We start from the raw sequence: 70,038 nt of genomic DNA, 5'->3' as shown, positions 1-70,038 counted from the left end.
GCGATGCAGAAAAGTACGAGCGCCTGTTTTTTAATCTCATATTTGTATCATGGAACTCGTTTGCTTTGCTGTAATTCTCCTGGATTTAGTCTTTGAGTTTCACAGTTTGCTTCCTGTCGTGAAAGCAACGATTATTTCTAGTAAAACTCAGCTTCAGTCAACAAGAGGATTAAAAACAGGTCGACAAGAGCATTGGGGGGGGGGGGGGGGGGTATGCTTACAAAAGGCAATGCACTACTAGACCGTTCTCAGGTGTGAAATTGTCATGTATGTGTTTTGAGATTACACGAATCAGTCTTCTTCTTTTGAGATCAAAAATCGAATGGATTAAAAGTCTTTATTTATGACATTGTGGGTTTGATGAGCTCGTTGCTAGTTGGAGTTTGTGTGTCTGCGATATGGCCTGACTGAGGTTGTCGCTGATCCCCATTACATGTTCTCTCTATAACCTCAGGTGTATGTTTTTGGGCTGAACTGCAGCAACTGCCTGGGAACAGGAGACAGCCTGAGCACCATCGTGCCGAAGAAGGTTGACTTCCTGAGCGGAAGGAAGGTCGTCAGCCTGAGTTACGGCAGTGGGCCCCACGTCCTGCTGGCCACAGAGGGTAGCCGCACAAAGCGATGAGCCCTGCTCTTCATCGTATGTGGTCTAAGAGGCGGTGCGTGTCTCCTCCTCTGCTCGTGTTTCAGATGGAGAGATCTTCGCCTGGGGTCACAATGGTTACAGCCAACTGGGGAACGGGACAACCAACCAAGGAGTCGCTCCGGTGCTCGTTTCCGCCAGCCTTCTCAATAAGAAGGTGGCGGCGGTGGCCTGTGGCTCCCACCACTCCATGGCTCTGACAGATTTAGGAGAAGTGAGTGTCACACGAAGGGAACTTTTCTTTTCCAGCCCAATTTCCCATGAACCTTTGTAACGATGAAGGGGATTTAGCTTGCTTAGCTATGAAGACCCAAAGCTGATTCTCAGCAGTGAGCACAGGAAAGCATTGTGCTTCGAATTGCGTCACGCCCGTGCACGCCGTGTGTCCAGCTGGGCACGGGTTTATAGTTACTGGGTGAAATCCGCCGAGAGAGCAGTTGGACGTGTTTGGGAACTGCGTTAACATGGAACAAGGGTGCGATGTGTGACCTTTAACGCTCTGCCTGCCAGGTTTATGCGTGGGGATACAACAACTGTGGTCAGGTGGGCTCAGGCTCCACAGCGAACCAGCCCACCCCCCGCAGAGTGTCGAACTGTCTGCAGAGCAAAGTGGCCGTCGGCATCGCCTGCGGCCAGAGCTCGTCTCTGGCCGTCGTGGACAACGGAGAGGTCGCCGTTTTGTTCGTACCGCAGCTCTAAGTGGCGCCGTCCCTTCATCGCCACCGAACAATGGGCTCCTCTTCGTCGTGTCTTTTCAGGTGTACGGGTGGGGCTACAACGGGAACGGACAACTCGGATTGGGAAACAACGGGAACCAGCATACTCCCTGCCGCCTTGTGGCTCTGCACGGTTTGTGTGTGCAACAGGTATGAGGTTACGCACTAAAGTACACACTAAAGTACCCACAGCTCATACCTGGATGAACCTTTCAGTACACATCTCTGCTAAAAGTCAATATTTTCACACGTATCTTGTGTGCGATAATACAGATGTATCCAGATGTTGAGCTTTCTTTTTTTTTTAAAGAGATCAGAACAGTCTACTGCGGTAAAACTTGTAAAAGCACCTGCAATGGTCAAAGAATGAGTTGGTTGGGGGGGGGGCTCGTCATATTACAGTGGAATATCATCATTAGATACACACAAACCTGGGTCTGCCTCTCTGCGATGATTAAAGATAAAGGTCTGAGATCAAACTCTTTTCCTCCAGGTGGTGTCGGGTTACGCCCACGCCCTGGCTCTAACAGACGATGGGCTGCTCTACGCTTGGGGCGCCAACATCTACGGACAGCTCGGCACTGGGAACAAGAACAACCAGCTGAGCCCAGTTCAGATCATGAGCGAGGAGAGGTGAGAGAAACGCCCCCCCCCCCCGCGGACAACAGAATCCCAACGCCGTTTCCTGATTCGCTGCCGTCTCCGTCAAGGATCGTGGAGATCGCCGCCTGTCACTCCACACACACGTCGGCGGCGAAGACGCAGCGTGGGCGGGTGTACATGTGGGGCCAGTGCAAGGGCCAGTCCATCGTGCTGCCTCACCTCACGCACTTCAGCTGCACCGACGACGTCTTCGGGTGCTTCGCCACCCCCTCGGTTACGTGGAGGCTTATTTCAGTGGGTGAGAGCAAATGGTTCTATTCGGTTTTATTTATATCGCGCCAGATTACAACAGGAAGTCATCTCAAGGCACTTTAAAAATGTGAAATAAAGACACGGGAGTGTGGCGTAGTTGTTTCTCTGCCAGAGTCTGACGTTTGTGTGTGTGTGTGTGTGTGCGCGTGTGTTTTCTCCCCACAGAACGAGACGACTTCCTGACCGTGACTCAGTCCCTGAAGAAAGAGTTCGACAACCCAGAGACGGCCGACCTCAAGTTTTCTGTTGACGGCAAATATATTCATGTGCATAAAGCATTTCTCAAAATCAGGTCAGGGGTTCTACCTCAGAGCTATCGGGAGGTTATCGGGACCATCGATCATTTTAAGCGGTAAATGACGCCTGCGTCCCGTGTGAAACCGACATGTTGCAGGTGTGAACACTTCAGATCCATGTTCCAGGCCCACTGGAACGAGGACATGAAGGAGGTGATCGAGATCGACCAGTTTTCCCACCCAGTCTACCGCTCCTTCCTGGAGTTCCTCTATACAGACGGTGTGGAGCTGCCTCCGGAGGACGCCATCGGTCAGAGCCTCCTATACAAGCATTTGTGTGCGTGTGTTAGCTGTTTGATGCTAACAGCGGTCCCGCCTCCGCTGTCTCAGGGCTCCTGGACTTGGCCACATCGTACTGTGAGAACCACCTGAAGCGACTGTGTCAACACATCATAAAGAGGGGGATCACCGTTGAGAACGCCTTCTCCTTGCTGTCTGCTGCGGTGCGCTACGATGCAGAGGTCGGTCTTCATCCGTTTAACATTTCAAGGTGGGAGGATTCGGCTTTCGGGTGAAATCTACGGAAATGTAGCCGTTCCCAAACGATCCCGCGCCGGTGAGGTTGGAGCATCGTCGTCCGTGAAATTAAAGATGAAATTGAATTTTGCTCTTTTTTTCCCCTCTCTCTCTTCTCAGAGAGCAGCAAGTTCTCTCATGCGTTCTAAAGTTTAGAGGTCACAATAGGTTCACCTGTAATGGTTTACAAGTGCATTTTAGGTTTGCCCTGAAGTTTCACCCAGAAGCTGAAAAATCCCAAACGTTTTGTGAGAAGTTTGACGTGATGTCTGCAAAGATGCTCTTTGGAGGAGTCTCACATTATTTAAAGAAGTGGCTGCAAGGATTAAATGAAGTAAAGAAGCTTTTCATGCAATAATTAAAGCCGCTTTAGACACAACTCACCAGAGTTCTGCCTCGTTCTCCACCAGAAGTCTTTTTTTGATGCGGGTTCTAATATATTTATTATCTAGAGAGCCCTTGTTTATTGTATCTTCGCATTAAGGCAGGTTGATGTTGTGCTGGACACAAATGTGATTCTCAGAGTGACCCGGTATGCACCTCGCTAACGGCTTTCTTTACTCTCACTCATTTTAAACGACTCCTTCCCTTGAGTTCTTATCTTCCATTCTAATACCTCAGAAAGGAGAAGCCAGCGTCCAGGTCAGGGAAAACGGCATCCGAGCATTTGCCTTGGCCATGAAAATAAAGGCCCAAGAAAAGTGTCTCGCAATGAGTCTGAGCTCAAGGTCTTTCTGCTCATTCGTCCTTTTTCCCCGTTTGTCACCAGGACCTGGAGGAGTTCTGCTTTAGGTTCTGTCTCAACCACCTGACTGAGGTGACCCAGACCGCTGCTTTCTGGCAGATTGATGGAAACCTGCTCAAGGACTTCATCTGTCGAGCCAGCCGATGTGGAGCCTTTAAAAACTAACCCGACTCCTGATGAGAAGAGACTCGGCTCGGAGGCCGCTGTGGCGACTCCCGCAGGACTTCATTTGTTTTTTTTACTGCTTTAAAGCAGGAGCTGAAAAGCATTAAGGCATTACTACTCTTTATTTACTTGAACGATACTTGCCTGTTGCCTGATGTCCACTAGTTTCATTCTATTCAACTGACCAAGTTACTTTAATTGCATTTGCACTTACTACCTTTTTTCTTTTATTATACTAGAGTCACGCTTTAGAGTCATGATTTTCAGATTGATGCTTGAAGCTCTTTGCACTGAAGATGCAGCATTAAAATACTGCGAGTACTGCTTCAAGCCTTAATAAGTTCTGTTGGGTCAAACCCAATCAACTGTTAATAGTCTCGCTGCACATTTTGTAAGATGACCCAAAGAGCTCAGGTTCAACCTTCAGCCGTTACAGATTTAAGCTGCATCTATGACGCGTCGATTCGAACGCTGCAGTCTTTATTTAGCAGCTACGATTCAATAACAAAGGTTAAATTAAATAATAGAAGGTTGTCTACTTTATTCTTAATCCTACAGAAAACTTCAGGTCGTGGCTTTGTAGATGTTAAACTCGTCTGGACACTCTCATCCTGATGCATCTTTATGATAAAGTACCAATTTGATGCCCTCTGCAAGCAAATCAATAAAGATTCTTGACTCGTGGGTTTTTAATTATTCAATGAATTCAAAACCTGAACGATACGACCTGTGCAGAAAACAAACACAAATGTTGCACGTTTGTTTCATCGTATGTTAAATAGAAGTTAGACTTTTAAGGCACTGTTTTGCCTGTTGGGAATCTGAAATAATTACATTATGAACAGACGTGACTGACTGTTATTCACTTTCTATGGATGCTTTATCCTGGGAAGCGGGAGAAGTCGGACATGAAATCCGTTCTCAAACATCAGCAAATAAAGCTACATATATAAAAAGCATTAGAAGAGGGAGCAGCGCAGCAAGTGGAGCGCGCCACATGACCCTGTGATCAGCATCGGTGTAAAAATATCTATAACTCGACATTAAAAACGGTTAAAAAACAAAGACGGGAGTAAAGGGTTCTCTGCCGATGAACTCATCGCAGCGCTGAAACGACCTCCTGCATAGCCGCCGCTGCCTTGCTCAACTCCACTCGTTTTTGTTCCAAGTCTGTAAAGACAACACGTCCATTTAGAAACGTTTGTGTATTTGGTGAAGCGCACGAGATGCAACGTAAAAACGTTAAACCGACTAAATGCTTCGTTGCCCTGCTGAGGCAGGACGTTGTCGAGCGCTGCAGATTCGACAGTTTCACACAAGATGGCCGTCGATCAGCAGTGCCTCTAAAAGCAGAAGGCTGAACATACGAATGGCTTTATTTATCCTCTGCAGACTCCACTTTAGAGCATGCGAGTCTCTGGTCTATCATTTGACAAACACTTGTCAACCTCTGGATATGTGCAGGTTTAATGTGTCCAGATTACAACAGAGATTATAACAGAGAGAAACCGATCAAGATCTTAAATCACCTTGCCGCTGCCGGGCCACAATCTGCGCCAGTTTCCCCGAGGCCTCCATCACTGCCAGAGCAAGATCATAATCTGTAGCGAGAGAGAGAAAGCTTTATATTTCAGAGGGGTGGGGGCGAGACGCTGCTTCAGAAACGTGCCAGTATCTTCACCCTCCTGGCTGGCCTGGTCCGACTGAATCCTGCTGGAGATGCTGTTCATCTCATCAGTGAAGTGATTGAAGATGGCCTGCGTGCATCGCGCCGCGTTGCAGCTCCTCCAGAAGCTGCTGGCGTCGATGGAGGCCTCAGAGGGGGGTACGGCAGGGGGGGAGGTAGCTTCACATGGAGCCGGGGGGGCGTCCGAGCTGGAGCACGAAGGAGAGGCTGTTACTCTGCAGGGGGTCGAGTTGCCCTGAGACGGAGGGGACCCGGCGCAGTTCCGAGGTGGATCGGGGGCAGTCGGTTCAGGTGCAACCCCTGGGAGACGACACAGTTCCATGTCGGGTCAGCTTATCGAACGCCACGGGGCTTCAACGGTGCCGTTACAGTCGTTTTTTAGAGGATTTGAAACCTCTCTCTCCAACAACAGCGTGCTCACAGAACAGTTTCTCAAAGGCCTGTCCGAAAAGGAATTGGTCTTTAACAAATTAGCTCACTTCGCTTCCAGGATCAGCAAACGATTTCTTTTTTAATATTTAATATTTTAAATTGTATCATCGTACGTATAAACCAGAACTCTCATTAACTGAGTCATGCATGGGGCTTTACTGGCTCAAACGTACCTGCATCCTCTGTCTTTACTATTACGTCTCCTTCCTTTGCCATACTGAAAATATATTTACGTGGAGTCTGAGTTGCCGAATTTGTTGTTGAAACTGGAGGACTCTCCATGTTGCGCTCTTCAGCCTGACTCTCTGGCTCCATCTCCTGGACAAGCAAATGTATGTATTATCAGAGGGGTGAACGCTTGTCTGCTGGCGGCGTCCGTGTGTCACATACCTGTGAAATCTGCAATTTTGCTCTGGCAAATGATTTTTTTTAAGATAACACATGTTCTTAAATTTTAATGAGTATCTCAATAATCAGTAAAAAAAAAAACAAAAAAAAAACAATCAAACAAGACCAAATCCAGAATTGATTTCAGAGATGACTGCAGAAGAGCAGACATTTATTCTTCCTGAACTGGTTTAAACTGATGTTTATGGGAAAAGTGTTTTAAAGTTTGTGACCGTCAGGGAATGAATCCAGAAAAAACGTGAAATTAGAGCTGAATGTTGCGCAGATCAAAGAGATCAAACAAAGATGCATTACTCACTGTTCCGTCTTCATCAATATTTGTATCTCTGGTCTCTGTTTGATTTCCTATAAATGACATGAGACAATAGTCTATTTGTATATTAATCAAGTCTTCAATAAATAATCTTCACTAGTGCTCAATATGCTGTGAAAACCTACCTGATACACACTCAGTGGGAGTTTCAGCATCTTCTCTGTATATGGAAAATACACATTATGCACACAAAAAACCAAGTACTGTATACATCCAAGATAAAGCAGCAACATTCGCTTGCTTTTTGTCTCAAAAACTGTAAATTATTCAGTTCAAGATTGCATTTAGAAAACAATCCTTTCAGCTACAAACCCAAAAGCACATAAAATAAACCACTTTTCCAAACCAGCCAGGAAGAAATTAGCACACATCACTATGTTAAAATAAAATATAAAATAAAAACAATTCCACAGAAATAATACACAAAATGTTTCCGGTTAAGTGGAGAGGATTGATCTCACCCGATCGTCTGATCAGCATTCTAGCAGGGAGAAGATGGGAGACAAGAGGAGTGAAGATCAGATCGTTGAACATCTTAAAGCTCGACTGATGATGTCACTAAAGAGTAATAAATCACCAGACTCACTTCAGACTCGTCCAAATCAGACTCTATCGGGGCAAAAATGTTTTCTGCAATGTAATAAAGGTATTAATCGCTTCACATCGTGAGGTTTCGCTCTGATAGGTGATCTAAAGGTAAGTGGATCAACCTGGATCTGAAGAATCATCTAGAATCGTCCTATTCCAGCCTTTAGATTTACGCTTAGACGGCGTCTCTTGCTGACTGTTGGAGGACAGCAAACATATTATATTATTATATTTCATAGAGCATTTATGAAAAAAGAAAACCAGCGTAATAACGAGACAGCACGAAGCAGCGACTTCAGACCGCCTTCATTTTTATTGGCTGAAACACGCTACCAATCAGCAATAAGCTCCTCCCTCCGCGTTGGGAAGGGAGGAGCAGACTTGAGATTAGAAGAAGGGCGGGGCATTGGCGTGGACGACTTCCTATGACACTGTGGTGACATCGGCGGTCTCGTACGCGTGGTGGGGGGGGGGTCTGAACGGGACATAAACAGGCTCAACAGTGCTCAAGGGCACCTCGGCAGTGCTCTGACGGTAGACTGGCTCCTCACACTCCTCATCCCGGCTGGGCTGGGACTTGAACCAGCAAACCGGCGGCTCGCTCTCCACTGACGCCCCCAAAAGTAGGAAAATAGAAACCCTTTTTTTTCTTTAAAATAGTTTAAAACTATTTAAATCCTTTTTGGAAAAGTAGCACGCGAATAATTACTTACTTGTCGTTGAAGTTCTGTCGTCTCTGTTATGAGAGGAGACACAGGACGAGTCACATCAGTGAAGCGTTGAGAGAGAGAGAGAGAGAGGTTAAAAACTTTATTTAAAAGCCTTATCTGCTTACGCACCTTCGGACGAAGACGGGCCGTGCGTTCGGATGCGCTGGAGTCGCTGCTGCTTCCAGACGGCCTCTCTGCGGTCAGGGAGGAGACGTTCAATGACAAAACGATAGAAGCAACCTCTGATGCGTGCGCGGAGAAGAGACCAACTCACCGCCGACGCTCCTCTTATGCGGCGAAGGAGCAGGTTCCTTGGATTCTAGAAACACAAAACGCAACCTGAAGAGCAAGTCGGCGCCACAGATTTCTGATCGGACCCAAGATGCGAACAATACTTACGAGAGAATAGTTTAATCGCTTACATGTCCCTCCGTCTTCTCACAAGCAGGGCAAAACACCTCGTAAAAACAAAACGGCGAGATCGTTACGCGTCAAACAGAGTTTAGGCCCAAATTAAATGCTGGATTTGGACTTTAATAGCTCAGCTCCAAATTGATTGCGGCGCTTGTTGGACTGGTGGCTGGAGAGGGGCCGCCCCCCCCCCCCCGGAGCGCTGGAAACCTGCACGGGCTCCTCCTTTGGACGTAATGCTTCCTGGAAGTGGCTACATCTGGATTTCTACGGAGCAGATAGTTCCGCCAGACAAACCTGAGCGGCTCCGGCCTCACTGGGATGCTCGGAGGGGGAGGACGCAGATCTGTTCACACGGCTCCTGTTTTCTGAAAGTGAAGAGGAAACTCTGAACAGAGAAGCCGCCGCACAGTGAAAGGCAATTCACAGGAAGACCGAGAGGAGCGTCCACCTCGTTTTTGGGCGTTGTGGTTTAAGCAGTACAGCCTGCGGGGAGAAAACACAGTGACTCAGCTACGAGCACGAGAGCCATTAATGGCGCAGCAGGAATACTAGACCCACACGAATCTCCCACTGACTGGATCCTCCACCGTCTCAGCTTTGTCTTCGACAGCACACGGGTAGTGGTAGGACTTTCCACAACGTTTGACTTCACATCCGGCTGTGGCACCTCTCTTATTACATTTCTTACACATCTATAAAAAACAGAAAAAAAAAAGGGTTTTTTTGTGAACACAAATAAGATTCCAGATTGAATCTGGATGGATCGGGCCCGTATTTACCAGTCTGCGTCCTCGGTTCACCTCCTCCACAACATCCGACACCGAAAAGCCAAACAGATCATCAAACTGTGGCGAATTCTGGCAGACGATGTTAGCGGAAAAGAGCTGTGAAAGAGAAACAACAACAACGAGGACAAATCATTTCGGGCAACAATCACAGAATCGTCCAAAGCAACATCAAAAAGGAACGTCCATCACTTTGTGAACAACAAAGTGGATCCGCGGGATCGTTTTAAAAGAGCTTCTTTTTCCAACTACACCCAAAGTGAACACATTTGGAAGTCTATTAGCTTTCGTTGCTGTGATGCGTTCACTGACACATGAATGAAGAGAGACGGCTGCTTGGAGTCTTGCAAATTTACTGTCCGAAGTTAGAGGCAGCCGTGGTGTTCGTTCTGCTGCACGCACGCACGCACGCACACGCACACACACACACACACACATTGCTACGAGCACTGCCGCTTGCACAGATGCGTTCAGGGACAGTCAGTGTAGTCTGCACGCAACGTCTCCACAAACATTACAGTTACTCTTCCCACTTGCAGCTTACGAATTCATCACCGCGTCATCGTTAGGCACGTTTAATGAATTGTCTTTACACGTCATTAACGTATCAGCGCTGCGCGTCAGTAGCAGCTAGCTGCCGTCACCGGAAGTGAAGAACAGAGCGGAACTATTTACCAAACAGTTCTGGTGGGCTGTGACACGCTTTTTAGTCGACAGCGCTCCGGTTAGTTTCGTCTCCTCGGACCGCTGACAGAGGACACAGACCACATTTTGACCGTAACTCATTTCTCGAGCGGCGAAGTCACGCAGTAACCGGATGATGCGCCAGCCTGAAAGTATCTACTTCCGGCTGTCCGCGCCCGTCCAATGAGCGGGGTTGCCATGTTTGAAGAAAACATGGAACTAACGACCTCATAAATGTCATATAAACATATAATGAAAATGGTATCATTTATTTTTTGTCAGGAATGCTGTTTGCGGTCCCAAAGAAAGGCATTAGTACTGTAAAGCCTAAATCTGTAGGTAGCCATAGCAACCTACGTCAAAGCGCACTAACAACCCCACATACATCCTTTGATCTCCTTTGATGTAGGTAGGGTATAGAAAGTCTACTTGGTGATTTACAAACTTTTATCCTCACCCATGGAACCACACGTCTCAACCTCATCGTTTGGAGCCAACATGACCCGTCGTAGAGACAGCAGGGTAAGATGTTCTGTTTGTCTCTTTGTTTAAGTGTCCGTCTAAAGCTAAAGTTAGACTGATATATATTAGTTTGACATTTTCAGCTGTTTTCATTCACTGTTTACGTTTGATATCTACTCAGAATGATGCATAATTTGACATATTTCCATTATATTATATTGCGGTGACACTATTTGTGTGGTTTCACACAAATATATGCCTTTACGGTGGAGGTTGTTAAGCAGGAGTGTTGTGTTTCGGACCGATTTGAGTCAGTTATTCATTCTTCTGTCAACTGGATTGTGAAGACAGTGGAGTCAAATAAACTCAGCAGAGTAAAGAATATTTTCGTCTGTTTTTCGTCTTATTAAATTTTTATACAGGGACAAATCGATATCCTCCTTTGTCATATTCAAAACATGTCTTTACTAATTTTCAACAGATTTTTGAAAAGGCCTTGGACAACATCAGGAGACAGCACGTCCTCTGGGACAGGCATGACTCTCAGCCGATGGAGAACCACCCCAGGAAGAGGAAACTGTCCTCTCGGGAGGACGGAAGCAGTAGGCTGCAGGCTGAAGTCCAGTGCGCTCGGGAGACGATCGGACGCAGGAACTATGAGAATCAACGTATTCAACGTCAGCTGGATCAGGACCAGAGGCAGGAGCTCCCTCACCACCAGGAGGACCTCCAACCACAGGTGAGTTCATCCTAACACTATTTCATTGTAATTCAGATCAGATCTGCAGTTTGAAATGGAAGACTGGGAGCCTCTCAGTGAACTACTGAGTACATCTGAGAGTGTTCTGGGAGTGACATCTAACATCCTGCCTTTTTCATTTCAGAAAAAGAAGCTCAAAAGGAGCACCACCCGACCTCCTGTACGGCATTACGCTCCTCCACCTGCTACCTGGGAGCCGACAGTCCACCAACGGACTGATCGCAAGATTGAAAATTGGCGCTTTCAGCCGAGGAAACCCATCATTTTCCTGGGGGGTTCCAATCTTGCTCGGGTTCCGAAATTTTCAGATCCAAACATTCAAATCGACAGCTATCCAGGGGCCCAGTTTTTCCATGTCACCGAAATGCTGAGGAGGCTTCCACCGACCCGCATGGTGGAGACAGTTGTTTTGTCTGCAGGACTCAACAACTGTCTCAGAAGACAGAATCTGGAGGACACGATCCAACAGCTGGATGAGCTGCTGAAAGTGGCCCAGGAAACATTCCCATATGCCAGTATTCACGTTCCGGTCATCAATTTCTGTGACAGACTAAGAAGGGAGCAGAAGGAGCGGCTGGTGAATCTCAACAACTTCATTCAAGCCAACTGCAACTTCTTGTCAGGACTCGATCCTGCCCACTTCAGGACTCAGCCAAGGGACCCTGTCCACTGGACAAACAGGACGGCTGATTCCATCATCCACCATTGGCTGGATCAAATATAAATGACACAACTCCTGACTTCAATTACCCCACCAGTCAGACTCTAGAGAGCACTTGTTTAAAGATGTTTTAATTAATCAGCCCCAGGTCCCCCCCTGCTTGTACCACCTCTGCACTTAAAAAGCAAACAGCTACTCCTTAAAAGGTAGTTGATGGTTAAAATGTTCAAAACCAATGCATCATTATTAATAAAAGTGGCAACGTGGATTTCCCCCACCCAAGTGTGTGTTCATCTCTGAATTCTTTTTGGTTTCATTATCACATACATCCTTGTTTGTTCCTGTGCAGGAAGCACAAGGAGCATTTTTTAGATGGAGCCGGTGTTTGGTAGGATGCGATGCGTTCATGGTTGAACATAACACACCTGATACTTTCCTCCACCCGTTCCAGCCTGCCTGCACACGGTTCTCCACTTCCTCTCCACGTTCTCCATCACTCTGCAACATTACCAATGTGGCCGAAAGAACAGTAAATCGTGCAAACAGGACTTCAATTATAATAAAACAAGACTCAAGATGCTGAATGAATTATCACAACTTATTTATGTAAAAAAAAATAAGTCACAAAGTCGTGACATCACCATATTCAATATAGCATTTCCATTAAACATGACTGACAATATTAATAAACAATATCTACAACAATCTGAACATGAGTCATCTGCATGGAATTAGGGTTATACAGTAATCTCTCATTAAGAAGAGCCAAACGGAATCAACTGGACTTGTTTACTCTCTCATTATTCACATTTCTGAACAGCAGCATACAAATACAGACAGACTGCTGTCCTCAAAGGACAAACGGTCATAACTCAAAGTCTGGGCTGCCAGAGGATAAAGAGATTATAGATGGCAGGCTAGTCGAGAGACAGACAAAGACAGCCATCGAGAGAGTGGAAAGAGAAAGGAAAATAAAAAATAAAAAAGGACCAAATATACATTTTCTGTTTCTTACAAATAAATAGACATGTGTAAAGGGGAAAAGGCAGAAGATGTAGACAGTTGAACATTCTTTCAAGCTGAATAAGATGTGCATATTTCTCTGTCTTCCCTTTTTATTTACAGCAAAAGCCATCAGGTAAATTAGTTCTGGGAAACACAAGAACACATTTCCACATATGATAGATGATCTTCGTCAGGGTTTGACATATGATCTTAAAGCGATGTGCTAACTGAGATCAGTCCTGCTGGTCCATTGGTTCACCTGAAGCTCCTCCGTGTATGAGGACAATCCCGTCGCTCTGTTCTGGCACGCCACGTGACGTGTTTCTGTATTCAAGCGCTTCACTGTACAACTGCGCAATTACATAAGCAAATCTATAAAAAAAAATGTGCACATGTATGACACGTTGTCTTCACACCCGGTGCATGTGAACGATTTCATCTACTGGAAAAATAGCTAGTCACGTAATGCTAGCAGTCTGGCGATGGAGAAGGTGCAGAAGAGTTCAGGGTTTGATGTCAGAGAAGCTCGTGTAGGTGTCGCTGCAGCTGGACGACGTGCTGAGGTTTCCAGAACCGCTGCCTTCGGTTTCAAACACACAGACACACACACAGAGTGAGGCTTCGTGTGAGGTGTGCGTCACAAACATTAACCCGGGATAGCTTGACTTACCTGAGCTGGTGAGAGACTGGTAAGACATGGACTTCCCAATGAGTGTGGCGAGATTAGCAGCTGCAAGCCAGCCGTCTTTGGAAGTGCTCAGGTTCCGGACAAGCCTGCACGACCACGCAGAATGGACGTTGGAATAAATCGCTGCTATGATATGTATTCTTCGGCGGGTGTCAGGCTGCTTTCTCACCAGTGCCCATCGCTGTCCTCCTTCACCAGCTGCACCACGTCTCCACTCTTCACCGAGAGCTCTTCATCGCCGCCGCTCTCACTATCAGCCGTCACAATGTATTTGCCAGCACACTGTTCCAATGCAAACAGAGAAACATACAAAAAAAACCCACATAAAATAAATAAAATGTCATAAGGTCCATCTGCTGCCCCACTTGGTCACTTTGTGGGCGATTTGAGTTCAGTTTACGTTGACATGCGTTTTGGACCCACCAACTTCTTGCTGGTTTCATCCTCCGGGTCAGAGTCGAGAGGCTCCTCGGCGCTGGAATAGTCGTCGTGCTCCTCTGAAGCGTCCATCGACAGCGAGGCCTTGTTCCAGCCTGAGGGAGACAGACAGTTTACAGGAACAGTCTCCGCCAGCAGCTGTTGGACAGATTTAAAGAGGAACAGAAAGGGAACGCCCAGAAATCCCAACATCAAGCAACCTGTTCCACAAGACAAGGAGCCCGGCATGCACCTCTGTTATTCATGGGAATCAAAGGAAAAGTGGGAAGGAGAAATTTCTCTCTCATTTGTGTGGAGATGTGGAAGCAACCACCGGGAAAGACAGTATAGTTGATGGAAGTGACACATTAACACACAGCCAGCATGAGCTGCTGGTGCCAGTGTACCTCTCCTCGTTGTCTGTAAGAGACTAGATGTGCTGAGCCACCTGGCGCGGCTCAGGTAGAGCGGAGGTGGGCCTGCATCTGGGGGACAGGAGGCAGCAGAAACACAGCTCGTCACGCACGGTCGAACTCATCTCGACTCGATGAGAGGCCAAAAGCTGCGCTCAGAGTCGTCACGGGACTGTAACTAGACAGCGAGAGTATACGGCGGCACTGTCGAGAAAGTCGCTACCTGTGAAGCCGAATGGAGTTGGATCGCTCCGCCGTTTCGTCCTGTGGTCGGGGCTTGTGGGAGACCCTGTGGGAAAGCAGGGCAAGTAGGAGGTGAGGGATTTTTAATGAGACGACAGAAACTGGGATTTCAATGAGAGAGCAATGTGTTAAATCACAGCACGAGACTAATGGGCGGATGAGCTGAGGCGATAAAAGACAACACGGGTAGAAAAGCAGCTATGATGAGGGGGGGGGTCTTTGAAGACGGCGTTTATTATTGTTTTTCATTTTATTGGTACATTTGTGATTTTTTTTTTTCCTCTATGAAAAGTCAGAGCTGTTAAAAAAAAAATCTATCTGGGGTTTCGAGCGGGTTTTGAGCTGCGTGTACCTGAGGAGGTCGTGGGGAATGTAAACCTTTTGTCATCAGTGGTTGGGGACTCTGTGGAGGGAAGCATGCAGTGTTTAACTCCTGTCCAAATGGCCTTTAAATGTATTGCTGCTTAGAGACGCTCCACACAGTGATGACGATGGTAAAGATGATCACGGAGCGTGCAGTTAGCATATTTCAGGTTGCTTCTAACATCATGTATTGATGGGTTCATTGTGCTCATCTGTCCCTGAGGGGGAAGTAGGACCTGGACTAGCTCTTGACTAAGCCCACATGTCTTCACCGTGCAGAGGCAGGTATCTAACACCAAACTATGACCAACAAAATAGGGGGGGCACAGTTCCAAATTGTCTGTGATTAATACATTTTTTTCATTTCACAATGCTGGAGAAGAGGTGAAGTTGGATATGAAACTGACGGCGGTCTGCAGTTACCTTTCTGGGGTTTGAGGTTACTGAAGCCCTGTAAGGTAAAACGCTTTTTAGCCACAGCAGCTCTGTCTGAGGTCGGACTAGTCACAGCCTCATCTGACCCCGAGGAAAAGCGGCAAGACGGGACAAAAAAGAAGGAAGGAAGAGGTTAAGTTCAGTCTCACAGGAAGGAGACAAATGAGCAGGGAAGCGGTTATACAAGTCAACACATTGCAGGTGCACAAGCACTCACATTTTCCTGTGTACTTTGGTGATGAGGAATAATTGATATCGGGAATTTGGGGATCAGCTCTCCTCTCCTGCTCCTCTTTTAAGCTCCTCTGGCCAGATTTGAATGGACTATGGGTGGAAAAATATGGATCATGAAAAGCTTCAAAAGGCTCTGGAAACATTTACAATCATCAAAATAATTACTTGGAAAAATGACAAAGCTTAAACTGACAATTTAAACTGGGAGAATTTATATGTTGATGAACAGACTTGCCTTTGACTGACTGCTCCATTGGGCACTGGAGGGAACTGGAAAACTGAGTCTGGTGCCCTCTGCTGGCTGGCCTCTGAAACACACATGGACCGTTCAGAACACTCATGTTTGAACATTAGATTGTTCTTTCTTGATCATCGCTGCAGTTTCTGGGTGAATCCCTTGGGTGCGCAGACTAAACTTGGAACCTGGTTTTAGGGTGCAACCTCCTTTACCTCTGCACGCTTCCAGCTGGGTTGTCAGCACCTTCCTGATCTCATTCACCCACTTGGTTTTCACTTCAGCTGTAGGCGCCTGAAAGGGTTGACAAATATTGAAAGTTCAGACGATCATATATCACATGCCAGTTGTTCCATTGCCAAATCAGCAGCAGCTGTGGCTCAGTTGGTAGAGCGGGCCGTGCTATGACTGATAGGTCAACGGTTCCAGTCCTGGCCCTGACATTGAACCCCAAATTGCTCCCAATTGGCCCGGCAGCGGCCCCTGGAGTGTGAATGAATGTAAAGCGCCTCGGGCAGCGTCACGGTGCTACATGAGTGCAGCCCCGTCACCATAAATGCTGATCAGTGATTGTGTCAGATCTTGTATTTTCCATTTAGATTCCTGTTTCTTTTTGTTGCTGATCAAATTAAAGCAATCATTAAAAATGAATAGTGAAAACATAAGGGTTGTATTTTCACATGAAAACACACGGTAAGTTGTTTTTTTTAATCCTCCTGTGTATTTACATGCTGGGCTCTTTGGCATTTATCAAACATGAATAAAATGTGCATTTATTGGGGTTGAATGTTCAGTGTCTTCAGATTAATAATAATAATAATAATTAAAAAAGACTATACAGCACAGAGAAATCACATTTAGCTACAAAGACACTCGGAGTCACTGCAATTGTATTCATTCGACAGAGGATTTAATGTACCTGAACAATATAAACCTCTTCTCTGGAGTTGCACCAGATCTCAAACTTCTTGTTGTCGCCCTTTGCATTCTCGGTAATGCCAACGGCACTCATCTAGTCGGTGAAAGAAACTTAATGAATACAAACAGATCAGCAGAAACACAAGTGCTGCAGAGACGCTCACCTTCAGAGAATGCTTGAAGCTGTATGAGGGAGCTTTCTCATAGCCCTCCCCGTTCTCCTCCCTCCTCTTGCAGAAGAGCAGGGCCTTCTCATGGAGGAAGAGGTGCCTCTGCATCGGCTTGAAACGAGCCAGATCTTTGACCTTTGCGGGGCCTTTCTTGTGCTCCGTCCACACGCTGAACGACCCTTGCATGAGGAGCTTCCCCAGCTCTCCCAGATTGCCCTGAGACAGAGGAGAGTCGAAGATGCTGGAAGAACTGGACTGCATGGTGCCACGTCACTCCTTCGCCACCCGCCATGTTTCATTTCACGCTAGCCAACAACAGGAAGCATCCCGTTCTCCTGTTTAATGTCTCACCTCAAACCCTGTGATGGCTATGAGGTGCATGGAGTCATTGACAGCCTTGAGTATGCCTAGGATGGAGGTCAGCGCCTCCTGTAGGTCGGCTGCCCCCTCACAGCTCTTACTGTACTTCAACATCTCCTGCAGGCAAATCCATAATTAAGAGGAGAAATCCCACCTAAATGTCTCTCCACCAAAATAAAGTACCTTCAAAAGGAGCTGATATTTGGTGATCCTCTGAACAGGCTTCAGCAGGTAGGAGTCTAAGCCCAGTTTGTGCTCCAGCTTCTTCTGACATTCCTAATAGAAATAAACCAAATTGCGTTAAATGAAATCCAGTATGAAATATTGACTGGAAATTCCGACGGTGCTGATTGTCTTTACCTGGAAGAAGGCACAGTCGGAGCAATGCCTCCAAAGGCTTTCGGAGCGAGGCTTGTTGTGGCAATACTTCTCGTAGATCTGCAGGTCTGTCATCTTGAAGACGTAAGTGAGAACCATTTGTGTTCCGGAATCATCATCATCATCATCAGCACCAAATCATCACATGAAAACATCTTCCTTCCCTCACCCTCTGTAAGAAACACCTTCCAACCAGCTCGGGACAGTCGGTGTACTGCTCCATCTCCCTCAGAAAGGTTCTGGAAACAACAAAATCATTCTATTGATGGCAAAAGATAAAGATCAACAGACAAAGAGGATAATGTAATAAACATTTGCTGGTGCTGCAGTCTATCAGTGGAATCGCAGCTTTTCTGAGGGACAAGGGCACGTCTGACCTTCACTGTCCCTCTTATTGCTTCATTTCTAATCCTGTCCAACCTGGTCACTCCCAAGGAGAACCTCAGCATCTTCATCTCTGCCACTTCTAGCTCCGCCTCCTGTCTTTTCCTCAGAGCCACTACTAAGCCGTCCATCATGGCTGGCCTCACCACTGTCTTGTAGACCTTTCCCTTCATCCTCGCTGACACTCTTCTATCACAGAGCACACCTGATAAATTCCTCCACGCATTCCAGCCTCACGTTCCTTCACTTCCTTTCCACATTCTCTCCATCACACTGTTCTTTACGTCTATTCCTTGTAACTTCACTGTCCCCCTGGGACCTTCTCATTTACTCCTGCTCACCTTCATTCCTCTCTTTTCTAGAGCAGGGCTCCACTTCTCTAGATTATCCTCTACCTGCTCCCTGTTCTCACAATGTAATCTGCAAAAATCATACTCCAGTGGGCTTCCTGTCTCACCTCATGACAACTGCACCTCTATAATAAATCCAGGGAGCAACACGGTTCAGCTGAGTGTGTAGCATGTAGAACCTATAAGGGATAGTAGCTTTCTCAACCAAAAAGTCGACTTTACCTCCTGTGGAAGTGGTAGATTTCTGGCATGTTGCCAAAAAGAACCTCCTTTTTATTCTGCAGAGGAGTAGGCATGAGGTGAAACATTGCTGGATTATCCATCTCAGAGGCGTATCCCTGCAAAGACATACATGGAAACCTAAAACATCTCTTTCTGTAGAAAGAGAAAGATGCGCAAACATATTGAGGAGCGACTAAACACCTGCAGTACGCAGAGCAGCTCCTCCACGTAGGCTCGCTCCGTTTCCAGGAGCTCATTCATCACGTGTCTGCAGACACACAGAACATGATCGATCCGTTCGACGGTTCGATAAAGACACATAGACAATGTGAAAAGAGGCAGACTCCGACGGGTGATGACTAATCCCTCACCTCCTGAGCACCGCCAGGTTCTCCTCCTCCTCCGACAGCGAGGCATGATGGCTGTTGCCGTCTCCGCTTTGTGGTTGGCTGTTTACCTGGATCAAATTCAAAAACATATACAATAAGAACCCCAGCTCAACGTGAAACCCACAATGCATGTGGGTATCACGCAGAGTATATGGAGAGAGAAGTGCACGAACTCCACTCACTTTGTCGTAGTCGTTCCCAGAGTCGGAGTAGGAGGCGTTTTTCTCCTGCTGCGTTCGGTGGGCTGCGGGAGGGGAACAGGAAAACTGTAGGGAACGCTTTGGGTAATAATATTAACATTATCCACCTGAATGTACAACTCAGAACATATAATCCTCAACGTGAGTCTGAAGTTGGGTGGAATACGTGGCCCAGGGTGAGTGGAACCTGACCGGGTGAGCTGAGGGGGGATTTGATGAACGCTTCGGGGCGGGGGGCGACTGGCTGCACCGGCCGGGTCTGTTTGGCTGCCAGCTTTTTCAGGCTGGCCTGCCTCTTGTTAAACATGTCCTGCATGGACGCCTGCTTCTGGAACAGCTTCTCCACATGCTCCTGGATTTGTCAGAGGGGTGCAGGGTAATCGCAAAGCTGCAGGCTGATTAAAAGGGTTTCATTTGATGTTTCCCGTCCCACAATATAAGGTTGTCATAGTGACTCGATACACAACGGAAACTTGTCAATATTTGAAAGCAACAAAATAATAAAGTGCAAACAGCTAATTCATTCGTAGCCTTACACGTCAGTACCTTAATAAATATTACCTAAACAATCAAACTTAATCTAAATATTCTGCTTGACACATTTGAACATTATTTACTTCTGTCACCTCACCACAAGCTTTTACGTTTACAGGATGAGCTTGTTTTGTTGCAGCACGAAGGAGGGCAGAGCGTTATATTATCTAATGCAGCCTGTCCTCTATTGGCGTCTGGTTCTCACCCTGAACTGCTGGTTGAGCACCGCCTCATATTCGGTGCAGATGTCATCCGGGTCCGTCAGCTGGTTGTGCCCGGCGTTGTCCAGGTAACGTTCCAGCTCCTGCAGGGCCAGCTCCGCTCCATCATGTGACAAACATTTGTCGACTGGCTGAGATGCCAGCAGGTATATCCCGTCATCCACCCATTTGGAGGCCTGAGGACAGCAGTGGGGGCGGGGGGGGATGAAATAATGAGGTTAGACGCAGAACCAGAACCAGAACCAGAAGCCAAACTCAGATCCAAATCAAGATTTAGTCGAATCTTCCTTGGCCCGGGATTCTTGCCGACGCCACGTTTTCAGAAAACAACTTGCGGATAAACAAGTAAACAAGCAGGAGAAAACAAACAGCGCGTTGTCTTACCCTGTCCAGGCAGTGGTGCAGCTCCACGGCTTTGAGGAGGTGCTCCTTCTTGAGCCTCAGCTCACTGCTTACATCCTCACTGATGCCTCTGAGCTCACTGCATTTGGGCTGAATGGAGTCCTCGGCATAGTGGGAGTTCTTCATCAGCTCATCACCCTCACGGGCCAATGACAAGGCTCTCTTCAGCACCTCCTGTGGTGGGACCAGTGAGGAGAGCTAGTTATTGGCTCTACCAACTATTATCCAGCTCTGGAGTGACGGACCTGCCCCCTCAGCGGTTGTGATGTCTTCAAAGGCATTTTGCCCACAGGTGGCGCTATATAGCACAATTATACATTTAAATAAGGAATGGCATTTTATACAACGTTATGCTGTAGAAAAGCCCAAATATTGTAGGGTACAAATGAAATGAGTGAAACATGTATGGGGCAGCATGGTGGCGCAGTGGTTAGAGCGCTTGCCTCACAGCAAGGTACTTGGTTCAATTCCACCTGGGCCTTTCTGTGCTGAGTTTGTATGTTCTCCCCGAGTCTGTGTGGGGAGGCCTAGGGCTAAAGGTGAATTGGACACTCTAAATTGTCCCTATGTATGTGTGTGAGTGAGTGTCAGTCTTTCTGTGTTGCCCTGTGATGAACAGGTGACTTGTCCAGGGTGTAGCTCTCCTCCCGCCCCGTGTCAGCTGAGATAGGCGCCAGCGTAAAACCACGAATCCAGATTTCTGATATAGCGGCTGAAGAAGAGACTGATTGTCTCATTCTCAAGAACATGAATGAATGAATGAATGAAACGTATTTCCTTGCAGCTCTGAATCCAGATTAAGATCTAAAGTCTAAAATCCAACTCAGAACTCCTATGACTGCACGTAGAACACAAAGATGCTGCATCTCTCCATGCCACGGATTAAGGATGAGACTTCAGGTGTTTACTCACAGAGACGTTCTCCTCGTAGGTGGTGAGGTCAAAGAAGATATGGTCAGCGTGGGCTGGACTGATTCCCACTTCAGAGAAAGCCACCAGTTTCTCAGACACCTGATCCAGCAGAGCCCTGACCTGCAGCAGCAAAGTCACCGTCAGTTCCGTGGCCTCTCGTGCGCTGAATTCACCTGAGCTGCCAGGCTCACCTCTCTGTAGTTGTGCTCAAAGTGGCGCAGTTGGAGACACTGCTCCAGTTTGGTCTGATGCCTCACCCAGAACTCATCAAACGCCCTTTCCGTCTCGTCCAGCTGAGACAGCAGCCTGAAATGAGCAGGGGAAGACAACCGGCTGAGCTGATCAGAGGGAGGGAGGGAGGAAGGACTGCAGAATGGTGCAGGTTGGAGTGCGTGCAAGTAGAGCTAATGTCCACTGACATGGGAATCAGCTGACCTCCAAACACTACTGTTGGTACAACCGTCAGACAGCCATGTTTAAATAAACGACACTAACAGCGTCTTTTGGCTTTAACGTGTAGTGCATGCAGATGAGCATATTCTCTCTGTTCATGTTCACGGCGAAGGTTTTCTTCTCGAGACGTCATCTGGCAGCCTCATCATGTACGGCGGTTCTGACCTTTGCACCGTAGCCATGTTCTCCACTTCATCCTGGTTCATGTTGTGGTCTGGGTCTCTCGCTATGGGCTCATTGATGGTCTCCAGCAGCTGGTCCCCCTGATCCAGAACCAGCAGCAGGTCCTCCTGCAGACAGACGGAGGGATAGCTCAGCACAGAAGACATACAGTTAAATAATGCCTGTAAGGTATAACGGTTCTACCTTCATTTTGTCCTTCTTGCTGATGTGTGTGCTCAGCAGGAGGGCCGTGGCCTGGATTTCATTGGGCAGTTCAGTTTCAGCCAGCTCGGTTCCAAACGACTGCAGGGTTTGTGCTGTTTTCTTTACCATCAGTGCGAAGCCTTCAATAGCCTGATGCACAACGGACTCATCAGAGACTGACACTAGGGATGATCATGCTTTCACTAAAACCATTTTAATGGAGGGTTGTCTTCAGATTTTACCTGTACCTTTTTTTTTTTTGCCTCAAATAAGGAAACATGTTCTCTTTAAAATGTATGCAGACAGAGCTGGAGGTGGACTGGTGACTCCAGCGCGATGTAATCAGGGGAACAAGAACAAATCCCCAGCAATGTGGTAAAACGCAAGCCACGATCCAGATTCAGGATCAATAGAGCCATCTGCTGCACCCCAGAAACAGGCTCCAACCAGCTCGTAAATACGATCGGAGGCATTAAAGACTTGTTGAATGCTGACTTCACACTGGGGCTTCATCCATAGGAAAACTGAAGGTTGGGTCACCTGACAAATTCATTCGGCTTAATTTTTATCGATATTTTGTTGTGCCACTTTGTTTGGGTTGTGGATTAAACTGAGGTAATCATTGACTAGTTAATAAGGAACTAAAGAAAAGTGGCTCTTTGCACACGAACACGGTGGCGTACTTTTCACTCCGTTGAGGTCTTACTTAAAGTGCCTGTAATGGACACAGTGGTTAGCCGTGCATGTTAGCCACTGAGCTGTGCGGTACATACAGTGCGGTCAGAGATCCACTTCTCATGGCAGTATTCCTGCGTTCCTCCGAGCTCCTGCGTCAGCTGTGTGCGGTCAATGTAGGAGTGCAGCTCCGCTACTGAGCTCAGCATGATCACCTGAGAGAGTCACGTGGAGATTACAGTCATATAATAAGAAAGAACCATCATCTCTGACACGATGGCGAGCGTGACCGGACTCACCGGAACCTTCATCTTGAATTCATCCTTGTTGAACTTGAAGAGGATGTCAGAGAGCGCGCGCTGTAGGAGAGTGGTGGGTCTCAGAACCAGAACCAGCTGGAGGTTCCCCGGGAAGGAGCCCTGGAAGAAGGTGGAGATGGACACTGTCACCTCCACATCAGTGCAGACAGGAGTCAATTTCTCCTTCAGATGCGAGCAGGACATCCTTCATTCCTCCCGCCGGCAGGCTACCCTTCTTGTGTTATTCATCGCCTCCGTCTGTTTGTCTGTCCCACATGAAACCTCTCGCTCAGACTATCCTGCACGTGTATTATTATCTTCGCCCAGCTGACAGTACTGTGAAGAAGCACACATTAGTATTTAGTGTGCATAGTCTTAGCACAAAGGACCAAATTAAATGCCAAATAAAACCAATACTGCTGTGAAAGCAGACGGGCAATGGATGTCAGAGGCAGAGCAACTGTTAATGTCACACTGTTGCCCTGGGAAACAAGTTCCTTCAGCATAACCACTGTGGTTTACTGCGAGCCACTCTTACATAAAGTACGCTGAGGTTCCATTCATGTGCATTTGTTCACCAAATATGCAGCTAAGAATATTTTGAGTTCCATTTAAAACTAGAAAACAACAATCAGAGATTGCAGACCCTCGCCTCCAAAAGACTATTCGATCTTGTGAGACAGTAAACAGGGCTTCCGGATCAGAGGGGCCAAACCTGCTCTAGCTTGCTGCTCCGGAACGTACTACAAGACTCCTTCTGGACTCTTTTTCCCATCATGCCATTTGTGTCCCTCCCTCTTTTTCTCATCGTGCCATTCGTGTCCCTCCCTCTTAAAGTGGCAGTTTACAGCACAGGCACAATTCCAGATGTAAAAATAATTCTAGAATCTGGATCCAGATCCGGATCAACACCATTCTCGGGGAGGACCGAGCCACGGACAGAACCTTGCTTGTGTAAAAATTTCAAGTCGATTGGGTTACTAGTTTTTGAGTTATGTGCTCGGAGAGACAAGCAAACAGACATACAGACAAACAAACATACAAACGCACCCAATTGCAATACCCTCGCCTCCGCTTCGGCGAGGGTAAATATGGCTTAACGAAACAAACCAGGTGGAGAAGCCACAAAGTAGAAACGCTGTGTTTGTGTCTGTGTCCTGTAACACACTGTGTTTGTGTCTGCATGTTTGCCGTTCAGTGATAGGTTGAGAGATCAGACAAGAGAACACACAAAGCCTGGAAGAGGAGCCGCATAAATTATACGGGAGGAGGGGAAGCTTGCAGGGACCCGGCAGAACCGGCACAATGAATTAGCATCAGTCTGTGAAAGGCTCCGGATTAAACTTGACCATACAGAGCACTGGGGAGCGCACGTACGCACGCACGTAAATGCACATTTGCTCACAGATACAGACAGAGAAAAAGACAAAGGCTGCCTGAACTCAATGCAATGGAGTTAATGAACTAGTCTCCACTACAAAAACACGGCAGCAGCTTGAAAAGGGCCGCCGTTCATCAGCGAGCAGCCCGGCTGAGTCATCACAAACAGGATATTACTGCAGGGATGACTGACTGCTGCCCTACCGCCAGCCTGTCAGCCTTTAAACTCCCCCCTCCTGGGGTTAATAAAGCTTGATTTAATTTGAAAGGAGCGCTGCGGTCTCCAACCACTGGCCGTGGTAATAGTCGCTCATTGGTTTTTGGTATCCCTCCCTGCTTTGGATGATTGCTCTGCTGGCTCCACCATTCATGGTCGTCTGCTCAACCTAAAAAAAACGGTGCTAGTTCATGTAGAAATGCCACATTCAATTGCTTCATGTCTAAAGGCTCCAGTGTTTCCCCTATCTGAACAACAGCAGGGAGCCGTGGCTCTACCCCCCCCCCCCCCCCCCAGCTGCTCATTGTTTTAGCCCAAGAAAAGCCGTATGCTGGGAGATTGTGTGAAGGGAGTGATTCTGCTTCCGACACACATTCATCATCACTTCCCTGCAGATAAACACTGTAAAAAAATGAGCTAAATGAGTCGAACTGAGGGGGCTGCATTAGTTACCCATTCATTAAGCAGACAGTATATTAATGCTGTTTTGGCTGCTCCTGCCGGCTAAATGTTGTTTCTCCATGGTAAATATTAATGCTGACATGATAAGTGAATGAGAGAGTTTAATTAATAATGCCGGGTTATAATGGCCACGTAACCATGGAAACACATGGCAGGCTGTGATAGTATTAAGGGTGAGGCTGCCTCATGTCACCACCGCCCCCCCCCCCCATCATTACCTTTCATAATGCAGAAAGAAGGACCAAGTGTGTGTTCACACAAACTCACCGCGATGCGAAGCAGGGTTCCCTTGACGGCAGCCCATCGGTCTTGACGACGGTCAATGACCAAGATGAAACCAACATCTGTTGAGGACAAACTGGAACAAAGACACAACATGTTGAGGAAACATGAAGAAAGCAAAACAACAACAACAACAGAAGCACACACAAGCAGCCAGGAGAGAACTGAACTGTAGGTTCAGCTCTTTGTTTTCTCGTGCAGCTTCTTCTTCCACAGATCCGCACAAGGACACACTGAGAAGCGCCTGCGGATTTGGTTACACACAAACAGCATTCAATGACAGTTCTCACTGTGCAAACTTGAGAACGTGAAGCACCTATAGGTGGAAGCAGCCACCGAAGCTCCGTCAACCCTCCGTGCTCAAATATCCCAGTAATCCTCAAGGATTTGCTCTTGCATCCACTGCTCTGAATCATTAAAAAGCAGTCCTCGGAATAGCAAAGGAAAAATAAGAGCCAGTAGGGAAGGTGTTTCAGAAGAAGATCCCAACATCAAAGCACTTTGTGCGTCCTCCCTGCAAAGCATCCATCACCCCCCCCCCCCCCCCAACGATGCTCAAGGAGCTGCAGAGACACAAGCCTATCCCAGATGAGCAGCTTCAGCAGCCAATCAGCAGTCTCATAGACACGGGGGGGCGGGCAGACTGGAAAGATGCCGCTGAAAACATGAGGGCTCGATTTAAGTGGAGAACTCATACCTGTCTATTGTCTGCCACCCACCCATGAAGAAAAGAAAATGAAACAAAAGGAAAGAAAAGAAAAAATGTAAACAAAAATTTAAAGAGCTTTTACTTTTGTCTCATTGATATGAGACCAACACATTGTATGACTTCCAGTGGGCAGGTGTCCACACACTGGGCGTCTTGTAGGTTCATCACACATTTAATTTAAGGTGATGCACTACCCAGCGTTTTGCTTGCATTCAGAATCATTGCACTTATTGATGCGCGTCGATGGCCAAGGCATAATGAAGGAGGAGCTGAACAGAGCCAAGAAACGTGAAATACTGAAATCTGAGGAAAATATCAAACAAATTGGAATGTATATTACACTGGGAGTGTTTTCTGGAGGAACAGCTAAATGGATAGTTTTGAACGTTTCCTCGCCCCACTTTGTGGTCTGTCAGATTGAAATGCAGAAGACCTTGGGTTTTTTAATTGACAGTGTTGTTAGTGACAACTCTCAACCATTGCTGAAATCCTCTGCATTCAGTGTGATGGAGTTTAAGTGACTGCTGCCATCTACTGGCAGACTTCTTGCAAAGGGGGCAGAGAGGCATCTGCAAATTCCAGTCTCCTCTTTCAGCTCCACATCATTTCCTCTACTATTTTAAATCTCAATATATGTCTGTGGAGAAGAAAAAGAAACAACTCCACCCAGACATCTCTCAAGAGTAGATGGTGCCAAAAGGCCCATAAATAAGGAAACGGAGTTGTGACATCTCACCTGGGCACACTCGTCAGGTAGGTTAATACGTTGTGGAACTCTCTCTCTGTGATCTCTCCGAATGCAGGGAATTCTGGGAATACAATGATGGGGCTGCCATTGTCTCCTCTGCCTCCTACAGAACAGAAAAAAAAACACGTTGTGCAATGTCAGTTTTACTTCATCATGAATGAGCATGATAAATAGTGATGACTGGAGGCTGTACACAAAAAGAACACAAAAATACAATGGTATGCATATCGAAAGTTTTAATCACCCTCCAAACAAACAAAATGCACAGAATGCATTTTTCAAATACTATTTTTTTTTCTAAATAACTGTAAGAAGTAAGAAGACAAAACAGAAAAACAGAAAAATAAAAATCGAATTTGAAATAAGTGAATCATATGAATCAAACATCAATATTTGGTAAGAATAAATGAAGTTGACATGAGGACCTTTAATATCACACACACAAACACACACACTCCCTGCGTGGAGCAGCTGCTCTGTCACTGCATGTGACTGGAATATCAATCTGTCTGCCTTTTCTTCTCGCATCACTATAGCAACAGCAAATGCACGGTCATGGTTTTGAGGTGTCTTAGATCTTTCTCTGCAAAATGGTTCCCAACTAAAGCCTCATGGTCAGTTCAGACGATCAGAGCAGACAGTGACACCAGTAATAGAATAACTATATAGAGAGTGTCACAAATATCTACAAAAATGCCTCATATATATATATAAAGTCAAAGTGGGCCATATATCAGGACATATAGCAGCAACAAAGTGGTCCGACCTGAAACCTGACAAATGATGAAGAGGAAGAAGAGCGGTGACATTTGCGTGGCAAATTATAACTGCCAGCGTATTAAAAACAGTCACATTAACTATGCAAATGTCAAGTGGAATATAAAATATAGGCGATTGCTAGCACGGCAGACGTGAGAACACAATGGCGTGCCGATGAAAAAAAATTAACAGACAGATTATGGAAGGACTAAGATAAAAACAGATGAGCATAGAAAATGATCCCCCAATGCAACACCAACACAGAGAGTAAGAAAAGGAAAGGTCACCTGAAAGGAAGGCAAACTGCTTCCTGAGATCAGGGCTGATGTCAGCAGCACAGAGGCAACTGGTGTCCAGCTGCATGATCTCATCTGGACGGGAGACAGAGATGCACATATTAAACACAGCCGGAGGGCGACTGAAGGATAAACTCGCGTTAAAGTCGTAACTCCGGCCGGAGATGGAGACTCTGTTGTTACCAGGGATGAAACCGGCGGTTAGGCAGTAGATACAGCAAACACAGCATTCACATTGTGGCTCAGTTGGTTTAACAGGAAACACAGATGCAGATAATTTACCAAAATAAAGCAAAGTCTGTTACACTGCAACGCAGCTGACAAGGCCCAATGAATATCTGAATAATAGTGACTTGTAAAAGAACTTTTCTGAATTGCTTGATAATGATTCATGCATCCAAAAGTAAAACAGATCAATAGAGCTGTAAAAATGAATTAAATTGTAATGCAGCTGATTTTCCTCTCACATTTCTTTTATGTTTAATAACTTCGACAGGTCTGCGGTCTCTAATGTGACATTTTACGATGTGGGTAGAGGTTAGCGTTCGCATGAAGGCCTGCGGGTGTGAGACTGTGAACAGGGACACCGCTGCACCTCTGTGGGTTCGTCATCTTCTTCTTTATGCATGAGGTGGATGCTGCTTCACCCATTCCATGTTTCTCTGAACTCAAGAACTCGTCTTCAGTTTTAAACAAACGGCACAGCGAGAGACGTCAGGGAATTCAGGTCAGGATGGATCCTTGGGGCATTTTGGTTTGCAAACATTTGAGTTAAGATCTCTCCCATCAGGACAACAATACTGGTAAATACCAAACCTGTAAAAGTAATAGTGTAACTACCTGCCTTTGCCTGGAAGAACTAATTACATATTAATATCTGTTTCCACGCAAAAGAGCCTCTTTGTTGGCAAAGCAAAGAAACTAGGTCTCAGGATAGACCTGAAACAATTGTGAGTTAAAAAACAGCACGATGCATTCACAGGCCTCTTCAGCCGTCTGTTACTTTAACTCATTAGCAATATGCTCAAGGATAAAGAGCTACAGTTCTGCAGTAAAATAAAAATGCATTATTTTGGAAATCAAATGTCTTCTAACCAATCCTGAATAAGGATGCTGCTTTTAAAAAAGGTGGACGACGTGGAATTAAAGGTAATAATGGTGATGAGCATGAGAAGGAGAGGCATGTATGGAGATAATGGAAAGATGATGCATTGTGAGTTGCTGACACACGATGGTGAGTCAAAGTCACAGAAAAAGCCATGTTGACTTTTCATCCCGGCCTTAGTTGTGTTTGCCCCTTTCCCCCCCCCGAGGCAAATCAGGCAGAATTACGACGACAACGGCACGCTAGAAAAGGAAAGCGTTGTTGTGCAACAGTTAATGTCTCTCTGGATTAAAAGAAAGTGCCTTTACTGAATCAGGTTTTTTGTACTACAGTTATAAATACTCCCCATCCTGAATGGGGTAATTATTCGTGGCGTTTCACTATCTGGAAGAGTTCAAATACAGCACAAAGATAACAGGTAGAGTCTCTGGTATCCTCTGTCCATCCAGATTATTGAGATGGTAATATCTTGAGAAGTGATAACCTAAAATACATTTGTGAAGAAACAGGGATGTGAAGTGTGACCCAGCACGTTTCCCTTACCCTGTGACATCATCAGGTCCAGGTCTAGCCACTAGCAGTCTGTCTTCATAGTCGCAGCATGTTAGAAACAATATCCTTCCCCTTCCAGTTATCCTGACTGTCTGTCTCTTTGAACCAGCCTCATATCAAGGAGGTTTGTTTGTGTGATGAGACCCAATCAGCTGACTGCACGCGCGCACGCACACACACGCACACACATTGCTAATTCTGGAAAATCTATGATCTTAATGTGACCATGATGCTGGCGGAACACAAGAGGAGGAGCTCATCTGATGTTTCGTAAGATGCAGACGGTCGTATTGTTGATTCCTTCCTCTTCGAGCGTTCATCATGAATTAGCAGACACACACACTCTGTTGGGATGTCTGTCAAAGTTTCCACCAGGCAAAAAACACTTTTCCTCTGGAAGTTTTCTAACGTTGGATTCAGAGGAGTAAAACTACAACTATTAATTTACTTTGCCTTATTTTGAAATCCTGAGCACTCGGTCCAACATTGACCAATCATCTAGCAGCCAGTGCTGCCGTTCTTGTCGCCTTTCAGCTTCAGATTGAATGAAGCATAGTAAAACATAAATTTGGTAATTTGCTGATGAGCCTTGTGCCAAAAAAGCTGCTCAAAAAAAAACCTACAAGATCATTGTTCTCAGAAACCTTTCTTTGTATTATTGCAAAAAAGGCTGTATAAGCCTGTAAGTGATTAATTACTATTGACATTTCATTGCTTAAGCAATAGCAATAAGAGCAGACAAACTAACTGAACACGCTATCTAACAGTTCCTGCAGGACAAGTGGAAATTTAGGACAGCTTATCTCATCAAGATAGTGACACCAGCGATGATCCAGAAGATGTTTATCTGTCATCCAGTTCCAGTCATCCATGTCCTGATTCTAATCATCACGGGGATGAAACGGTCAGGATGTGCTAACTGGGAGGCGAGAAGGCCTGGGAGAATCTAAACTTCCCCGGGTTGTGGGCTTCACGGACAAGTGTGTTGCAGGAAGCAAGGCGGATGTCTTTGTGGACAGCAGGAGAAAGAAGGTTGAGGTTCCATTACATGGATTACATCGATCACCGCAATCTGTTTCCACCGCTGGCGCCACTTCTTGCTTGTGATAAGGCAGAGGTTGCACTAGTTCACCTTTTAGATAAATAAAACGCCCACTGGATAAACATCACCGATGCTGAAACTTCCGCGGCTGTTCCAGTTTTGTTCTGCAGGCTAAAATCAATTTGCGTCTTATTCTTAGCAGGAAATATTCCATGTGTTCGCCATCTCCGCTCACATCTCTGGACCAATGGTCAATAACAACAGATAATATACGAGCAGCGACTTCTTTTTCTTATTTTTTTTCTTTCAAATTTGTCCTCAAGCGAGGGTGTGTTCAAAAAGAAGAAGAAGAAAAGAGCAGCTTTCTAAGCCTAACAGAAGCCATGCAGGCAAGTGGAACTGAAAGAAGATAAATGGGCCTGTGTGACGTTTGTAACTCGGTAAAGTGTCTCCAGGATGATACCGGCCGCTCATCGCCTTAGGACACAAAGCTACGACTGGACGCTGATCACAGATGAGCTTCTGATGGAATCAAGTTCACACAGAAACCTGCCAGTTTGCGGCGTCTGGCCCGCCCTCACCTACTCAAACGGCCACACCTACAGCCCCCCGAGCAGCTCCCACACGTATCAGATCAAACCCACCCACCCCACTCAGGACAGAAATGGCTGCACTTTGTTTCCAGAAAGAGGGCTTGCGTTACTGAAAATTCCCCTCCCAGAAGATTCAAGTTTCCTTCTCTTTCTGGTCACCCCCCCCCCCCCCCATTTACTTCCGGTCAGACTTACAGCCACTGTTCACACACAGTTATGCGATTCTTGACAAACCCTGAGGCCCCGAGAACTGGAGACGATGAGATGATTCCAAACACTTCAGTATTTCTCACAGCAGCGAAACCATTTTTTTTTAGTTTTTATTTTTTTGACACGTTTACTCATCGGTAATTATTCATGATGTCATATGGAACCTAACATTAGACAGACGTATACCTCAGGAGAAATATTATAATCCCTCATTGTCTCTGGGACTCTGTCTGAATTTATTAACACCCCCCAACGGAAAAACATTAAATATTGAGTTTTAAAATTAGGCCACCAGTTATCCCTTCTTAATTTTCTGATATTTGTCCTTCTGAGTGTTTAGTAGAAGATAAAATGTTTTTTTACTTTACAATAAAAAAATAAATAAATGAATTGTATGTTTTTGTCAGCATTAAATTGCCAGAGCAAACCTGATTGTACACCCACGTACGTGAACACCAACGCACACCGCCTGCTGGCTGAGGCGCTCAAGCCCTTTCAAAGGCTTATCGTGGGAGGATTAGTGTCCACTCACGCTCACGTTTGTAGGTGACAAGTCAAACATTAGTGGGTCAGCGCGACACGCCTCGACTGCCGGTCACTGCTGACACGGATTAAACACATCCTGGTTCCTCTGGCGACAGAGAGAACTTAAACAAGCGGGTTATTAGCCAGCTGACAAGCCTTCCACCGTTTCATTCACTGTGTAAAAAGTAGCAACTGGACATTTCAGTGTTGGGTGATGTGGGGGGGGCAGGGATTAGGATGAACACCGTCAAACAGGGATATGGGGGGAGGAGGGAGACAGAAACAAAGCAAAGCACAGAAGCAACACTGTTTAGCAGTGACAGATGAGTCTTGGTAATATCTGAGGTTCAGATGAGGATTAAAAGGTGAGCCTTAACGACTGGCCTTCGTGCAAAACTAAAAATATTTATATACTACACGTAAAAAAACATGGACTAGGGTAATAAAACACAAAATACAGAGAAGTATACAGAGACACATTTCCAGTCAAGCAGCTAAGATTTGCTACAGGATACAGGTGGGAGATCCACATAAATAAAATCCTCTGGGATTGACACAAATTATTTATGACAGATTTCATGTAGAAAAGGCACTGGATGAAACCACACAGCCAAATTGGGTCGCTTTCCTTGACAGAAACAGAAAACGCAGCGTTTCCTCCATCCAAGAGCAAAGCTAGGGTGGTGAAGTCAGGGGGGGGGCAGGTGGATGATCTGCCATTAAGATAACAGCCAGTGGTGAAACTAGTGCAAGGGTGAGTCTCCACAAAAACAATGGGGTGAAAGAAAGACAGGACGGTGGAGGACATGACGGGAGCGCTGGCACCTACCACACAGCCACTGGCAGCAGCGAGAAAATCTGTAGTAGCTCTTCATCTCCTCCAGAGAGATCCGCACATGGCCTCCACGCTCCTTCACCGGCCACAAACACACAGCCATCCCTCCTTCCAGCTCTTCATCTTCAATTTGGCCATCCACCTCACCTCCTCCTTCTCTTTGCTCATCACCAATAAAAGCAGACGCTGCCGGCTCTGTCACCACGATCCGGTCCATGTCCTCCATGTCTGAGGGTTCATCCGAGCCCAGGCTCACCTTCCCTGCTGAACTCAGCTCTGAATCCATGTCCACACAAACCCCAGAGTCTAACTCAATCTCAAAGTTCTCTTCCCTCACAAAGCCTGAATCTGCGGTCTCCTCTCCTCCCATCCTATTGTTCCGGTCCACTTCTTCTTCTTCTCCCTTCTTCGTGTGCAGCTTTGCATGAGAAACAAGTTCCGTGTATTTCAAACTCCACCTTTTCACCAAACTTCCCACTCACCTCTCCCCCAGTCAGACTGCAGGTGCTCTGCAGCCTGCAGGACCGTCACTCAGGAACTGCGGGGGGACTTCCTATTGTAACCTCAGGTTACCTTCCATGTAGACAAAAGCTGTAGTGTAGAGCGCCACCCCACCCTCACTGCTCCACCAGCTTCCCTATACCTCCCCTAAAAGGACAATTACCTGACCCCTCCTGTTTGAACAGCAATGCACCCGACCTGTTACGGCCAGACCGGATCCAGTCCTGGCTCTCCAGTCCGAGCCCAGTGAAAGACCGTGCATGCTTCGCTGTGTCGTGTCGTGTTATTGTGGTCAGGTAGGGACTGCTTCTCCCAGCCCTTTGACCGGTGCTCATTTACTTACTGATCAACGGAGCCCTGTGGCCTCATCTGCCTTATCTCAGTAGACGTGGACCTAAAGTACAAAGCCTCCATTCTGACCAGCTCATTCAAACACTGCACTGCATCGTCATTTAACCATTCACAGGCTATTTGCATTCAAAGCCAGTATTCTTACTTGAGCCACTCAAAGGACCCCCTTCTAAAAAGTCAGTGAAAGACCCAATTCTGCCGAGACCCCTCTAGTGTCCGAGAAGAATGTTCCAGTTTAGATCCCATCTTAACTGAGTTGTATAAGAAGAGCAATGGCTGACTTAAAGCTAATAGTCATTTAATTCAGTACAAAGTACAGTGTGCTAAAAGCTGTGGACAACAGCTGTCGTTTGTGTGTGTGTGCATGCATGCTTTTATGTTTGTTTGCATGGGTATAAAGTTTAGCATCTGTATATGTGGTCAGTGAGTTTTTTTTTAACACACATATTTGCACTGTGTCCACGGGTATGAGCAAGGTTATCAGTGTCATAAACCTTGAGAGATAAACCTGAGAGCCATCAGGCTGCAGGAGCATAGCTCAGAGGGAACAAGGGGGCTCAAACAAAGACCGAGTCCAATTTAACGGCGCTGCTTCAATGGGCTTCCACATAAAGAGAGCAACACAAATTCTCAGAACAGAACAGAACTAACTCTCAATGCTACACAGTCTTTTATGGAACTGATTTTTTTCAGCCTATCTAAAGAGGAACTCGAACAGTTTTATTGATCAGTGTTTTATTACTGGGTTTATGTAATAGTGGGAAAAAACCAAAAACCACCATGAAGCCTTTTGTGGCTGTGCAGAGTCACTAAACTACCTTTAGCTGTCTCACTTGAGCCGCCATCAGTTTGCGTCTCAAGATTACGAGAAGGAAAATGAGACCGATCTGGGGACGTGGGGTTTGAGAAAGGTGAGTTTACTAAAGCCTGGCTCTCACTTCTGCTTGAAGCTGACAGCTCAAGGCTATATTAGTCGCTACAAGCGTAAGCATCCCAGAATATCTGGGCTGTATCGCCTTGTCTTGCTGACGAGACAGAATAAAAGTTTCACAATTCCCTCTGTTCCCTTATCAACTCCAACATCGGTGTCAAGGATGACTCACTTTAATTTGATCACTTTTAAGCGGTCATTACTGATCACTGTGTTTCATTTTCTTAAATAGCAAACATTTAATGTCTGTGACCTTTGATCCCTCATTGCAGCAACAACAGCTGATATGATTCTGTGATCTGATTACTGCGTCCCTCATTGATACATGCAAGCTAACACTCCAGCATGTAACATGCAAGGGATGCATACGGGATGTGCTACAATCCATGGGATGGGCTACTTCCTGAAAACTACATACAGGAACAACGCATACTGCCATCCAGACAATTAAGCAACAATCTGATCGCCTTACTACAGCGAACGCCTCCCCGTATTTTCTCATGGTATTGATGCCAACGACTGTTACAACACTGCTCCTGTCATTCAGCAGAGCCTGAGAGAAACATTCCCTGAAATGTTGCAACCAAAGAGCAACACACACACACAACACACATGCACTCATGCACTCGTGTACATGCCATAGCTGCAAGTCACTCAGAAATGTCTGCGGAGAATATACATATCAAAGGACTACGCTGCTGAAATATGAGGCTGGCTCACAAAAAATAATGAAAGTTTTCACGTGCGTTTAGGAAGCAGAATGTAAGAAAACAGCGTTAAAGGCAGGTGGAAAACGTTACCCACATGGAGACAAAGATACCACCTCTGTCTCCTGACTCACTTGGCTGAAGCCGGACCATCAGCATCCCCCCCATCCCATGGAGAGGGCCTCTTCGTGGCTTTCTTCCCTCCCTGAGTACGAGTGAAGAAAATGTCTTTTCCATGCAGTGGCAAAAGCAAAAGCGCTCGCAAAGCTGTTGAAAAGAGATGCAGAAAACTCAGCAGCTTTGGCCAGCAGTCCTCACTCCTTTCCAGCAACTTGTCCGTTGGCAAGTTGCTGCTGCTGCATTTGCCAAAAAATTCAATTTCTGAAAAATATCCAGTGCATGGACACGCAACGACAAAAACCGTTAGACACTCTACGATACACACAGTCCCACAGGGAGCAAGGGTAACCCAAAGGGAGCAGTGTCTGAGAGACTCTGGGCGTGATGCCCTGCATATCACACACACACACACACACACACACACACACACACACGGAACTGAACATGAGCATTCTTCTCTTTGCTACATTCTCTTTTCCTCTGTCACTCTTACCATCCCAGCCTCTCCAGGAGTTCTTGCGGCTGCCGGGGCCGAAAGGGAAAGGAGATCCAGAGATGTCCAGGTTCTGGATCAGATGACCAAGCCGGTTCAAAAACCTGCAGGACACTTCACTGCCCTCCCGCAGAAACTCGTGCAGAGACATAAGTGCTGTTCTCAAAGGCTCAAACGGACTGTCATCCAGAGAGCTGCCCCCCCCCCCCCCCCACACACCCTCCACCTCCAAAGCGGCGCTGCACACTGGTCTCCAAACTCTGAAACGCAGCAGCTCACTCAGCTTCAATTTGTCCTTCTCTTACACGCATCCTCTGAGGAGAAGTCTGCATTTGACTACATACATCAGGACAGGCTGTGTGTCCTCTGCAGAGCCACATTGGGGACCAGAGGGAATGCAGAGCTGGCAAAAATCAGGAAAAGCTGATTCACGGTGTGCAGAACTGCTGAAACACCACCGGAGCTGAGAACGGGCCCAGCTCTCCCCCCATACAAACACACACCCTCACACATGCCTCATCGCTAAGCGCTAAGACAGCTAACAGTGCAGAGCTGTATCTGAGAGGGAAGGAGGGTGGAGGGGAGCAGAGGAGCACAAATCCCCTTCTGCCGCTCATGCTAATTATACTCCTCCTCTCCTCAACTAATCGGCCTTTCCTTCCATGCTTTCTACGTCCCCAGATTCCGTCATGCAGCCATGCATTCGTTCCCCGTGAAGCAGGAAAGGATTATAAATGCACGGAAGCAGTGAAACTTAAATACGTCAGCAATAAAGACTTTGTGGTGAATTAATGAGCGATTGGTGATTGATGTGGAGGCTTGATGGGAGAGAGGAGGAGGTTCCTGGCAGGGCTTCAGATGTGTGCGATTGTGTGTGTGTGTGTGTGTGATTGTGTGCGATTGTGTGTGCAAAGTTAGCAAATAATAGGCTGTTTGCAGTTTATGGGCTTAGAATGGAGACGAGAGAGGAGCTGCACTCTGACACATACTGATGAGCAGAGGAGGAGTCGCACCACCAACCATCTATCCATGACACTCCATCCCTGCGTTAATAAGGTCTGATCCTCCCTTTGAAGTATCACCCATCTCCTGTGTGTCGTTTTACCTGTAGTCCCGCTTACGCAAACACACAAACACACATGCATTAAAGCTCATTTGACCCGCCTCTCTGCTCTGGGTACTTTCATTTTCCTGACCACAGCTGAGCGGCTGCAGGAAGGTGACCAACCTGATCCATCTGTCTGTGCACCTGCTCTGCCTGCAGGGATCAACAGCGCCACTCACCCAAGCAGTTTGAGGACCAGCTCTCACGCCACATTAATAATAAAGCCTTTATATATATATATTGATCATATCTGATTCATAAACCTCTGCCTCGCTCAGACTCAGCAGCAAATAAAGCACTAGTCCTGCACACAACAACTTATGTCACTACATTGCACCATAAACTATAACAGTCGTTATAACAGACACCACAGGCTGAGACCTGTGACTCACTGAACTGGATGTGCCGCTTTGCGTCAGATGGAAGTAGGTCAAAGGCCCGGCTGAGATGCTCAGAGAGGCTTTAAGTGGCATGGCTGCAAGTAGTACTACATGTATTACTGCAGTAGGGGTAGAATGTGTCTCCTTTATGAAAATGTCATGTGGAAAATAAATGATTTCAATTAAAGGTTGTTTTCTTCATCTGGAGTAGAGCGATGGAGCTAATGCTGCTCCTTCAGAGCTGTAGTTTGATCAGTGCTATTCGCTAGCGTGTCGACATGGGCATGACCACATGCCCTCCTGACTCAAATCCTCCCACTCGCTGCTTTCACCAGCTCTGGAGCTGCTAAAGATGCACCTTCCTGACAAAAACGATCAGCTGTATCTCTGAATAAGATCATTACTGACCTCCAATGTGTGTGTGTGTGTGTGTGTGTGTGCGGAGGGGGTCTGTAAGACGATCAAACGCAAACAGACACAGGCATCAAAAATCTGATTCTATCATGTTAATGACAATAGTGGAGGAAAACATAAATGAATCAGAAGCTGCAGGTGCCACATGAAGGCAACAGCTGTCTCTTCCACGACCGTGTCATGAATTTGCTTTGGAATAAAAAAAGAAAGGCGCTAAAAATGTTCATCAGAAGCAGCGCTGACTGCAAAGAATCTGAAAGACTGTGAAAACACACAGAAAACACAAAGGCTTAGACTGGAAAGACAAATCGAGTTAATACGACTGAGCAGAAAGCCATGTCCAGTCCACAGCAGGTTAACACTGGCGTGGTCTCAGACACAAATGTCGCTCACAGACGTGCATGATCCCGTATTTTCCCCATCATAAAACACCGACTTTAGCCTTTTAGCAGGGGTGAATGTATCCAATTTATGCAGTATCGTCTCCAACTGGAACTGTTTACGCACAATTATTTCACCTCTCACATGTATCCACACAAACAGCAGCATCTGCTGCATTCACCTTGGATCAGGGGCTGCATTAGCCGAGCGTGTTGGTGGCACCCACCTATGCTTTGAGTGACCGTCCTCAGCCTCTCCAGCAGCTCCCCCAGGGCCATCTCTTCTGTGTTCATCCACAGCATCATCCTCCAGAGGGATGGCGGAAGACCCGCTGCCCCGCCAAAAGACACTTTCACAGGAAGAAGAGACAGCTTGGCTGCCTTTTCCCGAACGGCACTTCAGAGAATGGATGACGATGAAGAGGGGGGACGGTGGCGATGACAAGCCCTGGCGAGCAGAAGGGGATTGTGGGAATGCAAGCAGGGAAAACTCGCCCTGCATGTGATGTGACGCCTGAGGAGATAAATCGGAGAGGAAGGGAATGCTGGAGTCCAGGGGTGCTTGTTTGAAATGGATGCCTGCGAGTATGAAGAGGATGCTGCAGAGGCGTGTGATGGCGTGATGCGGTCGAAGCTACGGACGGATGCAGAGGACGCCGGCGATGGACACGGGGAGCGGCTGGAGTGAGAGGCAGCCTCAACTGCACATGCATGCTTCAGCATCAGCACACATGATGCTGCAAACCTGGACCGCTGAGTGGGGGAGGGGAAAGTCAGGGTTGCAGGTTCACTCGACAACTGATCCAATAGCGCCACCCAGTGTGGCAGACAGGTACAAACAGTCACGGAGCAGTCTCTGGAAGCATTACCGTAAACATAAACACTTACCACGTTCTTTTTTTCTTGCTGCCGGTCGCGTGAGGGGTCGCCACAGACAAACCGTCTCCACCTCACCCTGTCCTTTGCATCGTCCTCCCTCACTACGTCCATGTGTCTCCTCCTGGGTCGTCCTCTAGCCCTGTTCCCTGGCAGCTCCATCCTCAGCATCCTTCTACCGATATAGTCCCTGAAACATTTACTGTGTTAATTAAGAAAATTGTCCATTCACACTTTAATAAGCATAGCAACAGGTAAAGGACTACGCCCCCTATCTCTCTGTACATGCAAGGTTTAAACCATGAACTGAGTTTCTGATGATGGTCAGACATTGACCGAGGCAGATCAATGGATGTCAGCCATCATTTGTGGAAATCAATAATAATTTCATGTTAAAGACTTAGGAGTGTCCATATGAGACAACTGCAAACTGACCATGATATGGCTGCGTTTACATTTTGAAAATGTATTTAATCCGATAAGAGTTCGGATTAAAATTATGATCGGATGCACTGCGTTCATGGACACTATTGATCCGATTAGGATTTGCGTGTTCATGCATCACATTATCGATCAGAATAAATTATATTAAGATGCGCAATATTTACCAAATATACCGGAAATAGTAGAAGAAGAAACCACAGCGACTTCCGTTGTAAACAAAACATTGCTCCGCGCTTTTCTGCTTGAAACGTCTGCGTTATTTCTCGCGTTTTCTCCGTTTGCGCTGTTACTTTCCTCCTTTAATATCTCCGGTGACGTGTTTGTCTCAGATATTGATCAGTTCTGTCTTTCGCCCGCTCTGCTTCAACTAGCTTCCGGGAATAGCAGAAGTGCGTGAAGGTGACGTCACAGACATGCGCAGTAAGGACGGCTTGTACCGAAACATCGGAATAAATATTTGAACTGAAGAACATGAAGCATTTATTTAAAATTCAGTTAACAGAACAATCAGTGTTGCAGATCAAACAGAGCTCCATTTAGATATGATCACGTTTGATCTTTCATCCAGAGGGAACGTTGGCAGCTTCCTTTTTTTAATAAACAAAAACAAAACATGGGACCACAGCTTCCTGCTGCACCCGATGACAGGGTCTGAGGGTCGCTGGTTCTGGACAAGCGGCGGAGACAAAGAAGAAGAAGAAGATGGGATTCCCAATAAACACAGAGGACGGCTGCTTTCACGCTTTCTTTATTACAAGCAGAATGACAATACAGTGCTTCGCCTCCATTTGCTACAGACAGGCTGGCAAAAAAAAAAGTCAACAGTTGATCTTTTAAAATCTTTATCAAAAAACAAAACAAGAGAGTAAATTCTCAAAACCTGTTTAGTAATACAAAGAGTGCTGCACTGCTATAATGTGAAGCGTGCCGCTCAGGAATGACAGGAGGAGCAGCTGCTGTTGTGCTGATGGACTGGACTCAAATAGCAGTTTGACATTCGGATCAGCAGACGAAGGCCGGTGCGATAAACCCATCAGAGAAAGAGGACAAGTCCATTCCTAGTTAAATTATTTGGTCACTATTTTCTCGCCCACTTTATTCTTTTTAGAAAAATAATGACTGAGGAGGAGTGAACTCTTAGAAATCTCCACAAAGTGCAGCGTGTAGACTTATCGGTAAATCTCTAATGAATCATATAGTTTATATGTTGCTCTTATTTTGGTTAGAAATTTGAATGTATATTCTAACAGTTAAAATATAGTATTGTCTCTGGGATACAAAAGTAGTGAAAGAAAGAATGGACAAAAGAAAGAAATGGCGCTGCGCTGGACTTGGCAAACAAATGTGTTAGAAGAATTACTACAAAGAGTTACCCAATACCCTATTGAAGTAAAATAGACCTTATATTATTATTGTGGGAGGATCGGTGTGTGACAAGTCTGGAGAGAATACGGCAACAGCACAGTGAGGTGGGACAGGGCATAACAAGCACCAGGGCGCTTTCCTGATCTACTGAGGTCAGAGTCCCAGAGGAGGGCTTTGAATGAAAACTGAAAGAGACAAATCCAGACCTCCAACCAAACTGAGAAATGATCCGTGTCCCCGTGAAAAAAAAGAATAGACACTGAAAACCCTTTAGTAAATATAAACATGTTGGCAGATAACAATGTCTATGAAAATAAACTGCATAAACATACAGAATCTGACATTCAAGACTTCCAGAGTCGGCCACTTGCCGTGCAACGTGACGGATATGCTTTGGACAAAGAGGACTTCAGATGTTAGAAATGTGTAGAGAGGCTCCACAGTTAGCTACAATCTTCAGCTGGAGGACATGATGGACAAGCCAGTTCAACATTCTAGTGATTTGATTGTGACATCGCCGATTCAAGTCTCCGTCCTGCTCACAGACTAAATATATATATATATACATATACACACACCCCTTCTTGCTACAATAGATATAAAAGTTTAAATTACATCCATACATCAACAGCAACCGCAATCAATACTTTTAGAACAATACAGAAAACCTTTAGAATGGGACGACATGACATTCTCACAAACGTTTGTGTAACACGAAGCGTGGCAGCGAGACAAACACGCACGATGCCGCAGTGAGGAACCGCAGGACGCCATCGCTAGAGACGCCATCGGTCTCGGGCCGCTGCTGTCATCCGGGACACAGTGTGCTCGTGGTCGGGAGAAACGAAAGGCGTTGCGATGCGTTTTGTGACGAGCGATGTCGGATGAAGGAGGAAGACCGGAGAGGGGGAGCAGATCGACATGCAGAGGATCCGACGTGCTACATTAGCAGGTTTGAAAACAAGCGGACACAATCATGAGGGTCAAGGGAGAGCCAGAAAGATAAAAACACGCTGTACCAGACATGCATGTCCTGTGAGTCTTCTTGTCCACACACAAACATGGTTTAACCACGCAGGAAATATCATCAACCGAACACAGGTTTGTATGAATTAAGGCAGGGCGGCTAGAACTCAGCGCCTCCTTCAGACGTTCCCCGTCTCCCTCCTTCAGCTGAGGGGCGTGTGAGGGTGTAAGGCTTCTTCGACACCGTCCTCCCTTTGGCTCCTCGCCAGCTGCTGTGTGGTTAAGTGTAAGGCAGCGTTGTGTCACACGCAAACACAGGACAACAGGCACATTCATGCATAGAGTCGCGCACATGCACACACAAAGGGCTGCGCTCAAACAGCTGGCCCTTCCTGGGCCAGACCACAAGCATTAACGCGGAAGCAAAAGGGACATACAAGCATGGAAACAGTGAAACACGCAAAACAATGCCCCCCCCGTGAGAATAAGACTGAAAATAAAAGATGTTACCAAAGTCTGACGTTGAGGCATCAGGGCCCTAAATCCTAAAGGGTGGCCCAGATAATGCACGTGGTGAACCCAGCAAGGAGGCGGACGCATGTGAACACGCTTCCATCTCGCTCAAAGCCTGTGCTCATGTTCACACGGAGGTCTCCGGTCCCGGAGCGCAGGAGGCGAACCCCGCCCCTGAAAGTCGGAGCACGTAGGGGCTGAGCGAGCACAAGTCTGCTCCCCCGCCTTCAGCCAAGTGGGCGAGCAGTTTCTGGGGAAGGAGCTCAGACCTGCGCAGCGACAGCATCTCCACAGCGCCGACGTGGAGGAGAGAGGAGTCCGTGCTTGCGCCTTTGTAGGCTCGACGGGATGACGGCGGAGTCGATCTGGCAGCTCCACCCTGCGACGGCGCCTCGTGATCCTACGGACAGACGGAGGATGCAACGTCACGAGAAGATCCAAAACACAGAGGCAAAAACAGAAAATCAATCAATCGTCGCAGCATGCAGATCAAATCGCAGCTGGAGAACAGATGACAGACGATCCGATCAACCTGCAGGCTTACATCCAGAGGGTTTAACGCTCGTTTCAGATGTCTGCATATTTAGCTTTAATGGGAATGTCATGGATCCATCCTTGGATCAAATGTATTTACCGTGAACAAACCAATGACTTGTGGACTCATTTAGCAGATTCATGATGGAAAAACCCTCTGAACATTCAGTTCATTCATTGGTTAAGAGCCATGACATTCAGCATGCTTGTGAAAGGAAAATAAAATTCACGTTCTATCCCACATTCCACCAGCAGGTGGCGCCAGTGTTCCTGGCAGAAGAGGACAGTTTCCAGGTTTGTTGTGTGTCTGTGAAAACCCCAGATGGACACGTGTAGCATGCTCTGGAACCAGCGAAGCAGAGCTTATTTTCGAGACCCCGATTCCTGAAAGCAGCAGTATCACAGCAGCACCTGATTCCCCACAGCCAGAGCCTCTGCGTGCCGTTACCATACTGACCCCAGCCCAACTAGGGGGGGCAATCTAGGAACTGCTGTGGTCGTGTGGCATCAGGGGTCTCAGCAGCTTGTTTTCCACCGTCGCCCTCACAGGCCCGAGTAGGGGGGAGCAGGTTCCTCTCATTGTTACCCCCTCCGCCAGCTGTGCCAGGAGCCACACAGACCCCCGGGGCCTTTGCTGTCCTTACCTTCAGTGGAACATGTTAAAGGGTTAAAGGGGGTAACGATAGAACCTGGTCTGAGTTAGTCTCCACATGACGGTTGGACTGGTCGTCCAGCAGTAAATGCTACATCGATGGTTGATTTTATTTTTTACATTAATAGCATCCTGGTGGTTAGTTTCACATTAAGCGATGTGCAGAGGGGTCATAAGTGATTTCAACATGCCGCCATGCATTCAAAAATAAGGGATTAAAAGGGAGTCACCTCTTCCCGCTCCTCTCACCTCACTCTGGGCCAATCAGAAACTCATTCTGCTGGAGGATTGAGAAAGCATGAAGATGGTGGATGGTTCCACAGTAAGGCACGGACGAGTGGACTGCAGTTATCCCCAAAGAGAGGCGCACAGGGTGGAGGGTCAGAAGAGGAGCACGGAGAGGAGAGGAGAGGAATGATTAATGGAGGGTATGGAAAGAGGTGGAGGGAAAAGGAGACGCAGAAAGGACCAGCGGAGGATTGTGAATTTTCCATTAGATGCAGTGAGAAGGGAGAAAAGAGAAGAAAGCACAGCAGGAAGAAATGTGTCAGAACTTTGACTCCTTTTTCTGTTCACACTGAGGCTGGCTTCACAGGAAGGCATTCTGAGACAGCTAACGGGGATCCTATGGAACTCTACTGCAGCTCATTACAGTCCATTATGAAATGTCAGCCAAATGTTCTACTTTAAATCCGGACAATTTCAGGTGGTTAACTGAAAAAGGCTTTTCTTACAAACTGAGGAAGTGTTAGTTTTGCGTTATTGGTTTCAGTGAAGCATCGAGTTCACACCATCAGTGATCACTATAAAACGTAAGCCTTGAAGCTTCACCTTGGACTCATGCTGCTAGCCTACCTGTGCACGTTCGGTGGCTGTGGGACACATCGTCCGGCAGAGGACCTTCTTGATGACGTCTGGCAGCAGGCTGACCGTGATGAGCAGGATGATGCTGAGCCAGGCCGGACCACTGGACAGCATCTGCATGAACACGTAGTACATCCTCTGGTAGTTCAAGAAGGGCCTGAGCAGCAACAGGAAAAGTGGAAAAGGTTTGTCAGAAGTGTCCAAAATCAACACACGGACGTTGAAAGGGCAACGCAGATCATACCAAATGATGCCTCCCCAGAGAAGAGAGAAAATAACGTAGAAAAGCAGTGAACCCCAGATGACAAAGTGGTTGATCCAGGTCCAGTGGTGTGTGTCCAAGGCAAGCTGAAACAAAGAGAACACACACACCGTAATCCCTCCAGCAGTCGTTGGATCAGCGCCTCAGGGCGTACTGCGGTGCAAACTGAGCGACCAGCGTAACACGGTGGCAAGCTCATCCAGGCATTAAGACAGAGGTACAGGCTCTATTTAACGGAGACACGCTCACGTACCTTCAGAGTAACAGTGAACACCAGCACAGTGAAGACCAGAGTCCCAAAGGTCCAGTTTCCAAACATCTGAAAGGGAGCAGAGGAAGACGAGGGTTAGCGGCCGCACCCAACGTGCTCTACGTGCTGGATTAGTGAATACCCCGTGGCGTGTTTATAAGTAGGGCTGTCAATTATTATATTATCGAAGAAGCTTGGCCGACAAGAGTGCCGACCTCTGCCAGGACCGAACCGTCCCACTCCAGTCTAGCTCTTAAAAGTTGAACGAGTTTTCCAGCCTTCAGAACAAGTTTCATGAAACTGTGAAGCAGTTTTTGTACAATCCTGCTTTCAGACAAACAAACAACAACAGAACATCGATATACAACAATATATGGACCACTGGGTGACATGTGTTGTAAACAACAGGATGCTAATACAAACATCAGGGTGCAGCGCCTGCAGCCACGTCAACAGACAACAGCATTCTGACCGCTGAGACTCATGGAAACACCGACACGATCAGATTTATCCCAAACGTTCAGGGTTTAATTTAAGTCCAATCAAGACAAGAATAAAAAAGTTTTTTTGTGTGTTTTAAGATTGTAGGCCAAACATCGTTATGACAGGCTTAATTATATGGGGGTGATATGAAGGGTGATATGCTTGGAAAAATATTTTCTCTGGGGCTTCCTTTTTAGCTTTGGGCCCAATTAGAGGATGATTTGGCTTCACCTCTTGGAATCCACATTTTCCCACCTGCTGAAGTGCTACAGACATCAGGATGAACAGATGGAGTGAGAGATGGGGGGGACAGAAAATGAAAGAGGAAGAGAGGAAGGAGGGTGGATGACAGAGCGAGAAGAAACATGGTAGTTCATGTAATAACCACATCTGGTTATTAATCCTTCAGGGATGAGAAACATTATGAGAATTCCCATTTTTAACCCATTTGTTGTTGTTGTTGTTGTTGTTGTTTGTCACCAGCACTCAGAGCATACACATCAAAAACACTGCAGTCGTCCCCCGGATGCAGAAAAAATAAAACCCATCCAGCTCCAGGAGTTGTGACATACAAATGCGTACACAGACACAAATGTACAAATACATCAGACAAAAGACAAACTGATGTCGGATCTTAATCTATAGAACAGTATTCTAGCAATACTCTCTTTACTACCACAACAAAACACACAGGAAATGTGAGGGAGCGTCTACAGGTTCTATGTCAGTGAAGTTGTTAGGATCGGGTACTGAAAGCTACACAGAGATTAGCAGGATGATGGCGCACTGGAAAACGACACATTCAGATGGAAGTGCATGGATTGAGGTGAAGCGAGAGCGGATGAAACTAGATGAAGTGGATGATCTGGGAACTCAAAGGGTGCGACAGAGACTAAAAAAAAGCATGAAAGACAGAGAGAGCTGAGAGGGAGACAGGCTTACCATCTGCGTGTTGGTGGTCATAAGCTGAGGAGGAAGAAGAAGGAGAAGGAGAGGAGGAGCAAAATAAAGAGAGAGGAAGCAGAGAGAAGGAGGGGAAAGAAAAGAGAAAGGCATCAGGACAAAGGGTAAAATGAATTTCAGGATGTTTCAAACTTAAAAAACAGGACCAAAGGCAATCGAAAACAGTTGACGTGATACAAATCAACGATACAGAGAAGGATGCTACTGCACTGTCGATATGAATGGAGGTCCGATGTCGCTGACCGACAGAAGCCTTCCTGTTAAAGATCCATCACGAAAAGAAAACACGAGGCCATCATCTAACAACACTTAACTCGTCTTTCATGAGAATCCAATGGAGATGGATGAATGTTTGGAAGGAGAGCACAAACGTTAAGTCCATCGTCTACAAACTCCTCAATAAAATGAAACCGCTCTATTTCTGCTGGTCGCTCACGGCGACAGACATCACCACGGCCTGTTAGCACCAAGACAGAGGCTCACCTGGCCGTTGCTGGTGAAGGTGGTGTTGTCAAAGAGAAAGTAGGCACCAAAGAAGAAGACAACAGCGTCAAACACACCCAGGCACGTCCAGTACAGAAAGACAGGCCAGCGGAGGAGGGAGTTCTTCGCTATGTCTCTATGGAAATGAAGAGAAAAAACAAAACGTCGAGCACGACGATCCCAAAACACAAACACCAGACGGGTCGACATGTTCTTTGCCTTCACCTATACAAGGAGGGCTCCCTGGTGAGTGCCTCCACGCTGACATGCTGCTCAACCAGGCTGTAGAGGAGGATGGGGAGTGAAGTGAAGCTGATGTTGTATAATGTCAAATAGGCCGTGTCGTACAAGGGCTGCAGAAGGACAGAACAACACCGATGACACCAGACATCTGGAAATTAGGAGGAACTCTCGGAAAAATAAGGAACGGTAAGCGTCTTCTTGGCCCGTCTGACCTTCATGGCAGCTAGACAAGCAAATTAACCCCCCCTCCCCCCCCTCCTCCATAGAGTGTATTTATTATGATATAGGGCAACATCTACTTTCTTGGCTTTGTTCTGGTCTCAACCAACTCCTGAGAAATATAAAAAAAAACCTCAACTGGTCCCTCTTTGATTGATGCTCCACTCTATCAACAGGAAACTACTAACTCTGTCAGTCGGCTGGTGCTCCGCAGGCACTATGAAGTTGGTTTATGAAAAATGTTCTGCTCCAGCTTGAAACAAGATTGATGAGGATGGAGTTTGTGGGCCAGAAAATGAAAGCAATGAGGGGAAAGGAGGTGAAATAGTGAGAAGAGCTGAAGGGTGCTGCGGAGTAGGGTAATAATTCTCTGCCTCTATGAAGACACCTTTCCCATTACATAGTCGTTTGATGCATTGCAAACATGGAAATATGGATTAGTGCAGCTTTAAAAATAAGCATTCATTCTTATGTGAAGCTAGTTTACTGCAGAACAGCGTGCAGATTCACAGTAATCCACATCCCACACCGTGTGCTTACCTGCTGGGAGAACCCGCAGAAGAACTGATACAGGAACTGAGGAAAGATGAAACATACATTCTGGAAAGATTTAAGGGGGGGGGAGGTTTGTGACAAGAACATGTGAAGAGATTTGAAGCATCTAAAAATGCTACTATCTACACATTTCTGTTTATGCAGAGATTGTGTGCCATAAGCTTCCTGAGTGGGCAGCAAAGAGCTGGCCTGCCAAAAGGAAATAAACCAATCAGTTGGCTGCTTGACGGCTTGCTGAAGAAGCCGCCCACACTGATCGTCCTCGTCATGAATCCGGGACAGAATGTGGCACCAGGGATTCGTGAATCCAGTAATCTGTCAGACTAGCTTCAAAATCGGCTTCTTTGTAGCCGGATGTCTCACTGGGTATTACGGTAAAGAGATTAAAATGCGTGAGCCGGCGGAGCACACGAGGCATCCGTCGTGTACCTTATAGAAGAAGTACTGTACGAGTTCTGCTATTCGGATGTAGTAGTAGTGGCCGTGAACAAGCAGGATCTTCTTCAGGTGTTTGAACTTGGGAATGGCGTAGTCGCTGTTCCTGGCTGCGTGTCGGCCTTCTTTACCCATGATGCCTGCCACAAAACACAAGTTGGTTGCAAGAATGTAGCTCAGTGATGCGTCTGTTACAAGTATTCAGTAGAAACTAGAACCCAGGTATACACGGTGTAGCACAGCCTCCTGCATTATTACCAGTACCCATACTGTACATGCAAAAAAACTAATCTTGTTTTACTTTGCAGACTTAGCTAGCTTTTCCAAGGTTAAGTTTAATATTTATGTTTTATAGGCCATTCAATATTTTCACAGCAACATATTTACTGTTGCTATGATCATTGGCAATAAACTGACATCTGTCATGAACTGATTAGCAAATGTGAAGGACTATTTCTCTAAACTCTAAAACGTAGTTTTACTTTTAAACATAAATGTGAGCGCGACATACACTTGGCGACCCAGTCTGTGAAACGAGCTCACCGATGCCCACGTGTGCTTCCAGGATCATGCTGACATCGTTGGCTCCGTCACCGACAGCGAGGGTTATGGGGTGCTCCTTTGACGCCTTAATAAGCTTGACAATCTGCAGAAATCAAACTGTCAGTCCGGCGGCGCGCTTTGACATTCAGGAGCGTGGCTGGCGGTTTGTGCGAGGCGACGTGCGGCCGTGTCCACCTGTGCTTTCTGCAGCGGCGCCATGCGACAGCAGAGCACAGCGCTGCAGTTCCGACAGATCTCCAGGAAAATGTCTCTGTAGTTGCCGGTTCCGGTACCGGTACCCTCCTGGTTGGGCTTTAGTAGGGCGGACAGCGTCGCCCCGTCGATGATCAAGCCAAAGTCGAGGCAGTCTAATGATAACCTGGAACAAACGATCGATGATCAATCTCCACCACAGAGATCTTCTCAATGACTCCAATGATATTCCCTGATAGTGTGGAATTCACAGCATATGGTATGTGAATTTACCGGAAACACAAAAAAACCCAACATAAGAGGACTCGTCTTGGATTATGAGTTTGTGTTGTATAAAATACAACAACAGCAAATCACTGATAGCCACACGCATGATCCCATACCCAGAGATAGAGCGCTGCCTGAGGACAGTCCTATTCAGCTCAAACAGCACGTCGTGCAGACTCTGCTCCTCGGTGCGTTTCTTTGTCAGCTCCAGGATCTGCGTGCTGCGGCGGAACAGCTTGCTGGCGTAGCAGGTGGCGGCGGCCGTCTCCATTTTGTCTCCTGTGAGGACCCAAACTTTCATCCCCGCCTTGTGCAATGACTCGATGGTGTCTGCCGCTTTCTCCTGGAGCCTGTGCATCAATAAATCGATAAGAGTTTCAGCCTACAGAGCAGTAAGTAACGACATCCGTCACAACTCGAATCGCTCAATCACCAACTGGTGCTAACTTATCGATGCGCGACCACCCCCGTCTTTGCCCATCTCCAGTTTATCTACCGGGAAGACAGCTGAGGGGTCCGGTCAGGAAAACTACCTCTGCGGCCAATAATGAAATAAAATTGGAGAACAGAGACACCCCTCATATTTAACAGAGCAGAAAATAAGAAAGCAAAGTTAATCTGTGTTGCTCCCGTCAATCATTAAAATACGACTTCTTCACTTGTCCCTCCTCCTTTCACGTCCCCTGCCGCCGCACTGTGTTTGCATCGTTTCCCTTGCTCTCTGTTTCCATGGGGACCAACCTGTCCTCCACTGCTGTAGCACCCAAAAGAACAAAGTCCCTCTCGATGACGTCGTAGGCCAGTGCCAGTCTCTGTTCCCTGTCCTGCAGGGCCAGCTTGGCTTCAGTCAGGTGGTGGCACGCTTCCTCGTATTCAGCCTGAGTCAGCCTTTTGTAAGCAACGCACAGAGTCCGCAGCCCCTCCTGTGTCAGAGTGAGGAAAAGAGAAAGGGAAAGAGCGGAGACGCTTATGGAGATCGGAGATTTTCACCTTTGATTCAATGCACGTTTGCACGACATACATTTTTTTTTACAGTAAAATTGTAGGAAAACAGTTTTTAGACATTAGAATGTATTTGAAGTCACGTTTCTGGCCAAATTAAAAAAAATGAAATTCCCAGGGGAACTCTATTCTCTCCTCTTTAGCTGCTGAAGGCTTCACTCAGCAATCACCGACTCCGTCTGTCTGACACCTGGTGCTGAGCCAAAAGAGAACCATTATGGCCTGTAAAGCCAAAGCTATTAACGGAGAAAGTGCTGAGAGCAGCCGAGCTGGGCGATAAAGAGCAGGCAAAACAATCAACTGCTCTCACATAAAATACTGATTTTTATATTGAGCTGCTGTAAAGAGAAAATTCATATTTAACACCTGAACCTTTTGTGAACTCAAAGTTTGGACCCTGGCATTTACTAAATTCTTTCACGTGATGTAAAGGCTGAGGATTACTTACTGGAAAACTGCCATTATACATTAGTACCAGTCAAACTGCACACTTACGACAGCATTCTGCTCCACTCGAGCTTTCACCTGCTCCACCTTCCCAGACACCACCCGGGGGAAAATGGAGGAGTCTGCGCCCTTACAAAACAGCAGGTAATCTCCTGAGATCCAAAATAAAGGCAGATAAAGGAATCAAGTCAAAATCTGTGAAGGCTCGAGCGTTTAAAAGGTTTCCACAACGCGTTGATGCGTTTCACTGCTGTGTGTGTCTCACCGGAGCTGGACTTGACGATGACGCTCATCCTCCTCCTGACGGAGTCAAAGTTCAGAACGTGGAGCAGCTCAAACCTGCCAAGAGAGACAGACCCAGCAGACTACCTTAAGTGTCCACAGAGGAAAATGAGGTACAGGCGAACAGTTTCAGCATTCTTAAAATAGCTCCCTATCGACAGGCCACAGCGGCGGCTGATGGAGCGAGAAGGTCATTCAATAACCATTTCCTACAGAGAGAAGTACGAAACCATTTCCTCCCGAATTATGTGAAGTCTGCCTTTCATTCTTACTGAGGGAACAGCTTCTAAAAACAACCCGCTCCTTCTTGACGTCTGGCCACAGCTCCACTCCTGATTAACAGACTAACCTTTCAATCTCATCGTCTTTGTTGAGGATCTCCATGTGGTTGTCTCTCAGTCTCAGGTAGGTGTAGCCCAGCCTGGCAGCAGAGAAGTGGAGTGTTAGTGTACATCGTAAAGAGTCCCTCCCTTGGAAAGGCTAAATGAGTTCTGATCCACCTCAATGAAGCATCAAACGGAGTATAATCCGTTTGCAAACCGCGTGTGCTTTAGCAAGTTTAACCTTTTCATTCCCTCGACCAGGGCGATCTCATCCGGTGAAGAGGAGATGTAAAAGGAGGTGGGCCGGCCCTGGTGGATGCCCCTCTTGATGCCATCCACCGTCTCCTCCTCCTTCACCTGCACCGTGTGGCACAGACACAGCGCCCGGAAGAAAAGGTCTTCGTGTTCCTGCAGATGGAACCCACATATTACATTTCTAATTGTACACTTTCATGGAGTCAAAAATAAAGTTGACTTTAAAAATGCTTGATAAAACTACAGATAGATCCGATGTTCAGGACATGTTTTGATTTTTTTCTGAAAATACTACGACAGTTCCTCTCATTTGATGCAAGTTGTTTCAAGTCATTGCTGTAAACAGTAATAGAACAGAGCAGCATATCAACTAAATCTTTTTTCTTCTTCTAATTTTTAATGCACGTCTTTCTCTCTGCTCCTCCTATATTAAAATGAAACGAATCACCGTCTCCACTGACGGAAACGCAAGTCATCAGCTTTTCCGGTGAACCGTGAGACCCAGCAACCATTTATGACTTACATAGAGCATGCTTTATCCCCACTGTGTTTCAACAGCATGTGTTTATATCTAAATTGCCGAGTTGATTCCTTGCAACGTCCATTTAGAACATGTTCTAAATGAAAGCGTTCTTCTACTCACCCCCCCCCCCCCCCCCATCTCTATTCTGTAGCGGAGTCTATTAGGGTCGATTAAAAATCGTATTGCTTTGTCAAACACACACTTACTCTCCTGTATCCTCCGGGTGAGGAATCAATCATGTCTATACTGGAGGCGGCGCTCAAGATTTGTCCGTTGCAGATGGCGTGTGGGATGTAAACGTTCCCATCGACACAGCATTCGATAAACTCCATGTTGTTCTCGGTCAGAGTGCCCGTCTTATCGGTAAACACATACTCCACCTGGGAAGGAGTGAAGACAGAGGGTAGGATAAAGGCGTGGCGTACACACTTCCTAAAAGACACTGCTCCAAGCGAATGTTTTTCTGTGCTTGTTTACTTGTCCCAGCTCTTCATTCAGGTCGGAGGTGTTAACCTGAGCTCCCTCCCCAAGCTCTTCATCAAACATTTCCTCATCCCAAGTGATGAAATAGGAGCCCAGAAATTTCTGCATCTCCACAGTGACGTACATAGACACCGGGATGATGTAGTTAAATAAGACCATGAAGGCCAGGAAGTCCGTGAAAGCCCGGACCACCTGAGGAGGGAGGACAACAGATGTGAGAGTTCAGAGAAATGAGTTTTGACCCTGGGTGTCCAGACTGCTTTTACACACCACATGGCGCTGGCGCTCGTTCTCAGTCCTGTGGTTGTACCAGGGCTCGTCCCGGTCAGGAGACCACTGCCAGGCGTACTTCAGAACCGTGTTGATGACAGCTTTACTGATCAGGATGCACAGGTATACTATCAGAAAGGCGTTCATTGACCTGCGGAGACAAAGGGCAAACATCGGGAAGAGGAAGACGGGAAATGAACCAACCAGTGGAAAAAATAGTGCACTCGAAATAATGCAGTGAAAGTATTTCATCTTACTTCTCTACAGCAGAGCGCTTCTGAGATTTAGACTGGTAATTAAGTGCCATCTTGGTCTCCATACCTGTGTAAACGGCAACAGCTGGGTGGAGCAAAAACACAGTCAACAAGGCAATAAGCCAATCATTTATTCATCTTCCTGACTGCTTTGTCCGGGTCGCAGGTTGTGCTGGAGCCTATCCCAGCAGTCAACGGGTGAGAGGCGGAGGTACACCCTGGACAAGCCACGCACCTATGGGAAATTTAACGGAACCACTTCACCTAATTTGCATGTTTTTGGTGGTGGGAGGAAGACGGAGAACTCAGAGAGAACCCACACAGACACGGGGAGAACATGCAAACTCCTCACAGAAAGGCCGCAAGTCAGATTTCAACCTGCGGCCTTCTTGTTGTGACGCAACAGCGCTTACCACTGCGCCACCGTGCTGCTATATTTCTCAATCAACAATATTGTATAAACACAATTAAGTCAGACAGTGTCATTACCGTAAATACGGCCCGTGTTCTTCAACGTGGCTCCCCGAAGGAGCAAGTTCTCGGCTCCAAGTGGTCTGCAGGAATAAAACACAACCCTTTAATGCCACACCAAAACATGATAAAGCACCTTAAATGTTAAATAATTTCCTTTCTATACAAAAGTCACCTAGCCACAGGTTCTTCATTGTCCTTGTAAATATTGATGCGTCCAACAAATCTGTGAAAAATGGAAAAAGTCACAGTAAACTCCAATCAAGAGACGTGACGAGGGAGGATCTGCGTCTCAGCGGTCGTAGCCGATAACACGAACGCATCGGTGACGAGGCGCTCGAGGGACGAGGGAGGATCTGCGTCTCAGCGGTCGTAGCCGATAACACGAACGCATCGGTGACGAGGCGCTCGAGGGACGAGGGAGGATCTGCGTCTCAGCGGTCGTAGCCGATAACACGAACGCATCGGTGACGAGGCGCTCGAGGGACGAGGGAGGATCTGCGTCTCAGCGGTCGTAGCCGATAACACAAACGCATCGGTGACGAGGCGCTCGAGGGACGAGGGAGGATCTGCGTCTCAACGGTCGTAGCCGATAACACGAACGCATCGGTGACGAGGCGCTCGAGGGACGAGGGAGGATCTGCATCTCAGCGGTCGTAGCCGATAACACGAACGCATCGGTGACGAGGCGTCACACTCACTTGTAGAGGTCAGGCTGCGGTTGTTCACATTCAATAGTGGCGTGCAGCGAGTCCACTTCCTGCTCCGTACAAAAGGCCATGGTATCTGGTACAGCATAATAGGTCTGAGAAAGGAAGAGCAGACAACAGAGGAAAATGTCATTCAGTCACACTAATGAGAGCGGGGTTCATCTGACCCCTTGGATCAGCTTCCAGCGTGCTGCTCCGCGGGTCAGTGGAGGAGAGCATGCTGGGATAGCGAGCACATCAGGTGGTCGCCCCCCCAGGCATGATGATGAAGTACTCAGAGGTACAGTGTATGTGAGCGATATGAACGACGATCAGATGGGTCATGTCGCCCCTACAGACGTGTGTGTCTGTGTTAGTTAATTCAGAAATGGTTGTTGTTTTTAAAGACAATAATAAGTCCAGTAATTTCATGCACTTGTCCTGGCACCTTGTGGCTGGACTCGCCATCCAGGCTGGCGGTGGTGACATAGCAGGTCCCATCCTGGCGACTGGAGGACAGAAAGATGAGGTCACACGGGAAAGTCTCGTCCTCCTTCACCACCACAATGTCTCCAACCTGACGGAGCAAGGCAGATACATCATGCATCCCATAATGGCTTACATGTCAATGTGTAAAGTGTTTTGACGAGAGGTTCACGTGACAACAGAGCGTAAGAGACAAAGAGACAGACCTGCGGGTAATCGTCTGCTCATCCTCTAACGTTCTTTTATCCCTTTTTTTTTTTCAAAGGATTCTGAAGTTGCATAACAGATTATACGAACGGAGCAGCTTAAGCTCTGATAAATCCCATCTCCACGGTGACCATACACATGACACACGCTCTCTGATTTTGCATGATTAATATATTCATCATTATCCCGGTTCCCACTCTAATCCTCTCTTTGATCTCCTCTAGAGAGAAACCTTGGGACAGAAAAGCGCTGGAAGACACAGGGGAAAAAAAGGAGAAGATGAGACAGAGAGGTGGAAAGAAAGGACAAAGCAGGGGAAGGTAAGGGACGGGGTAGAGGGATGGAGAATACGAAAGGCAAGACAAGAGAATTTCTGTTTGTGTCATGTAAGATGTCTGTCTGGACCAATGAGATTACGCAGAAGAGCTGCTCCGACCGGGCGTCTGCATTAAAACCTTATTCTAAGATGACCAATAACATCGCTCCGTCTCTGACAGGAGCAGACATCAAGGAAATTAGATGCACCCCTCCGTCACAGCGGTGAAACCAGATTGTACATTATGCAGAGTGCAGACACCTCTGCCTCCATTCAAGCCAAGATAATACAAGATTTCTGCAGAGTCAGTCCACGTTTTACAAAAGTAAATTATATTTGCTACCAGGAACAAAACCAAACGTATTTACTCGTCATCTGGCTCCTATGCTCCAGAAAGGTCATTAAAATATACCTGACTCGGTCAGCCATTCATTTCCAGCGCGGATTCAGTGTTTCCACAATATTCACCAAAATAAATGTGCAATTATGCATGCATTTATTGATCTCCTGAGCTACAATGGTGACAGAAAACCAGTTCACTACAGGTCTGAGTGGAAATCCACATATGTTCAAAACCACACAGGCATGTTCAGAACTTCTGAGGAACATGGGCCTTCCAGTTTATTATGAGATGACGGCACATATGCACTGCTACAAATGATGTCTGCCAAAATAAATACATATTATCCGATTATATTATATTATATTATCCTGATATCTTCCGTAATCTTCAGCCTCCATGATATTTTTTACATTTCTGGACAAACTGCATGAAGAAGGAAGAATCTCTGAATGCGTGCTGTCCTGAGCAATCTTCAACTTTGTCTTGAGAATCTGCATGGAATGAGATGTATAATTTTTTTAAAAACAAGAATGGAATGCAGCAGAGTGAGTACCTCCACCAAGGTCCAGTGATTCCCTTTAATCCAGACTAGGCTTTACAAAACTCCTTCTCTTTGCACTCATTGTGCACCATAATCTACAGATTTTTTACACACTTTAGACTCTGCTTATACTGTTTTATGGTGCTATATGGCATGGTGGTATAGTGGCTAGCCCTGTTGCCTCACAACAAGAAGGCTATGGGTTCAGACCCCAGTATTCCCAGCATGGCCTTTCTGTGCGTGTTCTCTCCGTGTCTGAAAGGGTTTCCCCACTAGTAAAAATAATATGCATTTAAATTTTTATAGTAGTGGCGGCGTGCTCAAGTCAACAAGTCCCTGCACTAATCATGTAATTTAATTGTACAATTTGTATAATGACAAATAAAGCTGCTTATCTAATCTTATCTGCCTATAGAGCAGCCCAGACAAATCCTCCCTAACCTTACCTCGTGTGCTGTATAGCTTCTGATGAACAGCAACAAACCCCACACATGTAAAATGGCTGTCTGAGTTTTAACTGATGCCGGGTCTATAATTTGATCTTTGTGTTGTTCCACGTCGTAAATACATCAAAAGGAGAACTCTGTGTTGGGTATTGGTATGAAATCTGAATGCAACGTGGAGGCAAAATCAGCAGCTATAAATACGACGGAGTTACAGGATGCTAATAACACCCCCCCCCCCCTAGTCGGGATATGTTCTATTGCATCAGAATGACATAAGCGAACACTAAGAGATGATGACAGGAGTATCCTGATTTACAAAACAAACGCATCAGTCCTCTCCATTTTGCCGGGGACTCGCATGGAGCACCAGTGATGCTCTAATTGTTTCTCTTCTACAGTTTTAGGGACAAATAATTGAAGAGGAAGACATGCGAGCGTGTGAGTGAGAGGAAAGGAAGTTAGAAAGGACTGCAGAGAATTGAAAGGAGGGAGGGTGGGAAGAAAGAGTCATGGAAAAGGTGAGCTCTGCAGCAGCTGCTTTGTGGCCTCAGGTGCTACGTGCTGCTCTAATGAGGCCATTCTTACTCGTAGTTTGTGACTCTGTGTCCCCACCGCCTTCCCCTGCTGCACCACATCCACCAGGCTCTCGTTTACTGAGCAGTCGGCCTTGTGTCTGAGCCAGTCTTCGTAGCCCTGAGAGAGACGCAGACCAAAACACGACTGTAAGGGGAAAGGGCCAGAAAGCCGATGCCTCGTGCTGTAGCTCGCTGTGCACGGAGAAGTGGGACAAACACACAGCATGAGAGGTGAAAGTCATCGGCGGTAATTCATTAGCATTGTGTTCCGTGAGCTTCGTGACCTGCTTCCTAGCCAACATGTACTGTTTTAGATTTATCGCTTAGCCAGAGCAGTTCCATCTGTCACTGGTGGGACCCCGTCCCTCAGTATCTGGGGAGGGGGCGGGATGGATCTGCATCAGGGGCATCCTGAGCTACTGGGATTAACAAATGAGATATTCATTATCATATTTCTCACATCACCAGACATAGTCAATGGCACGTCCTTTTGCTGAGAGGGGAATGTGTGTATGTAGACAATAGAGCAGCTGATTGGGAGCGAGTGTGTGCTAGTTTGTGTGTCTCTTTGTGCAGAGGGGGGGGGGGGGGGGGGTGTAGAAATACTTCCTGGAAATGCGAGCCGATTTGAGTGTGTCCTACCTGTTTTATGGCGGTGACAGTGATGACAAAGAAGAGGGGCAGGCCGCTGGTGACTGGGCTGGTGGGGGTGTCGATGATGAGCTGCAGAGGGGAGGAAGATGCAAAGTACAGTAATGCAATACTGGTGCGCAGCAGAGGAATGGGGCGCCGCCAATCTAGCAAAAATGAAGCATCCATCCATGTAATCAAATCACATTTAATTTCCTCCGTCTGAACTGGAATGTAAATGTAAATGTACATCCTGATGTAGAACGTAGTAAAAGCATCGTAGAACCTGTTCAGATGAAGAACAAACTAGAGTGTAAACACTGCTGCTGTCCGCCGGGCTCCGTTTGTCCCTTTAAGAGGGTGCAGTATTTAACATGGTATTGATAAAACTCGCTGAATAAACTGCGGCTAAGCTACATCCTGCTCTATTGAATCTATTAGTATCCTGGTTGGTATTGTTGTATCCTCTCCTACGATAAGGTAGCACCTACTTGATTATTCCACTCCTGGTGCAATACAGAAAGAAAAAAAAACTTGTTTTTTTAACGCTGAATTAAAGAATACAACACTCATGATCCCAGAATAACAAAATGTTTGCAAATTCAAATTATGGTAAATTTGGTAATAGCTTAGGTCAGGAAACAGGTGCTGGATTTGAATGCTAATCATTTGGGTAATTGCTCTTATTTTGATTGGCCAGTGTTCACAATTGTGTAAATTACAGCGCTGAATTTTTAATCACATGTTGAAAAAAGACTTGTGCATCTTTATAATGAAACAGGTTAGATATGATTACATTTTCTTAAAATATTATTATTATTATTATTTAAATATCAAAGCACAGAAGAACATTTCTTAAAGTAAACTGTCTGACTTGAATTGAATTTTCATGGCAAAGCATCAGAAATCAAATCTGCAATATTTAGTTTGCTCTGCATGTAAAATGTGGACACTATCAATTATCAAACTTCAAAATAAATTAAAGTCTCTGCATTTCAGATGGTTTCCAGCAGCTAATTACATATGTATATATTCTTTTTTAAATTTACTTAAACAAATAAAACAGCTGAGAGTGTAGTTCATTTTAACTTCAGTCCTGTAAACAAGTCAATCTCAACCTCTGTTTATGAAAATCTCACCTGGACTAGAAAAATGATCAAGAAGTAAAAGTTGGCGACTCTTCTGAACTGCTCAAACAAATTCTTGGGGATGAAGTTCCAGGAGGTGTACTGTGGGGTAGAGTGACAGCAGCAGAGTTATTTCCACACACACAAGTGTGACAGGCACATCAACCAGTCCGTCCCCCCCCACACCCCCCCCGGCAGCAAAGGGAAAAGGAACCATGAATATTGCAAAACAAGGACCCAATAAAAATCCAACACGTCTGTCTGAAAATAAAACCGCATGAACAGCATGAAGATGAATAATGAATCGAATTAAGAGCTGTGGGATGCTCACCTTGGAGGACACAATTCGGTTGTCGGGGTAACGCTGAGGGATGTAGGCCTCAGCTCCTGGAGGGGGTTCTTTATGCCCGATGTACACCGTCCTATTGTCCACCCAGATCTCCTCCCCCACACACTGAGAGAGACATAGGGACGGAGAAATATTAAAACAGACATATTTGCTTCCAGTCAATGCTCATATTAGGCAAAATCTCCTCACAACCAAGACTCGACTGTAAATACATGAATCTGAAGCTTTGCATCTGCATCCTCTGATTGTACTTCCACTGATGGGTTTTTATTTATTTATTGTTTTTGAAAAGAAGGTGTATCGAGCCTGATTAAATATTAATATTTAACAACTTCTGTCGCGGGTCGCTCTGAGATCAGCCGAGTCACGCCAGTGTCGGTTTGCAATTCGCCTTTTCACATCCGACTGCAACACAGCCAAGACAACGCCTACTCTGCTGGTTCAGCTACAACAAAGCCCTCCATACAAGAATAAAGCATGTTGGATCACGTGCTAACAATCCTCCATCTCAGTTCATCTTTATCCTCCAGTACATCTAAAGAGGCTCCGTGGGGAATAACAGAATGCATTCTGGGAGTCCACCTCACCCAGCGATGGAAGGTGTGGTGGAGGAGCAGCCAGAAGGTGGTGCAGCTGTAGATAATGAAGCCTTTCAGACCGTTTCAGTGAATAAACAGGACAAACTCTTTTACTTCTGGAGATACATCATTACAATCAGCGGAATTAAAACTCACTGGACTGTTTTTATCAAAGCGCAGCGTCAACCAGCTTCGCCACCCTCCAGTTAGCTTGTAAATTATTCTATTAATAAAGAACGAGTTGCTTCATAATCATTTGTGATAAATACACCGATAGGTCTTTGGATGCTTTATTTTCTTTAAAGCATCCAAAAGTGCTCATCACAACTTCCACAGACACACGAGAGCCAGAAAACACACATTTTATGTCAGTGTAGTTCTTGTCTGCTACATGATGTTAAAGGGTTAACCTTCGGTACATGCAGGGCAGGTTTTTCTAGTTCTTTAATTTAACTTGACTCTAAACAAACAAGGATTAGTCTGGAGTCCCGCCGTGTTAAAATAACCCACCTCTGTAATAAAGCACGAAGCCTGGGCCGAGAACGGCTGTGAGAACGCCACTGCTGGGACAGCACGACTGGGACAGAGCGTTTGGCACGCTAGGAGCGGGGGGCAGTCGCCAGACAAGTTGCCAGGGTTGTGGAATGTTCGCCACATTCCACAGTACTGCATCTTTTTCAGCGTTATGTTACCGGGGCAACTACGGATCACCTGTTTCTTGGTCAACCGTCCACTCTCAGTACAGGCAACCGTAACAGGTCAAAGTTTCTTCCCTAGTCCTCATCTCCCTGACTCTGTCACGCGTCCCGTTCCTCCTTTGCTCCTCCTCCTGACAGAACGCGTTATTCTCTGACAGACTGATGTGGGCGAGGGATGGAGAGAGAGGCAGAGAGAGAGAGAGAGATTGCATTGTGGTTAGTGGTTATCTGATCATTAATTCTCACTGAACCGCATCAACCCCTGCCCACTGTTCCCTCCTCACTCCAGCGCTCCATCGTCTCTATTAGCAACGCTGAAACAAGCCGACACGCGGCGAGGCTGGCCTGTACATCACCAACGATGTCTAGATGGATTTTATAACATCGAAGATCCCAGCGCCACAAACCCCCGTTCTTCCCCGAGAACCGGTTCTGAACGGTTTTAAACCTGCATTTAAAAATCAAGAACAGAAACAGTCCTGCTGTTTTTATAAAGCTACATTTAAAGGTTTGCACATGCGTTTCTTCTTTGTGGATGTGGCTACCCCTCGATCTACGATGCAGCTCCCTTCTACAGAGGTGTAGTAAAAGGTGAACGCTATTAACCGGCCTGATTAAATGTCACGCTGCTCCGCTGTCCTGCCGCTCTGCGCCTCACAGGTGTGCAGCAGGTATCCCTCTGTCGGATCAAATTTCTCTGAATGGCTCTTTGTAAACGAACTACTCGTTTGATCTGGACTGAGGATGTCAGATCGGAAACACAACTGCACAACTCGTACCGGACACGCAAGAACGTGTTGCCCTTTAGCTCATTGATCCAACAGTCAACGCCGAGGGAAAACACAAACTAATAATAGATCGACTGACTCTAGGCTAACTGTTAGCCAATCAGCTTAAGTCCCTGGGTTAATTTATATACGTGACATAATCTGAAATATATTGAACATGTCTGACCTTCATTAAATGCAGACAGTTGGAGAAGGTGAAAGACATTATATTTTCCAAAACCAACAACATTAGCTACGAGCTGCAACAAATACTTATTTGCGGCATATATATATATTCTTAAGTAATATTAGGGTTAGTGTTATCACAACACTGTGATAGTTTATAAATCGACTGTGGATTCTGGATTTGACAAGAGATTGCTTTTGGAATAAAGAGCAAATATCAGTGAGGAGGAAACAAACAAAATAAGACGAGGAGTAGATCGATGATCTTTTATCAGATGATGTTATTTGAGGAAAACTGCAATGTTGGTGTAGAATATTATGATTAGGACAAATTAAATGTAAATATAGATGTATTTGTGTTATAGAATCAGGGAAAAGACTCATTCAGAGATCAGATCTCTAATGATGAAAAACAAATGGATGGATCATCATCACAACACTAAACTCTGCAAGCAGCTCAGATTCCCTAATAGGTAGAATAGATCTTTGTTTCATTAACTTGTTTATTAGATACAGATTAGTTAAACTCATGCTAACAAGTTACAGAACACAACTTATATAAGAATGTCCAAAACATTTGCAATTGGCTCCATGTCAGCGAAGTGGAAACCGATAACGTAACATTCCAATAAAGTATTAAAAAAGTTTCCCTGATAGATCTTTGGCAGTCGTCCCACGAACGCCTGACCTTGACAATGAAAGCTTGACCTTACATGTTGGTGCCATTATTATTATTAAAGTGTTACTGAAGAAAAACAATAATTCAGTCATGACAGTTTCCTTCAGAATCTAAATTCGATGTTCCGCCCTTCGACTATCGGTAGTTTATGCGCCGCTCTCTTGTCGGAGGCAATTAAGAGAAAATGATCTGAAAATGACAAAACGTGGATTCTCCTGTTGCCCCGGCTTGCTCTCTCACGTGGTTTGCTCTGATCCAGCTGTTACATAAGTCTTTAATCCAGCTGTGGTTCTTCTCTCCATCCCTCCCTCAGTTTGTCAGCAGTTGACTGGACCGCCTAAACGCTGCGTCTCATAATGAAACCTCTCAGAGGCACAAAATGCCAAAGACAAAACAATCCTTCCGAGCCGGCATGCCGTTTACCCCGCCGTTCACCCTGGTATACACACAGGCCATGGGGTCTCGCCCAAACACCAATCCCGAGTGTGTTTTTGCCATCCCGTCTCTCCCTCTCTCTCTCTGAGGGGTGCAGCAGGCAGGAATAGACGGCTCTTAGCTGTGAGACTTAATGGAGGGAGCTACTGTGGCAATCACTAATCTAAGAGGTTATGTTCTGCTTTCCAACACCAGCCTGGGGAGTCAAGGGGTTGTAAGCGTGTTGGAAACCTTTCTGAAGCCCTTTAGTGCGAGGAGACCTTTCTGCTTTATCTACCGATGTGAGAGAACCAGAGTCACACGTTCACAGACAGATATAAAGGAGGGCGAGGGACTGAGGGCGCCACGCTGATGGGAATGCTGCTTTACAAATAAGAGACTCTGAAGTATTCCAATACAACCATCACTGACACACCCCGTCCTTCTTCTCCGGGTCGTGACCTCACGAAGCGCTCCTGCCAAGCAGAGACGTCCCACCATCGCTATTATTACAGAACAAAAAGACAAGGGAATGGAAGAAACAATACAAGCACACACACACACACACACACTCTCTTCCTTTGTGTCTTTCTGCATGCGGGCTCAGCCATTCTTTTATCAGAGCAGAGAGAGAACAAGGCGAAATAGATTTGAGGTTATGACGTAACAAAGTGTCCCACTTAAACTTCAGACTTCAAAGCATCAAGATATCAGAATAGACCTGAAGAACTATTCAAAGGCACGAACAAAGTGTATCAAGCACACACTTTACATTCATATCACTGTACTGTTGCTGCACAAAAGAGAACGTCTGGAAATAAAAAACAACAGACATCTGAGCAAACATCTTCATAAAAGCGCTCCTTTTCGTACAGATATCTAAATGACTTCATAACTAGCTCAAATGATTCAACTGTATTATCCACCTGCTGCATTTCTAGCACTTTAGTGAGCATGGGAGACGCTCTGGATGCTTAGAATAAAGCAGAAACAAGCTGCAGAGAGAATAAGCCAATGGGAGACGATAATAACGGAGGAAGATGTAAAGGGCGAAGCTCGTGAACTCAGGGTAGCTCAGAAGTGAGGAAGCTGCAGAACACTAAGAACGCTTTTTTTCTTTCTCGGAATAGCAAAATTATCAAACTTGTGGGACGTGACCTTGACACGAATTCGACGTTAGCACGATAATCCTCTCGCACAATGTGTTATTTGTTCGCCCATGTAGCCTCATTAAGGAGCAGCTGTTGGAATATTATAGGGGTTAATAGAGGGTAATGCATGTGTAATAGATACATCAGCCATCCATCCGATTATAAATCAATATCCAGATAAGAGACCCGTGATTAGTTTGCTGTCTTTTGTCATAATCTAGTAAAAGCAGCAGAGAGGAAATGGTTAAAAATGGCATGTGTTCAGGGTTGTTGGAAACTTGTCATGAAAGGAAACAGGAATAACAGGAATAAAATGCAAATCTATATCCGGCTGTTCTGTGTCACGTGCAGAAATAAATAAATGTATCACTGCAAAGAGGAATGGAAAACAAAACAACAATTTAAATGAGGTGAACTTGAGTCCAACGGCAGTCTGGCAGGTCAAGGAAAAATAAAGTTGTAACAGCTAACCAAACAGCAGCAGGCGGTGTGGAGTTTGAAAGTGCGGACTTTGCTTTATGGTGCGATGCTACCTGCAAAATCTGCAAAAATAGAATGCGCAATTCTCTCCACTTATAAATTATAAGTGTGTACTAAAGGCAGGCAAACCTTCAGAGCTGTCTGCAGCAGCGCGGGCTGCACGTTGCATGCGTTGTACATGATGGCAATTAGACTGAAGTCCGGTCTATAGGGGATGGAGATAAAGTACAAGTGCAGGTGGTGATCATGGAGGCGTTGCTGAATGCAGAGGGCGGCTAAAAGTGTTAAAATTAAATTAGAATTGTGTAAAAAAAAAAAAAACTTGACTTTGGAAATTATATGTGGAAAACTTGTAGAAATCTGCTGACCCTCCACAACAACGATGTGGACAATGATGCTGCCCTCCTCCTCTCTGCTGGGACTGAGTTCCCCTGATAATAGCTCTGCTGGAGCATTCATCAAGACCCTTACACCCCCACCTGCACACACACACATAAGCATGTAAGCACACGCACACACGCACGCACACGCACACGCACACACACACACACAATCTGTTCATAGCACCTGAGCCAGCTTCATGGCCAGAGAAAGCCTTGATTTGCTCCAGAGGTGCAGGGGGCCCAGTCTGATGAGCAGAACCGGGCCTGCCAGCTCGTTCTCCTTCTCTAATTCAGCCAGCAACCAGCTGCTTCCTGCTCCAGCCAGAAGCAGAGACTGTGGGTCTGACCAGAATGTGATTACAGCTCATCTCATTTGTTTTACTGTGGACATTTCCTGCTAACAGATAGATCAGTAATTAGAGGCACCCCTCTCCTCTTCAATGCTTCCTCCACTGAGCGTACCATCATCTTCTAAGGCCCACCTGCATGTGAGTGCAAGTCGGTGTGGAAGTCAGTAGCAGCTCTGCAGAGCGATCAGGTGAGGATTCATTTCCTCTGCAGAGCCGTAAAACCAGGTTGAGGTTTATTATGCAAGTTAGTAAAGCACCATGATCAGGGAGGCCAAGTTCATTTCTATTGTTCACAGCAGCCACCGGCAGGTTCTCCATTCAGCTCCACCACAAACACCGTGAAGCCCACAGTCCGTGGCCTTCCCAAGCAGCGTGCGCATCTGTGCATCATCTGAAGGTAGCTTGGTGCAGTTTAATAATAAAAAAAGCCACATTGCGCGCAGCTACAGCTGTGAGCGTTGACAGAATGGGGGTGGGGGCTTACGTATCTGCTGATGATCCTCCGGAGCAGGCTGAAATCCATCCTTGAGACGGAGCTCCAGCGGCGGATTGACCGCCCAGACGCGTTCGGCTCTCCTGGAGTCTTCGGAGGCGCTACCTGACGCGGACCGGCCCGCAGGTGTCCATGCTGTCACCGCCGCCGCCGGTCTCTCTCTCTCTCTCAGTCGGCTGTTGTGATTTTCATGGCATTCTCTGGAAGAGCCACGCAAGCGCGCAAGCGGTTACGAGAACCCACGATCGCGCTGCGGGCTCCACTCCACGAGAAGATGCACCGACCCCGAACCTTTCCCGGACCTTCACGCTTTTGTTGCTCCTCGCCGGTTGAAACGTTTAATTCACGCCGGAGACGAGGCTCGTCCGTGTCCCGCTCGGTGCTCCAGCTCTCCGGTGTCGCGGCGACGCGAAGCGACCACAGGAACCCCCCCCCCCCCCTCCCCCCGCCACCGTCAGATGACTGCGCCGCGCATGCGCGCTGGGCTTTACTAGTCATCACCGCCACATGGGAACTCACTGTCGGGACCAAATCATCTGAGAAATTGTAGAATAAAAATGTTTAAATGAGAGAAAAACTGAAAAAACTAATAACCAAAGTAAAGATGCGTTTAAACTAAACAGGCAAAATTAAGTTTTTTATTTTTTTATTCTTTGTTATTTTTATTATTCTATTTTGTCTTCTGTGGATGTTTGAGTGAATGTATGCTGCCTGGGTTTGTATGCTATTTTAATTTCGTTGTACAACAATAAAAGAGTTCCATTCTATTCTAATACTGCATGAAAGGTGTAGATTCTCTGCATTTCATATTCGACTATTAAGATTACTGTATAAAACAAGTCATCATATTTTACAAAATAAGTAGCAACACACACGTTTATGCTTCCTATATTTTACAGCAAGTAATGTCATTATTATCATCCATTGATGCATTCTTATTCTAAACTTCCAAAGTCTTTCCAACTTTTGTAGGAATAATTCTCAAAGGAATTGTCTCTACCTAAAAACTACAAAGTCATTTTCACGATTTGCTCTTCATTAAGCCATAAATAATTAGTAAAATAATTATTGACTATAAATAAAGCCTGTAAACAATAATAAGGAAGTGATATTTACATGATATTGGCACGCTGCTGCATTCATACTGTTAATGCAAACTGGTCAGATTTATTGAGCAAAATCTATGGGCGTAATTATTTAATTTGCTTTCATGAAGGTTCTTTTGGTAAATATAGCAAAGATAAAATGAAAGGCCTGTAGGAAACAGCAAACCTTAAAATCAAAGCTCGCTGTGTGTCGTGTCAACGAGCTCATGTTTCCTGCAGTTACACAACAGCAGTCTTGCCTTTCATGTCAGTTGCAAAACCCAAGTACAGTCATGAGCAAACCTAAAATTAGCTGTGTTTCTATCTAAGGGATCCGCTGACAGCAGGAGGGTGCATGGTGGTGTGACGTCTGCCCCAGCCGTTTCATTTTAGCTTTCAATTATCACAGGCGCTTTTAATAATGCATAGGGACGCAGCTCTTTCTGCTCTGACCTAGTAATTCTTTACGCTGCTGTTTACCTCCCTTAAGACCCCGGGGCACTTAGTGTCTACTGATGATGTGCCTCGGTGGACAGATTGCAATATGCTCTTTGTTTATGGGATGTCCTAATTATATGCATGTTGTGTTTTATGTCACGTTCATAGTCACGGAGTAAGAAGGGCTCTTATTATCTTTTTTAGTTACTTTGTCAAACCTATAATCACAAATAGCTTGTGCAGTGACACACTGTCAGATAGGAATATACCGTACTGTAATGAGACTAATGAAAAAGGTGCGTTCTTAGAATGAAACACCGACCTAATTAAATAGATTTTCACTTCTCAGATTACACCGAAGTAGGATTGTGATGAACCTACGACAAGGACTTCTTTAAAATCCATGTCTTCCGTGGAATAGTGCCCTACATATGGGCTAGTGAGTTACTTTCCTCACGTTGTCATCGTCCTGTCCGAGAAAAACCTGATATCCAAAACTCTGCAGTTACAGTTTTTGCCACAACCATGAGAGTCAAAGTTTGCTGTATGCACAGTTCACAGGGAACATGGGTAGCAACATGTTCAGAGGGTGGCAGCTGCAACCATTCTGGCTCGATTATTTTTTTTGTCCAAGGGCCTTTGAGTGGTGTAAAACACAAAACACACAGTTGGAACCACAGCTAAGTCAAGTGAAACAAGGGGTCAAGCGAGTTTTATTGTCATTTCAACCATGAGAAGAACGCGGTGACATGAGACAATGTTATTCTGAGACCATGCTCTTACACAATGACATGTTTCTAAATAAAATGCATGATTTATGAGACGTGTGGGATAGAACATCACGGAACCAGAATGGTGTCGACAACGCACACTGTGTAAACGTGTGTAAAGAAGTGTGACAAGGACATAGAAGCGATTGTTATTGTGTGTGTGTGTGTGTGTGTGTTTCTGAAGAGGAGTCTGGCGGCTGCCTTGAGGGATGAAACGCGCTCTGGCTGCCGGGGTCTGAATGCTTTGGTAGCTCTTAACAGCAGAGGGGTGAGACTTTCCGGTGGGTAGGGGTATGAGGGTTGGGTAGTGCCATCTGAAATGTTTCTGGCTTTCCGGATGTCCAGTGGTCTGACGAATAATAAATAATGTGTGCAAACTTAAGATAAAGAAATAACATCATAAGAAAGTTCACCAAAGCTGATAGTGTTTATTAGCTGAACCCTTAAACTGCCGCCGTGCTATGTTTTTCCGTGACAAACAAGTTTTTAAGTATCTTTTTTTTTTAATATATATTTCAATCATTACAGCTTTCGTTGTAGTACGATCAGTTTGTGATATTCATATTTTTTTCTATTAACATTTACTTTTAAGTGTGTGTGGATGAAAAAATATGTTACAGCAAAAATTGCCAAAAATGTTGATCAGATGAAGATGAAGATCAGATCGGATCTAGATAGATAGATAGATAGATAGATAGATAGATGGATAGATATGACATCAAATTACTCAACATTTTTTACAAAAACAAACTGAATTGAAGTTAGAACTCTTATAGTTAAGAAACAATCTGAGTTTTATCAGCAGCAACATAACACCTGGAAGAAAATGAACACACTCCTCCGTTTTGGCCATAAAATAAATGAAATGAAATTTTGAAAAGATGCTACATGTATTCATTTAGACAAATCCCTACAGTTGAGGTATTTGCTGATGGTTGCATGATCCTCATATTGGAGCATATTAAATGTGGCATGCGAGTATAAAATTATACAGAGCTAACCACAATTCTATTTAAATAAGTTTAGAAATGTAACCAAGCTTTTTGCCGTGCCAGTGAAGGAATATTCTGGGAACTGGCATGCTGATAACGTATCACACATTGTCAGATGAATTGCTTTAATCATTGCTGCAGGACTTCTACGCAGAGATGACAGGAGAGAGAAATATTTATAGATCTCACAGGTGATAGGATTATATAAAGCAGTTGATTTTAATATTGTGTTCCCTGACATGTCTACTTGCACTAAATATGTTTTCATAAAGTAAAACATTGCAGTATTTTTTAATTGCTAACAAGCACTGCTCAACACTGCAGCTATATTTGAAAATGTTTTCTCTCAACAGTTCATCTCAAGCCCAAAACCCACTCCCACCAACAGAACACACGCGTCTCACAGTCGGCTCATTCACCCACATCACTGGCAGCAACACTAACAACAGAGAGCATTGGCAAAAGGAGACGTTTGTGTTTAGTTAGAATGACTTTACAGAGTGACTAAATCAATGCATATTCTATTGTATTATATTGTAGCAGTAATGAACCTGCATGCAGCTTTTGTTTCAAATACATTTCTGTTTTTTTTTTTTTTACATTTTTGCAAAGTGATTTAGAGTAAATGTGAAAACATAAAATCTCAATTGTAATCAAGAAAATTCAGATGTTTTAATTTTATTTCTCTCCTTTCTCTTCTTGGATACTTATTTCCCCAAAAGATCTGACTGACAAAAGTTGCCAAGAGTTGATGGATTTTGATGGATTTTGGTAAATGAAGTACTGTAATTTAATGCATTTCTTGTGAAAGCAATGACAAGGTTTGTTCCGCATAGACTTTTATTTTGAAAATTCAGCTTGCGCCAATGTAGGTTATCAATTAAAAACAACTGCACTTGCAAAAACCAATGGACTGCATGGAAATCAAATGAGTTTCTGCGTGACTGGTAATTCCAGATCAGATCTTACTTTTACAGTAAAGCTTTGTTGCACATTTGGAGTTTTGGAAATAAATCCATGAAATTCTTCACATATATTCATTTAAGAAAATGTATTTTGCAACAGGAAAGTAAATTCAGGTATTTGTTGCCATCTAGTGGTCGTAACACAAAATCACATTAGTAGTCCTAGAAAATGCGAGTTACCGCGTTTTTTTTGTTTT

The 70,038-nt window shown here is 45.9% G+C and overlaps 4 protein-coding genes across 4 annotated transcripts in view; 1 reads left to right on the top strand and 3 right to left on the bottom strand.

Moving 5' to 3' along the window:
• Window positions 1–4,675, top strand: part of rcbtb1 (regulator of chromosome condensation (RCC1) and BTB (POZ) domain containing protein 1) — a 4,860-nt gene extending 185 nt beyond the window's left edge. The window contains exons 2-11 of the mRNA XM_068746095.1: window positions 455–605; window positions 691–857; window positions 1,154–1,312; window positions 1,402–1,509; window positions 1,853–1,992; window positions 2,070–2,260; window positions 2,440–2,566; window positions 2,669–2,820; window positions 2,901–3,031; window positions 3,856–4,675. Coding sequence (XP_068602196.1) covers window positions 455–605; window positions 691–857; window positions 1,154–1,312; window positions 1,402–1,509; window positions 1,853–1,992; window positions 2,070–2,260; window positions 2,440–2,566; window positions 2,669–2,820; window positions 2,901–3,031; window positions 3,856–3,996 — 1,467 coding nt within the window. The 3' untranslated portion in view covers window positions 3,997–4,675. The remainder of the gene's footprint in view (window positions 1–454; window positions 606–690; window positions 858–1,153; window positions 1,313–1,401; window positions 1,510–1,852; window positions 1,993–2,069; window positions 2,261–2,439; window positions 2,567–2,668; window positions 2,821–2,900; window positions 3,032–3,855) is intronic.
• phf11 (PHD finger protein 11) lies at window positions 4,674–10,151 on the bottom strand. Its single transcript, XM_068746096.1, has 17 exons — window positions 10,009–10,151; window positions 9,328–9,432; window positions 9,107–9,240; window positions 8,997–9,031; window positions 8,843–8,913; window positions 8,409–8,445; window positions 8,264–8,328; window positions 8,138–8,160; window positions 7,547–7,620; window positions 7,423–7,466; window positions 7,298–7,317; window positions 6,962–6,996; window positions 6,822–6,868; window positions 6,289–6,433; window positions 5,678–5,983; window positions 5,526–5,597; window positions 4,674–5,166 (listed from the first exon to the last, which is right to left on the bottom strand). The coding sequence occupies exons 1-17, from the start codon at window positions 10,117–10,119 to the stop codon at window positions 5,093–5,095; spliced, it is 1,398 nt and encodes a 465-aa protein (XP_068602197.1). The 5' UTR covers window positions 10,120–10,151; the 3' UTR covers window positions 4,674–5,092.
• A 3,257-nt stretch (window positions 10,152–13,408) lies between these two features.
• Window positions 13,409–36,135, bottom strand: LOC137902395 (guanine nucleotide exchange factor DBS-like). The gene is made up of 36 exons (XM_068746480.1): window positions 35,985–36,135; window positions 35,506–35,638; window positions 32,876–33,339; window positions 28,011–28,094; window positions 26,953–27,067; window positions 25,493–25,583; window positions 23,167–23,286; window positions 22,966–23,082; window positions 22,193–22,342; window positions 21,992–22,116; window positions 21,565–21,679; window positions 21,374–21,493; window positions 20,444–20,635; window positions 20,044–20,235; window positions 19,497–19,656; window positions 19,287–19,348; window positions 19,087–19,172; window positions 18,917–18,983; window positions 18,716–18,831; window positions 17,929–17,998; window positions 17,742–17,834; window positions 17,565–17,657; window positions 17,373–17,498; window positions 17,016–17,237; window positions 16,853–16,945; window positions 16,149–16,227; window positions 15,934–16,006; window positions 15,682–15,788; window positions 15,453–15,545; window positions 15,019–15,069; window positions 14,647–14,712; window positions 14,418–14,495; window positions 14,017–14,126; window positions 13,763–13,875; window positions 13,576–13,679; window positions 13,409–13,485 (listed from the first exon to the last, which is right to left on the bottom strand). Exons 1-36 carry the CDS (start codon window positions 36,133–36,135, stop codon window positions 13,409–13,411), a joined length of 4,308 nt encoding a protein of 1,435 aa, XP_068602581.1.
• Window positions 36,136–42,554: 6,419 nt separating this feature from the next.
• On the bottom strand, window positions 42,555–65,914 carry LOC137902684 (phospholipid-transporting ATPase IH-like). Its single transcript, XM_068746769.1, has 30 exons — window positions 65,583–65,914; window positions 59,395–59,517; window positions 59,076–59,165; window positions 57,949–58,029; window positions 57,317–57,424; window positions 54,841–54,969; window positions 54,405–54,508; window positions 53,879–53,929; window positions 53,722–53,786; window positions 53,236–53,317; window positions 52,979–53,129; window positions 52,703–52,900; window positions 52,432–52,605; window positions 51,689–51,855; window positions 51,474–51,545; window positions 51,108–51,181; window positions 50,891–50,994; window positions 50,135–50,316; window positions 49,510–49,743; window positions 49,109–49,292; window positions 48,914–49,016; window positions 48,365–48,510; window positions 47,921–47,980; window positions 47,144–47,271; window positions 46,919–47,054; window positions 46,415–46,438; window positions 44,993–45,058; window positions 44,722–44,825; window positions 44,469–44,634; window positions 42,555–42,827 (listed from the first exon to the last, which is right to left on the bottom strand). Exons 1-30 carry the CDS (start codon window positions 65,619–65,621, stop codon window positions 42,555–42,557), a joined length of 3,618 nt encoding a protein of 1,205 aa, XP_068602870.1. The 5' UTR covers window positions 65,622–65,914.
• Window positions 65,915–70,038: the final 4,124 nt, after the last annotated feature.

The sequence above is a fragment of the Brachionichthys hirsutus genome, chromosome 12 (genome assembly GCF_040956055.1).
Source record: "Brachionichthys hirsutus isolate HB-005 chromosome 12, CSIRO-AGI_Bhir_v1, whole genome shotgun sequence".
NCBI classification, from domain to species: domain Eukaryota; kingdom Metazoa; phylum Chordata; class Actinopteri; order Lophiiformes; family Brachionichthyidae; genus Brachionichthys; species Brachionichthys hirsutus.
Note: the sequence above shows the minus strand (reverse complement) of the source record. Positions and strands in the feature narration are given on the sequence as shown.

What these genes read in the sequence shown, in the direction of transcription:
- LOC137902684 (XM_068746769.1), bottom strand. Translation starts at nt 65,621, where the DNA reads ATGGATTTCAGCCTGCTCCGGAGGATCATCAGCAGATAC. An exon ending in CATCGTCAAGTCCAGCTCCG is followed by an intron (nt 50,995 to 51,107) that starts GTGAGACACACA and finishes TTTGGATCTCAG; the next exon opens with GAGATTACCTGCTGTTTTGT. An exon ending in TCTGCGGGTTCTCCCAGCAG is followed by an intron (nt 47,272 to 47,920) that starts GTAAGCACACGG and finishes GTCCTTCTGCAG; the next exon opens with CCCTTGTACGACACGGCCTA.
- phf11 (XM_068746096.1), bottom strand. Translation starts at nt 10,119, where the DNA reads ATGAGTTACGGTCAAAATGTGGTCTGTGTCCTCTGTCAGCGGTCCGAG. An exon ending in CCACAACGCCCAAAAACGAG is followed by an intron (nt 8,914 to 8,996) that starts GTGGACGCTCCT and finishes CTTCACTTTCAG; the next exon opens with AAAACAGGAGCCGTGTGAAC. An exon ending in GCATAAGAGGAGCGTCGGCG is followed by an intron (nt 8,329 to 8,408) that starts GTGAGTTGGTCT and finishes CCCTGACCGCAG; the next exon opens with AGAGGCCGTCTGGAAGCAGC.
- LOC137902395 (XM_068746480.1), bottom strand. Translation starts at nt 36,135, where the DNA reads ATGTCTCTGCACGAGTTTCTGCGGGAGGGCAGTGAAGTGTCCTGCAGG. An exon ending in GAACCCTGCTTCGCATCGCG is followed by an intron (nt 23,287 to 25,492) that starts GTGAGTTTGTGT and finishes ACCTTCTTCCAG; the next exon opens with GGCTCCTTCCCGGGGAACCT. An exon ending in CCAGCTGGAAGCGTGCAGAG is followed by an intron (nt 16,007 to 16,148) that starts GTAAAGGAGGTT and finishes TGTGTGTTTCAG; the next exon opens with AGGCCAGCCAGCAGAGGGCA.